This window comes from Bufo bufo, chromosome 2 (genome assembly GCF_905171765.1).
Source record: "Bufo bufo chromosome 2, aBufBuf1.1, whole genome shotgun sequence".
NCBI classification, from domain to species: Eukaryota; Metazoa; Chordata; class Amphibia; order Anura; family Bufonidae; genus Bufo; species Bufo bufo.
Window position 1 is genome coordinate 188,149,122 of NC_053390.1, and position 72,089 is coordinate 188,221,210.

The following is a 72,089-nucleotide window of genomic DNA, read 5'->3' on the forward strand; positions in this document are numbered from 1 at the left end:
TTGAGGCCATCCTGCGTTTCCTGCATTTTAGCGACAACACCACCTCCCGTCCCAGAGGCCACCCAGCTTTTGACCGGCTCCACAAAATTCGGCCCCTCATAGACCACTTCAACCAGAAATTTGCAGATTTGTATACCCCCGAGCAAAACATCTGCGTAGACGAGCCCCTAATACATTTTACCGGGCGCCTTGGCTTCAAACAATACATCCCAAGCAAGCGTGCCCGGTATGGGGTCAAATTGTATAAGCTCTGTGAAAGGGCCACAGGCTATACTCACAAATTTCGGATCTATGAGGGAAAAGATTAGACCCTGAAGCCGGTCGGTTGCCCTGACTACCTGGGGAGCAGTGGGAAGACAGTCTGGGACTTGGTGTCACCCTTATTTGGCAAGGGGTACCATCTTTATGTGGACAATTTCTACACAAGTGTGGCCCTCTTTAGGCATTTGTTTCTAGAACAGATTTGCGCCTGTGGCACCGCGCGAACTAGTCGCGTGGGCTTCACCCAACGGCTCGTTACCACCCGTCTTGCAAGGGGGGAGAGGGCTGCCTTGTGTAATGAAGAACTGCTCGCGGTGAAATGGAGAGACAAGCGTGACGTTTACATGCTCTCCTCCATTCACGCAGACACGACAATACAAATTGAGCGAGCAACCCGTGTCATTGAAAAGCCCCTCTCAGTCCACGACTATAATTTGCTCATGGGAGGGGTGGACTTCAATGACCAGATGTTGTCTCCGTATTTAGTTTCCCGACGCACCAGGCGCTGGTATAAGAAAGTGTCTGTATATTTAATTCAATTGGCTCTGTACAATAGTTTTGTTCTCTACAGTAAGGCTGGGAGAACACGATCCTTCCTAAAATTCCAGGAAGAGATCATCGAGAACCTCCTGTATCCAGAAGGTTCCGTGGCCCCATCCACTAGTGTAGTTAGCCGTCTACACGAGCGACATTTCCCCAGTGTCGTTCCTGGTACCTCAACCCAACCGTCACCCCGAAAAAGATGTTGTGTCTGTAGCAGGAGTGAAATAAGGCGTGACACCCGCTATTTCTGTCCTGACTGTCCTGACCACCCTGCCCTATGCTTTGGAGAGTGTTTCCGGAAGTACCACACCCAGGTACACTTAGCATAGGGATTGCATCTCACAGGACAGGCATACAGGGCTATTAGGGCCCTTTTACTCACAGCTGCTGCAAACCTCTCCTTTCACCTGGGATAAAGTGCATAACGTACTTCGCCACATCTTTGGGCGATTTGCGCTTTGCACATTGTCCCATGGGGAAGGAGAGGTTTGTTCTATAAAGGTAAAAAAAACGAAACAAAAAAAAAATTACCGGTAAGTAAAAAAGTTAACGTTCAGTTAAAAAAGTAAAAAAAAAGTTTATATGTTCTGTTCAAAAGTTAATAAATTTATTGCGTTGCGGCCTGGTTTTTTCTTTTTTGTTTTGTTTTTTTTACCTTCCAGGTGGACCAACCGATCGACTAGCTGCAGCACTGATGTGCATTCTGACAGAAGCATTGCGCTGCTGTCAGATTACACGCAAGTCGGTGTATGCGGCGCTGCAAGACGAGATTTCTCCTCTGCAGTAAAAGATATGTTTGCCGAGGCATATGAGCTGAGGAGGTGGCGGTGTTCATATACTTTGGCAAACACTTTGTATATATAAAAAAAAAATCCCGGCAAGGATTTATTCATCCACATCGATTGATGTGAATGGAGAAATCTGGTTTGCCAGGGCATACGGGCTAAGTGGGTATGGATGTTGGGTGGAGCTCCTATGTCCTGGCAGACGCCTTTCCCCTCCTTTTTTTTGGCAGAGATTTTTTCATCCACATTGATCGATGCGAATGAAGAAATCTGTGCCGTTCATTTTTTTCTTTCAGCCCAGAGGCTGAAAGGAAAAAAAAAAAATCTCATTACCCGTATGCTCAATATAAGGAGAATAGCAGAAACGCCTAATGCTGGCCATACATGTAATGATTGCGGAGACCCTCAAATGCCAGGGCAGTACAAACACCCCACAAATGACCCCATTTTGGAAAGAAGACACCCCAAGGTATTCGCTGAGGGGCATATTGAGTCCATGAAAGATTGAAATTTTTGTCCCAAGTTAGCGGAAAGGGAGACTTTGTGCGAAAAAATAAATAAAAAAAACAATTTCCGCTAACTTGTGCCAAAAAAAAAAAAATTCTAGGAACTCGCCATGCCCCTCATTGAATACCTTCGGGTGTCTTCTTTCCAAAATGGGGTCACATGTGAAGTATTTATACTGCCCTGGCATTTTAGGGGCCCCAAAGCGTGAGAAGAAGTCTGGTATCCAAATGTCTAAAAATGCCCTCCTAAAAGGAATGTGGGCCCCTTTGCGCATCTAGGCTGCAAAAAAGTGTCACACATGTGGTATCTCCGTACTCAGGAGAAGTTGGGGAATGTGTTTTGGGGTGTCATTTTACATATACCCATGCTGGGTGAGAGAAATATCTTGGTCAAATGCCAACTTTGTAAAAAAAAATGGGAAAAGTTGTCTTTTGCCAAGATATTTCTCTCACCCAGCATGGGTATATGTAAAATGACACCCCAAAACACATTTCCCAACTTCTCCTGAGTACGGAGATACCACATGTGTGACACTTTTTTGCAGCCTAGGTGGGCAAAGGGGCCCACATTCCAAAGAGCACCTTTCGGATTTCACCGGCCATTTTTTACAGATTTTGATTTCAAACTCCTTACCACACATTTGGGCCCCTAGAATGCCAGGGCAGTATAACTACCCCACAAGTGACCCCATTTTGGAAAGAAGACAAATGATGATTTTTATTTATTTTTCTTACAAAGTCTCATATTCCACTAACTTGTGACAAAAAATAAAAACTTCCATGAACTCACTATGCCCCTCACGGAATACCTTAGGGTGTCTTCTTTCCAAAATGGAGTCACTTGTGGGGTAGTTATACTGCCCTGGCATTCTAGGGGCCCAAATGTGTGGTAAGAAGTTTGAAATCAAAATGTGTAAAAAATGACCGGTGAAATCCGAAAGGTGCTCTTTGGAATGTGGGCCCCTTTGCCCACCTAGGCTGCAAAAAAGTGTCACACATGTGGTATCTCCTTACTCAGGAGAAGTTGGGGAATGTGTTTTGGGGTGTCATTTTACATATACCCATGCTGGGTGAGAGAAATATCTTGGCAAAAGACAACTTTTCCCATTTTTTTATACAAAGTTGGCATTTGACCAAGATATTTCTCTCACCCAGCATGGGTGTAAAATGACACCCCAAAACACATTCCCCAACTTCTCCTGAGTACGGAGATACCCCATGTGTGACACTTTTTTACAGCCTAGATGGGCAAAGGGGCCCATATTCCAAAGAGCACCTTTCGGATTTCAGCGGCCATTTTTTACAGATTTTGATTTCAAACTCCTTACCACACATTTGGGCCCCTAGAATGCCAGGGCAGTATAACTACCCCACAAGTGACCCCATTTTGGAAAGAAGACACCCCAAGGTATTCGCTGATGGGCATAGTGAGTTCATAGAAGTTTTTATTTTTTGTCACAAGTTAGTGGAATATGAGACTTTGTAAGAAAAAAAAAGAAAAAAATCATCATTTTCCACTAGCTTGTGACAAAAAATAAAAAAGTTCTATGAACTCACTATGCCCATCAGCGAATACCTTAGGGTGTCTACTTTCCGAAATGGGGTCATTTGTGGGGTGTTTGTACTGTCTGGGCATTGTAGAACCTCAGGAAACATGACAGGTGCTCAGAAAGTCAGAGCTGCTTCAAAAAGCGGAAATTCACATTTTGTACCATAGTTTGTAAACGCTATAACTTTTACCCAAACCATTTTTTTTTTACCCAAACATTTTTTTTTATCAAAGACATGTAGAACAATAAATTTAGAGCAAAATTTATATATGGATGTCGTTTTTTTTTGCAAAATTTTACAACTGAAAGTGAAAAATGTCATTTTTTTGCAAAAAAATCGTTAAATTTCGATTAATAACAAAAAAAGTAAAAATGTCAGCAGCAATGAAATACCACCAAATGAAAGCTCTATTAGTGAGAAGAAAAGGAGGTAAAATTCATTTGGGTGGTAAGTTGCATGACCGAGCAATAAACGGTGAAAGTAGTGTAGGTCAGAAGTGTAAAAAGTGGCCTGGTCTTTCAGGGTGTTTAAGCACTGGGGGCTGAGGTGGTTAATGTTCCATCCAATTTTTTTTTTTCTTGCACTTTTTGCAAAAGATTACGGGGAGAGTTCTCAAAACCGGTGTAAAGAAAAACTGGCTTAGTTGCCCATAGCAACCAATAAACGGTGAAAGTAGTGTAGGTCAGAAGTGTAAAAAGTGGCCTGGTCATTAAGGGTGTTTAAGCTATGGGGGCTGAGGTGGTTAAACAAAAAATATAATGTTTTAGTGTCTCCATAGTCTGAGAGCTATAGTTTTTTCAGTTTTTGGGCGATTGTCTTAGGTAGGGTATCATTTTTGCGGGATGAGATGGCAGTTTGATTGGAACTATTTTGGGGTGCGTATGACTTTTTGATCACTTGGTATTACACTTTTTGTGATGTAAGGTGACAAAAAATGGCTTTTTTTGGCACTGTTTTTATTTTTTACAGTGTTCACCTGAGAGGTTAGGTCATGTGATATTTGTATAGAGCAGGTCGTTACGGATGTGGCAATACCTAATATGTATACTTGTTTTTATGTAAGTGTCACACAATGAAATCATTTTTGAAACAAACAAAAAATCATATTTTAGTGTCTCCATAGTCTGAGAGCCATAGTTTTTTCAGTTTTTGGGTGATTGTCTTAGGTAGGGTTTTGTGGGATGAGATGACGGTTACATTGGTATTATTTTGGGAGGCATATGCCTTTTTGATCGCTTGGTGTTTGCACTTTTAGTGATGTAAGGTGACAAAAAAAAGATTTTTTTAGCACAGTTTTTATTTTATTTCTTTGACGGTGTTCACGTCAGGGGTTAGGTCATGTGATATTTTTATAGAGCCGGTCGATACGGACGCAGCGATACCTAATATGTCTAATTTTCTTTTTTGCCTATTTAAAAAATATATTTACTTCATTTTGGGAAAAGTACGCTTTTTTTTTTACTTGAAACTTTTACATTTTTTTTTTAAACTTTATTTTTTTAGTCCCACTCTGGGACTTCAACTTTTGGGGGTCTGATCCTCTTTACAATGCATCACAATACTTCTGTATTGTGATGCATTGGCTGTAAGTGTATTACACTGTGTAATACACTTACAGCTTGCTTGCCTGTGAGATCCAGGGGGCTGGATCTCACAGGCTCTCTCGGAAGGCAGCCACGATGCCTAAGGAAGGCATCGAGCTGCCTTCCCTTCCATCGGGTCCCCATCACAGCAGCGCGGGGACTCGATGGCTGCTTCCTCTCTGCACGGACATCGCACATGCCACGGTCAGCGCTGACCGCGGCCGTGCAAGGGTTAATGCGCCGGCATCGGTGACTTCACCGATGCCAGCGTATACAGCAGGGGTACGGCTATCAGTGACAGCCGGACCCCTGCCGCGGATCGGGCGGGTGCAGCTCCTGCATCCGCCCGATCAGCGCGCCGTACATGTACGTGTTGGGCGTTAAGTCACGTCCAGTTGCGCCATGTACGTCGCTGGGCATTAAGAGGTTAAACTCCACCAATTGAAAACAAACCCTAGGAGACCATATGGTGATTAGTCACCTTCCTCAAACCACCTTTCCATCCTCTATTCCTATGGCAACTAGTGTTTGAAAAAGTTCAGTATAGGACGAAATGTCACATGTACACGAATAAGTTGCCTTGCATATGAAAACCAAATAAAGATCAACACTTCACGCAATTCCTAAGGAGTGTCTAAGTTTATTTTATTATTGCTTGCTACGGGGGTGGGACCCCACAACTAGAGCACCCAACCGACAGGACATGAGTGCCACATCCTGCCAAACATTTATTACTATGAAGGGGGCACAGAGGTCTTAATTACTATGGAGGGGGCAAAGAGGGCATTACTAATATGAAGGGAGCACAGACGGCATTTCTAATATGGAGGGAGCACAGAGCCAGAGGACATTACTACAATGAAGGGGGCACAGTGGGTATTATTACTGTGAAGGGGGCACAGTGGGCATTATTACTGTAAAGGGGGCACAATGGGGATTTCTACTATCAAGGGGGCACAATGGGGATTTCTACTATCAAAGGGGCGCAATGGGGATTTCTACTATGAAGGGGGCACAATGGTGATTATTACTATGAAGGGGGCACATTGGGGATTATTATTGTGAAAGGGGCACAGATAGGGCATTACAACTGTAAGAGGGCGCAAAATGTGGGCATAACTACTGTGAAGGTTGTACAATGAGGGTAAAACCACTGTGAGGGGGTACAATTTTTTTTTAAGTATTGGGAGGGGGGTCCAGAGAAAGGACCCACCCTGGGTGCCAAACACCGTAGGCACGTCACTGAAGCTGGGAACTATTTGCTCCCCGTTCCACCATTGAGCCGCCAGCGCTCCACAGCAGCAGCATGATGTCCTCACACATCGTCCTGCTGATCTGTGTAGGAGGAGGAGCGAGGCAGGCTGTGAATCAGCCTCTGCTCCTCCTACACAGCAGCGAGATGTGTCACAGTATCCTGCTGCTGCTGATTGGGAGCGCAGATCATGGGAGGAGCCAGGTGACTGAGGCAAGGAGTATGTATTGTTTGTTTTTTTCACTTCCTGTGAAGGGGGCACTGGGCACATATCTTGGCATATCCACTGTAAGAGGGCACACATCTTGGCATATCAACTGTGAAGGGGCACATATTTTGGCATATGTACTGTGAGGGGGCACATATCTTGGCATATCAACTGTGAGGGGGCATATATTTTGGGATATCTACTGTGAAGGGGGCATATATCTTGGCATATGTACTGTGAGGGGGCACATATCTTGGCAAATCTACTGTGAGGGGGCACATATCTTGGCAATTTTACTGTGAGGGGGCACATATCTGTGAGTAGACCTGAGGGTCTGAAACACTGGGTAGAAAATAAAAGTAGGCACATAAGGACTGATTCACATATATCCGCTCTGTAGCATGCTCTGTGTAAGGTATTTAATCTATAATACATGCAGTTTCATTGCTGTAAGCGCCGTGCAAAATGCCACAAGGGGGCCCACTGAGACTTTATTGCCCAAGGGCCCACATGAACCTGGAGCCGGCCCTGATACTTGCTCTGCTGCTACCAGATCTCCACCGCTTCCCATTATAGTGAACAGGGTCGGAAATTAATGCCAGTGTGAAACAGGCCTTAGTTGCCCATAGCAACCAATCCGAGTCCACCTTTCATTTTCCAAAGGAGCAACTGAAAGGTGGAATCTGATTGGTTGCTATGGGCAACTAAGCCAGTTTTTCTTTACACCGGTTTTGAGAACTCTCCCCGTAATCTTTTGCAAAAAGTGCAAGAAAAAAAAAAATTGGATGGAACATTAACCACCTCAGCCCCCAGTGCTTAAACACCCTGAAAGACCAGGCCACTTTTTACACTTCTGACCTACACTACTTTCACCATTTATTGCTCGGTCATGCAACTTACCACCCAAATGAATTTTACCTCATTTTCTTCTCACTAATAGAGCTTTCATTTGGTGGTATTTTATTGCTGCTGACATTTTTACTTTTTTTGTTATTAATCGAAATTTAACGATTTTTTTGCAAAAAAATGACATTTTTCACTTTCAGTTGTAAAATTTTGCAAAAAAAAACGACATCCATATATAAATTTTGCTCTAAATTTATTGTTCTACATGTCTTTGATAAAAAAAAAATGTTTGGGTAAAAAAAAAATGGTTTGGGTAAAAGTTATAGCGTTTACAAACTATGGTACAAAAATGTGAATTTCCGCTTTTTGAAGCAGCTCTGACTTTCTGAGCACCTGTCATGTTTGCTGAGGTTCTACAATGCCCAGACAGTACAAACACCCCACAAATGACCCCATTTCGGAAAGTACACACCCTAAGGTATTCGCTGATGGGCATAGTGAGTTCATAGAACTTTTTATTTTTTGTCACAAGTTAGCGGAAAATGATGATTTTTTTTATTTTTTTTTCTTACAAAGTCTCATATTCCACTAACTTGTGACAAAAAATAAAAACTTCCATGAACTCACTATGCCCATCACGAAATACCTTGGGGTCTCTTCTTTCCAAAATGGGGTCACTTGTGGGGTGGTTATACTGCCCTGGCATTCTAGGGGCCCAAATGTGTGGTAAGGAGTTTGAAATCAAATTCTGTAAAAAATGACGAGTGAAATCCGAAAGGTGCTCTTTGGAATATGGGCCCCTTTGCCCACCTAGGCTGCAAAAAAGTGTCACACATCTGGTATCTCCGTACTCAGAAGAAGGTGGGGAATGTGTTTTGGGGTGTCATTTTATATATACCCATGCTGGGTGAGAGAAATATCTTGGTCAAATGCCAACTTTGTATAAAAAAATGCCCATCAGCGAATACCTTGGGGTCTCTTCTTTCCAAAATGGGGTCACTTGTGGGGTAGTTATACTGCCCTGGCATTCTAGGGGCCCAAATGTGTGGTAAGGAGTTTGAAATCAAATTCTGTAAAAAATGACCTGTGAAATCCAAAAGGTTCTCTTTGGAATATGGGCCCCTTTGCCCACCTAGGCTGCAAAAAAGTGTCACACATCTGGTATCTCTGTATTCAGGAGAAGTTGAGGAATGTGTTTTGGGGTGTCTTTTTACATATACCCATGCTGGGTGAGATAAATATCTTGGTCAAATGCCAACTTTGTATAAAAAAATGGTAAAAGTTGTCTTTTGCCAAGATATTTCTCTCACCCAGCATGGGTATATGTAAAATGACACCCCAAAACACATTCCCCAACTTCTCCTGAGTACGGAGATACCAGATGTGTGACACTTTTTTGCAGCCTAGGTGGGCAAAGGGGCCCATATTCCAAAGAGCACCTTTTGGATTTCACAGGTCATTTTTTACAGAATTTGATTTCAAACTCCTTACCACACATTTGGGCCCCTAGAATGCCAGGGCAGTATAACTACCCCACAAGTGACCCCATTTTGGAAAGAAGAGACCCCAAGGTATTCGCTGATGGGCATAGTGAGTTCATGGAAGTTTTTATTTTTTGTCACAAGTTAGTGGAATATGAGACTTTGTATGAAAAAAAAAAAATATATAAAAATCATCATTTTCCACTAACTTGTGACAAAAAATAAAAAATTCTAGGAACTTGCCATGCCCCTCACGGAATACCTTGGGGTGTCTTCTTTCCAAAATGGGGTCACTTGTGGGGTAGTTATACTGCCCTGGCATTTTCCAGGGGCCCTAATGTGTGGTAAGTAGGTAAATGACCTGTGAAATCCTAAAGGTGCTCTTTGGAATATGGGCCCCTTTGCCCACCTAGGCTGCAAAAAAGTGTCACACATGTGGTATCGCCGTATTCAGGAGAAGTTGGGGAATGTGTTTTGGGGTGTCATTTTACATATACCCATGCTGGGTGAGAGAAATATCTTGACAAAAGACAACTTTTCCCATTTTTTTATACAAAGTTGGCATTTGACCAAGATATTTCTCTCACCCAGCATGGGTATATGTAAAATGACACCCCAAAACACATTCCCCAACTTCTCCTGAGTACGGCGATACCAGATGTGTGACACTTTTTTGCAGCCTAGATGCGCAAAGGTGCCCAAATTCCTTTTAGGAGGGCATTTTTAGACATTTGGATACCAGACTTCTTCTCACGCTTTGGGGCCCCTAGAATGCCAGGGCAGTATAAATACCCCACATGTGACCCCATTTTGGAAAGAAGACACCCCAAGGTATTCAATGAGGGGCATGGCGAGTTCATAGAAATTTTTTTTTTTTGGCACAAGTTAGCGGAAATTGATATTTTTAATTTTTTTCTCACAAAGTCTCCCGTTCCGCTAACTTGGGACAAAAATTTCAATCTTTCATGGACTCAATATGCCCCTCACGGAATACCTGGGGGTGTCTTCTTTCCGAAATGGGGTCACATGTGGGGTATTTATACTGCCCTGGCATTCTAGGTGCCCTAAAGCGTGAGAAGAAGTCTGGAATATAAATGTCTAAAAAATTTTACGCATTTGGATTCCGTGAGGGGTATGGTGAGTTCATGTGAGATTTTATTTTTTGACACAAGTTAGTGGAATATGAGACTTTGTAAGAAAAAAAAATAAAAAATTCCGCTAACTTGGGCCAAAGAAATGTCTGGAGCCTTACAGAGGGGTGATCAATGACAGGGGGGTGATCAATGACAGGGGGGGGGTGATCAATGACAGGGGGGTGATCAATGACAGGAGGGTGATCAGAGAGTCTATATGGGGTGATCACCACAGTCATTGATCACGCCCGTGTAAGGCTTCATTCAGACGTCCGGATGCGTTTTGCGGATCGGATCCATCTATCAGTGCATCCGTAAAAATCATGCGGACGTCTGAATGGAGCTTTACAGGGGGGTAATCAATGACAGGGGGGTGATCAGGGAGTCTATATGGGGTGATCACCACAGTCATTGATCATGCCCCTGTAAGGCTTCATTCAGACGTCCGGATGCGTTTTGCGGATCCGATCCATCTATCAGTGGATCCGTAAAAATGATGCGGACGTCTGAATGGAGCTTTACAGGGGGTTGATCAATGACAGGGGGGTAATCAATGACAGGGGGGTGATCAGGGAGTCTATATGGGGTGATCACCACAGTCATTGATCACGCCCCTGTAAGGCTTCATTCAGACGTCCGGATGCGTTTTGCGGATCCGATCCATCTATCAGTGGATCCGTAAAAATCATGCGGATGTCTGAATGGAGCTTTACAGGGGGGTGATCAATGACAGGGGGGAAATCAATGACAGGGGGGTGATCAGGGAGTCTATATGGGGTGATCAGGGGCTAATAAGGGGTTAATAAATGACAGGGGGGGGTGTAGTGTAGTGTAGTGGTGCTTGGTGCTACTTTACTGAGCTACCTGTGTCCTCTGGTGGTCGATCCAAACAAAGGGGACCACCAGAGGACCAGGTATATTAGACGCTGTTATCAAAACAGCGTCTAATATACCTGTTAGGGGTTAAAAAAAAAAACCACATCTCCAGCCTGCCAGCGAACGATCGCCGCTGGCAGGCTGGAGATCCACTCTCTTACCTTCCGTTCCTGTGAGCGCGCGCGCCTGTGTGCGCGCTTTCACAGGAAATCTCGCGTCTCGCGAGATGACGCGTATATGCGTCCAGGCGGAATGAATCAACCACCTCCAGGACGCGTCTGTGCGTACAGCGGTCCGGAGGTGGTTAAAGGGAATCTGTCACCTGCTTTAACCATTTTTAAGCTGGCACCATCGCTATGTGGACTAAAGTACCTTTTTTCCAGCAGTCTTCTTTTTACTTGATTTCGTTTTGTAGTTTTGATATAAAAGCGCTTTTTCTGATATGCTAATTAGGGTCCAAGGAGCCCAGAGGGGCTTTTTTTTCCCTCTCCGGAGCCCAGTGACGCCCCCCTGCAGTGCCCAGCCCGCCTTAATTTGAATTCCAAGAATGCCTCCTGGTCATCAAATAACTTCCCACAGCCCGGCAAATGGTTCCGCCCCCTCCCCACGTCATAGTCTACCTTATAGAAATGCCCCGTCCTTCTTCCTGTCTGCGGCCTCCTCAACGGTTCATAACCCCGCCCTCCGTGTGCCTCTGCCCGCCCGTTTACTCTCCTCCTCTCTCCTTTTCCACTGCGGCTGCGCTGTCAAATTCGTAGCGCAGTGGAAAAGGAGAGAGGAGGAGAGTAAATGGGCGGGCAGAGGCACACGGAGGGGCGGGGTTATGAGCCGTTGAGGAGGGCTCGGACGATTGAGACGCCGCCCTGGGCACTTGAGAGGGCGCATTTACAGAATCTTAAAAGTTCATTTAGATACAACAAAGGTACCGTTTTTAAGTTCTGGGTGGCACATATAACGCTATTTGATCAGTCTAATATGCTCAAATGTGGTGACAGACTCCCTTTAAGGGGTTAAGGGGTCATGCACACGAACATATTTTCTTTCTGTGTCCGTTCCGGGTTTTTTTGTGGACCGTATACGTAACCATTCATTTTAAAGGGGCTGCAAAAAAAATAGAAGTTACTCTGTGTGCATTCTGCTTCTGTCCTATTACAACAAGGATAGTGCTGTTCTATTAGAGGGCAGCTGTTCTATTCTGGAAAATACGGAATGCACATGGACGTTATCCGTATTTTTTGCAGACAGCAAAACACATACAGTTGTGGGAATGCAGCCTTATCAGTGGGTGGAGCATATTAGCCATGTCCAGGCACTTTTGTATTATATTCTATCACAGCTGGTAAGTTAAACCTTGTAACTAGTTATTTTTGAGGGGGAACTCTCTCAAGGAACCACAGCCACAGAAATCCTGCCATAAACCTTCATACAACGGCCCCTCCCCGGAGCAGACATGGCGGATCAGTGCGCTCCAGTTTCCCGCCATTCTCTCTGCCGGAAGTAACGTCCGGTCCCCGCTATCAGTTGCCGCCTCCTTGCTGTTTGACGTGATTCCGCCTCAGCCTAGTGTTATGGCGCTGGAAAGCAGCCGGGGAACCATGGAGGGTGCAGACCTGGAAGACGGGGAGCTCAGCGGCTCTGACACTGACATGAAGGTGTCACGGCCGGCAGACAGAGCTCCGGTGCAGGTAACCTTGCATAGTACTGTCCAGCGGCTTATGGCGCACCACTGTCCCTGCGTGTAGCACTGCTATAGGGCGAGGACTGAAGTGGCCCATAGCAACCAATCAGATTACAGCTGTCAGTGTATTCGCACTGGTGTCATGAAACCAGTGATCTGATTGGTTGCTGTGCGCTAGGACTGCTTTAGGTCCTTGAGTGTAGAGGATGATGAGACTCGTAGTGGCCCCTGTGCTCTTATTTCTTCACATTACACTTGTATCTTCTGTTTCATACACATGACTGGTACTGTGCAGAGCCTCTGACATATCACAGCCTTCCATCAGTGAAACTTCCACACATGATGTACCTTTGATGAAGGGCTCAAATATCAGGTGAACCGCGCCATAGTTCTACTGATGTAATAAAAGAACCAGTACTTGGGGCATGTTCACATCTGCCTTGGAGGCTTCAGAAAAAGCAGAGAAAAGCGTCCTGCGTGCGTGACTTTAAACAATTTTTTGCAGGAAAAAAATAAATAATGAGATCCTTTTGGGCATTTATGTGCTGAATCTGGCACTTCTCTTATTTCCGTTCTGCTCCTGTAACAGTGCTGACGTGCACCCATTTATCCTCCTGCGTTTCAGCTCCTTTACTTGTCTGAGCAGTGCCGTGGGCCAGTCACCAGCCTTAGGGCTCTTTCACACCTGCGTTGTTGTCTTCCGGCATAGAGTTCCGTCGTCGGGGCTCTATGCCGGAAGAATCCTGATCAGTTTTATCCTAATGCATTCTGAATGGAGAGAAATCCGTTCAGGATGCATCAGGATGTCTTCAGTTCCGGAACGGAACGTTTTTTGGCCGGAGAAAATACCGCAGCATGCTGCGCTTTTTGCTCCGGCCAAAAATCCGGAACACTTGCCGCAAGGCCGGATCCGGAATTAATGCCCATTGAAAGGCATTGATCCGGATCCGGCCTTAAGCTAAACGTCGTTTCGGCGCATTGCCGCATCCGACATTTAGCTTTTTCAGAGTGGTTACCATGGCTGCCGGGACGCTAAAGTCCTGGCAGCCATGGTAAAGTGTAGTGGGGAGCGGGGAGCAGTGTACTTACCGTCCGTGCGGCTCCCCGGGCGCTCCAGAGTGACGTCAGGGCGCCCCAAGCGCATGGATCATGTGATCACATGGATCACGTCATCCATGCGCATGGGGCGCTCTGACGTCACTCTGGAGCGCCCGGGGAGCCGCACGGACTGTAAGTATACCGCTCCCCCGCTCCCCACTACTACTATGGCAACCAGGACTTTAATAGCGTCCTGGGTGCCATAGTAACACTGAACGCATTTGGAAGACGGTTCCGTCTTCAAATGCTTTCAGTACACTTGCGTTTTTCCGGATCCGGAGTGTAATTCCGGCAAGTGGAGTACACGCCGGATCCGGACAACGCAAGTGTGAAAGAGGCCTAAGTGGTCTCATGCTGTATACCACCGAGGCCATGGGCTCCAGTGGTCATTTTGTGTCCAGCCACGTCCCCTAATAAAAAGGTGAGGCCTCGTTCACATCTGTTAGGCTACTTTCACACTTGCGGCAGAGAGATCCGGCAAGCAGTTCCGTCGCCGGAACTGCCTGCCGGATCAGGCAAAATGTATGCTAACTGATGGCATTAGTAAGACTGATCAGGATCCTGATCAGTCGAAAAAATGCATTGAAATGCCGGATCCGTCTTTCCGGTGTCATCCGGCAAAAACGGATCCGGCATTTATTTTTTCACCTTTTTTTCAGTCTGCGCATGCGCATACCGGAAGGACGGATCCGGCATTCCGGTATTCTGAATGCCGGATCCGGCACTAATACATTCCTATGGGAAAAAATGCCTGATCCGGCATTCAGGCAAGTCTTCAGTTTTTTTAGCCGGAGATAAAACCGTAGCATGCTACGGTTTTCTCTTTTGCCTGATCAGTCAAAACGACTGAACTGAAGACATCCTGATGCAAACTGAACGGATTACTCTCCATTCAGAATGCATAGGGACATACCTGAACAGTTCTTTTCCGGTATAGAGCCCCTGTGACGGAACTCTATGCCGGAAAAGAACAACGCAAGTGTGAAAGTAGCCTTAGGAGGTTCGGCAGGCTTTTCCAGCAAAGATTAAATAAATAATAGGAATAGCTCACTGCTATACGATTAGGGCCAGGTGCTCAAGTCCAGAAAACTGTATCACCCATACAGGAAAAATATTGGAAATAAATAGATGGACTGGACTGGCACTCTGTATGTATGGTGTAATAAGAGTAAAATATAATAAAATACTATTAAATATAAATGAATAATGTATAAATACGATGAATATAATATGAAGTAATCACACAATTTAATAACAATAAAATATAAAATGTATCACTGCAATAGTGGACACTGCACAATAATATAAAACACTACAAATGACAATCAATTATGATGAATTGATACCAAAAAAAAGAGTCCTTCATGAGAATCCTTGGATGAAGGTAAAATAGAAATAGTGGGTGTAATGTCCTTCTTCTCAAAAACTGCTTGTATGCAGTGTGTGATTTTAGTCCACGGTTTGAAAAAAAGGGTATCTAAATGGCTTTTTAAATTTGGTCCAAAATATGCTAGATGAAATGCTATATATTCTCCAATAGCAGTATTATAGCCTAGACCTAGGTGATTTTCAAAGGTACCGCATACCCAATTGAAGACAATTTCGTCTTATATCTGAGAACGCCAAAGTAGCGAGGTGTGTGGCGTACTAATTGCTGATAGATAAAGTGCTGTATGCTCTCAGGTAACGATAGTCTTACCTTGACCCAGATAATGTTCAAATCATATACCGGATTATAGACGATTTCGTCCTATATCAAAGGACGCCGAGGTAGCGAGGTCTGTGACGGGTGACCGGACTGTTCGTGTCTCAAGCTGTCGGCGTCTCACGTGACCTATGACGTACCTTTGCTCCGGGATTGTGTCAGATTATCGCGAGAGGTGAACTCGGCGATTTCTGTATAGCAAAGTCTTTCTTGGAGCGCTCCAAATTTTGCAGAAAAGTTCACAGACTTGATATCATCTGTGAAAAGGCCTTAGACAGAGTGGGGAGCTATCAGCTGGTTACGCCAAACGCGTTTCGGGGACCTCTTCCCCTTCTTCAGTGGCAGCTGATCTCCCAATTTTAGATTGGCTTTTTATAGGTCCATCAGAGAAAACCAAAAAGTGGTCTGGATTCAAGATTCCGCAAAAAAATCCAGTTCTTAATGAAAAGTTTTGTATGCGGTATTTGTGCGTTATTTAGCTGCTATTGCGTTTTTTCAAAATATCATGTGCAGTGTTTAATCTAATCTATATGGAAAGAAAATTAGAATTGCAGCTACACTTATTGATAAAATACAAACTAAAAACAATGTATTTATACAATAAAACAACATATAAAATATATTGATAAACGGAACATATTATAGATACATTCATTTCACATAAGATATATCATAACGACCAACAACTATTAAAATGTTATATAAAATTACAAAATGTTGCATGATCATAAAAATATTGTATCGTAGAATGTTGTATGAGGGGGGCGCGATAGTGATTCTGAATACCCAAGATTATAATAGAGAATGTTTAAGACATCTATCTGATGTCGATACTTATAAGTTACTTAAAGAGGACCTTTCACCGATTCTTACCCTATGAACTAACTATACAGACATGTGGAGTGGCACCCGGGGATCTCACTGCACTTACTATTATCCCCGGGCGCCGCTCCGTTCTCCCGCTATGCCCTCCGGTATCTCTGCTCACTAAGTTATAGTAGGCGGAGATTCCAGTCCCTAAGTTATGGTAGGCGGAGTCTGCTCTAGCGCTGGCCAATCGCAGCGCAGAGCTCACAGCCTGGGAGGTTATTTTCTCCCAGGCTGTGAGCTCTGCAGTGCGATTGGCCAGCGCTAGAGCAGACTCCACCTACCATAACTTAGGGAACGGAGATACCGGAGGACATAGCAGGAGAACGGAGCGGCGCCCGGGGATAATAGTAAGTGCAGTGAGATCCCCGGGCGCCGCTCCACATGTCTGTATAGTTAGTTCATAGGGTAAGAATCGGTGAAAGGTCCTCTTTAAAGGAGATCCTACTACCTCTTTTAAACAAAAATTATTAGAATATAGCACAAAAGGATTACATTCAGAAATTTTAAATAAGACTGAATTTAATTTCATTATGGGAACACCAGGTAAACTTCCGGTACTATATTGTCTACCAAAAGTTCATAAGAACGCCACTTGTCCGCCAGGTCGTCCGATAATATCTGGCATTGGATCTTTAACCGCGAACTTGTCAAAATACATAGACTCGTGGTTACAACCGTTAGTCAAAAAAACAAAATCGTACTTGAAAGACACCACAGAAACTATTGAAATATTGGAGAAATTAAAAGTTGAAGATGACTGGATTCTAGCTACCCTAGATATAAAATCATTATACACAGTAATTAACCATGATCAAGGCATTCATGCCCTGAAAGTCCAACTAGAAAAAGAAAATTTTAAACAAGAACAATTAGATTTTATCACAGAAGGAGTTAGACACATATTAGAACATAATTATTTCTTTTTTGAAAATAATTATTACCTACAGATCACGGGGACCGCCATGGGCACCAGGTTTGCCCCCAGTTATGCAAATTTATTTTTGGCATATTGGGAAAGTTTATTCATTGATCCTAATTTAGGGGGCAACCTGGTGCTCTGGCGTAGATATATTGATGATGTCATCCTGATCTGGAAAGGGAATGAAACCAGTTTACTTTCCTTCATTTTGGAACTCAATAATAATATTTATAATTTAAACTTTACAGCAAATATAAATCAATCAGTAACTGAATTCCTAGACCTGAATATAACCAAAAAAGAGGATAAATATATATGCTGTACTTTTCAGAAAACAACTGCGAAAAACGGCTATATATTGTATTCAAGCTGCCATTTGCCGCAATGGCTGATAAATGTTCCCTTTGGACAATTTCGTCGTTTAAAAAGAAATTGTACTGAGGAGTTACAATACCAAAAAGAAGCTGAACTATTGAAAGACAAATTCATAGAGAAAAAATATCCTATAGACATCTTAGAAACAGCATCTCAAAAGGTAGATAAAATATCGAGAGAAACCTTTTTTATAAAAGATCCCGAAAAATTGGAGGAGGGTACAAATAATACAAAAAATGGTAAACGAACGGATTTTAGGATTGTATTACCCTTTTCCCCTCACCCATGACGGCACCCCATGCGACCAGGGACCTCCCATCCGGGACAGGAAACCTGAGAAGATAAAAGGTTCACACCCCCACCAAGCACCAGTTCAGGTTTCCTGTCCTCCGGATGGGAAGTCTCTGGGAAGCTCATGTTGGTTCACGTTGGTTCTTACCTACAGCCGGGGGGAGGCCCAGGTTCTTATCCGGTGGGTGGCCTCCCCCAGGTGGCGTCAAGCTCTCCGGGGCTGCTGCCTACAGTCTGGGCTTCTTCCCCCACATTCCGGCGCTGGCCTGAGGAAGCCGCCGTGGCCGTGTTCAGGCGGCTTCTCTCCTTGCTCCCGGGTTGCCTGTCTTCCTGTCGGCGTCGGAAGGGGCGTCTGCGCATGCGCACGCCCCGCCGGGGGGGGGGGGGGGGCTTAACCCGGAAGTCGGGTTGAACGCCGATGTGTGCCCTGGCGCGTCCTTTAAAATATAAATGGGGCAGAGGGGGGGAACCCAGCCGGCTGATGTGGCACACAGTGTGGTGCTGAAGAGGCTCTTTGCGGTCAGCAAGATGTCGGAGCCTACAGACGGACGCGCCGAACCCCTGGAACCCTCAAGGCCCGCGAGTCCGGTACCAGTCCTGAGGAGTGGGGGCTAAAGAAGGCTGGTGAGATGTATCCTTCTTTATTAATGGGGTGTTATCTGCTTGATTTGTGTAGGTGGCAAAGCCCCCCAAAAAAGCGGCCTCAAAGACGAAGCATAAGGAGTGTGCAGGATGTAAGACCCCCCTAGCTTCCTCCTATTCTAAGCCGTTATGCACCCCATGTATTGATAAATTGGTGGCAGAGGAGTCACGGAGTCTTTCCAGGAATATGCGATCTTTAATAAGATCTGAAGTGAAAGCATCCCTTAAATCCTTAACTACGAATCGCCCGCAGTCTCCGGGAAGATCTCCGGATATGAGGGGTTCGGATATAGACCGCTCTGACGCGGAGGAAAGAGAAGCAGGCCAGTTACTCTCTGATGATAATACTTCATCAGCAGAAGAAGAAACAGGGGGATCCCTTTTCTCGCCTGAAGATACCCAAAACCTCCTTAAAGCGGTCAGAGCGACGATGCAATTAGAAGAGGTGATTTTTTAGCCGATGCCTCCACAGATATAGTTAGGTTTTCAGCCAGATCTTCCGCCTTATCCAATGCAGCTAGAAGAGCTATTTGGCTGAAGTCCTGGAAGGCGGATCAGGGTTCTAAGGCTAGGTTATGCGCTATCCCCTGTGAGGGTGACAGGCTCTTTGGGTCTTCCCTTGATGATATACTTGAAAAAGCCTCAGATAAGAAGAAGGGTTTTCCAGCTCCTCAACGCCCCCCCTTTTTTCGTAGATACCAAGGCAAAAGGCAAAGGGGTAGGCAGTATGATAAAAGGGAAAAGGATAGATTTCCTAAGAAATCCGGAGGTTTCCTTTTTAAACCCCAAGATCAAAGGCCCAAAGATAAGCAATGACGCCGAATCCCAGGTAGGGGGAAGGTTATCACTCTTTCTCCCAGCCTGGAAAAACATAACCAAGAACGGCTGGACCCTGGGGGGAATTGGAGAAGGGTTCCGGCTGGAGCTTGTGACCCGTCCCCGGGACTCGTTCAGGCTAACAGATTACCCCAAGGATCTAGTCAAGAGACAGGCCTTAGAGTCAGAAGTCCTGCTACTTCTGCGGAAAGGGGTGGTTGTCCCGGTTCCGCAGGCAGAGAGGGGCAAGGGTTTTTACTCTCCTCTTTTTTTAGTAAAAAAACCCAATGGATCCTTTGGGTAATCCTGAACCTGAAGAAATTAAACAAATTCCTCAGCTACAAAAGATTCCGCATGGAGACCATAAGGACGGCCATAGATCTACTATCAAAGAATTGCTGGATGGCGACTCTGGACTTAGAGGACGCGTACTACCACGTGCCAATACATGCGTCCTCCCAAAAATATTTAAGGACAGCAGTCTGGGTTCAGGGAGAATGTCTACACCTGCAATACAGAGCCCTCCCCTTTGGGGTTTCTCAAGCCCCCAGAATCTTCACGAAGGTGATTGCGGAAGTAGCCTCCTTCCTAAGATTGTCAGGGATTCCGTTGCTACCATACTTGGACGACTTCCTGTTTATTTCCCAGACCAAAGAGGGCTTGATTCAAAACATCGAGGGTTCCTGCGCCCTGTTAAAGAGCCTGGGCTGGAAAATAAATTGGAAGAAGTCTTGCCTAACTCCATCCCAGAGTTGTGTATTTTTAGGCATCCTTTTAGACTCCCGAGTAGAAAAGTCCTTCCTCCCGTCCGCCAAAATATTCTCCATCAGAGAGCATGTTTTGGATCTTTTCAGATCCTACCTCTGCTCGTTCAGGAGGGCAATGGCAGTGCTGGGCCACCTGACAGCAACCTTTCCAGCGGTCCTATATGCACAGGCTCATACAAGGAAGCTACAGTCATGCATCCTGCGCCAATGGGACGGCTGCAAGCAGTCGTTGGACCGGCTTTTCCACTTGTCCGCAGAGGCGAGAATGTCTCTTCTTTGGTGGACTGTGACAGAGAATCTCTCAGCAGGAGTACCATGGGTCTTTCGGGATCCCATTGTAATAACAACGGACGCCAGCCCGTGGGGTTGGGGGGCCCACTCGGAGAACAAGGGTTGGCAAGGGAGGTGGGATTTAAACACCAGGAAAGCCACCTCGAACCTCAAAGAACTGAAAGCAGTAGAGATGGCCTTAAAAGCAATAGCTCCAGACATATCCTTCAGAAACATAGTTCTATACTCAGACAACTTGACTACAGTGGCATACATCAACCATCAAGGCGGAACAAGAGTACCTTCTCTGGCAATACTCTGTCACCAGATCTTTCAGCTGGCGGAGCAGAGACATCTATCTCTGTCGGCAGTCCACATAAAGGGGAAAGAAAACATAGTAGCCGATTTTCTGAGTCGCACCCAGCTAAAGCAGGGGGACTGGTGCCTAAACTCAGAAGTCTTCTGCCAGTTAACACAGAAGTTCGGCCTCCCTACGATCGACTTATTTGCCTCCAGAAAGAACAGGAAAGTGGAAAGGTTCTTCTCCATAAATCGTCTGGACGATCCAACAGCTTTAGACGGTTTAGCACAGGACTGGACTCAGGAGGAGGGTTATGCCTTCCCTCCATTTTCCCTAATTCCGCAGGTCCTGAAAAAAGTCCAGAGGGAGAGAGCAACGATTACCCTAGTGGCCCCAGTGTGGCCGAAAAGGTCCTGGTACTCCTGCCTCCTAGACCTAGCAATAGCCCCCCCTTGGATTCTCCCCCCTCGGGAGGATCTATTATATCAAGGCCCGATCCTGCATCCCAGTCCAGGGATTCTGCATCTGGCAGCATGGAGGCTGAGAGGGAGATTTGGTTAGGTCGGGGTCTGTCCCAATCTGTAGTTTCCACCATTTTGGGAAGTAGGAAGGACACCACGGCCAGAAAATATAATAAGATCTGGGAAGTCTTTTCCTCCTTTTTAGGGATCAGTCCTGACCCCTTTTCTCCTCCAGATGTCTCTAGGGTTCTAGATTTTTTACAAGCTGGCTTGGATAAGGGGCTTAGGGCTTCCACCCTAAGAGTACATGTGGCAGCCTTGAGTTACTTCTTCGATTCCCAGCTGGCCCTGCATCCTTGGGTTAAAAGGTTTCTGTCGGCAGCCTCCAGGATCCGCCCTTCGATAAGACCCTTGTCCCCTCCTTGGGACCTAAACACGGTCTTGACGGCCCTGTCACAGAAACCTTTTGAGCCCCTGTCAGATTTGCCATTGAATATGCTCTCATTTAAGATGTCCTTTTTACTGGCCATTACTTCAGCTAGGAGGATCTCAGAGATTCAGGCTTTCTCGGCCTTTCCTCCTTATACCCAGGTCCTGGATGACAAAGTTATCATTAGGCCTCTCCCGTCCTTCCAGCCAAAGGTGGTTTCGGACTTCCATAGAAGTCAGGATGTTGTCCTTCCATCTTTTTGCCCTAATCCCTCTAATAGTTTAGAAAGGGAGTATCATTGCCTAGATGTCAAAAGATGTCTGCTTGCTTATTTAGAGTCTACCTCGGCCTGGAGGTTGGATGAAAACCTCCTTATTCAGTTTTGGGGTAGAAATAAGGGGCGGAAAGTGTCCACGGCGGTTATTGCCAGATGGGTTAAAAGGGCCATTTCCGAGGCCTATTCAGCGCAGGGTCTCTCTCCCCCTTCAGGGTTTGGAGCCCACTCCACTCGAGCGGTAGCTACGTCCTGGGCCGAGAAGGCGGATGCCTCCCTGGCCCAAATTTATAGAGCAGCAACTTGGAGCTCCCAACATACCTTTTTAAAACATTACAGGCTCCATCTTCATGCGGATTCCGCCTTTGGTAGGAAGGTGCTTCAGGCGGTTGTCCCCCCCTAATTTCTCATTAATAGTCTATCTCGCATGGGGTGCCGTCATGGGTGAGGGGAAAACAACATTGCTTACCGGTAATTGTTTTTCTCGATACCCATGACGGCACCCCCGAAATTTTCCCTTCCCTATAATAGAAGTATATTTAAAAAAAAAACTAAAAAGCCTTTAGTTGTCCTTTATTAGATTATATGCGGAGTAGCCCGCTACTTCCTTATTGGTTTCTGAGAGTTCTCTCTCAAGTATTGAAGAGATATAATGTACCGTATTGGATCTCTCTCTCTCTATTTTTCTTACGTGTATTCACCTCCGGAGTACTGTTTATTACTATCACTGGTGCTTGGTGGGGGTGTGAACCTTTTATCTTCTCAGGTTTCCTGTCCCGGATGGGAGGTCCCTGGTCGCATGGGGTGCCGTCATGGGTATCGAGAAAAACAATTACCGGTAAGCAATGTTGTTTTCTACTCAATACAAAAATATTGAACGGATAATTAACAAATACTGGCACTTATTAACACAAGATAAAATAATCGGTCCACTATTACCGACAAAGGCACTTATTACTTATACACGGGCACAAAATTTAGGTCTTAAAATTGCACCTTCAATAAAACATAATCCTAAAAAACCTTCGTTAAGTGGAAATTGGATGAGCCTCAAGGGATTTTATAGATGTGGTAAATGCCAAGGATGCAAAGTAACAAAATTTCCTAAAAAAACGACTGAAATTAAGTCATCACAAAATAATTTCTCTATGACCATAAAAAAAATTTTAAGCTGTAATTCCTCTAGTGTAATATATTTAATCCAATGTCCTTGTGGAAAACAGTACATTGGAAGGACAAAACGATGTTTAAAAACAAGAATAAGTGAACATTTACGCAATATTAGGAATGGTCATTTGAAACACTCCTTATCAAAACACTTCAAAGAGGTCCATAATAAAGACCCCAAAGGTATGTCTTTCATGGCATTACAAAAAATTGACACACATTGGCGAGGTGGCAAACATGTAGAGAAGATGTCCAGGGCCGAGTCACGATTTGATTTTTGATTTTGGGAGTTTGATCCCGATGGGCCTAAATGCCGATTTAGAAATTTTTGGATTTTTATAGATATGGGCTGCATGTCCATTTTCCGATGGAGAACCTCAGGTTTGCTGTTCATCAGCACTGGGTCTCTCCCTTGGAGACGGACATGCATCCCTTTAACATCATACAACATTCTACGATACAATATTTTTATGATCATGCAACATTTTGTAATTTTATATAACATTTTAATAGTTGTTGGTCGTTATGATATATCTTATGTGAAATGAATGTATCTATAATATGTTCCGTTTATCAATATATTTTATATGTTGTTTTATTGTATAAATACATTGTTTTTAGTTTGTATTTTATCAATAAGTGTAGCTGCAATTCTAATTTTCTTTCCATATAGATTAGATTAAACACTGCACATGATATTTTGAAAAAACGCAATAGCAGCTAAATAACGCACAAATACCGCATACAAAACTTTTCATTAAGAACTGGATTTTTTTGCGGAATCTTGAATCCAGACCACTTTTTGGTTTTCTCTGATGGACCTATAAAAAGCCAATCTAAAATTGGGAGATCAGCTGCCACTGAAGAAGGGGAAGAGGTCCCCGAAACGCGTTTGGCGTAACCAGCTGATAGCTCCCCACTCTGTCTAAGGCCTTTTCACAGATGATATCAAGTCTGTGAACTTTTCTGCAAAATTTGGAGCGCTCCAAGAAAGACTTTGCTATACAGAAATCGCAGAGTTCACCTCTCGCGATAATCTGACACAATCCCGGAGCAAAGGTACGTCATAGGTCACGTGAGACGCCGACAGCTTGAGACACGAACAGTCCGGTCACCCGTCACAGACCTCGCTACCTCGGCGTCCTTTGATATAGGACGAAATCGTCTATAATCCGGTATATGATTTGAACATTATCTGGGTCAAGGTAAGACTATCGTTACCTGAGAGCATACAGCACTTTATCTATCAGCAATTAGTACGCCACACACCTCGCTACTTTGGCGTTCTCAGATATAAGACGAAATTGTCTTCAATTGGGTATGCGGTACCTTTGAAAATCACCTAGGTCTAGGCTATAATACTGCTATTGGAGAATATATAGCATTTCATCTAGCATATTTTGGACCAAATTTAAAAAGCCATTTAGATACCCTTTTTTTCAAACCGTGGACTAAAATCACACACTGCATACAAGCAGTTTTTGAGAAGAAGGACATTACACCCACTATTTCTATTTTACCTTCATCCAAGGATTCTCATGAAGGACTCTTTTTTTTGGTATCAATTCATCATAATTGATTGTCATTTGTAGTGTTTTATATTATTGTGCAGTGTCCACTATTGCAGTGATACATTTTATATTTTATTGTTATTAAATTGTGTGATTACTTCATATTATATTCATCGTATTTATACATTATTCATTTATATTTAATAGTATTTTATTATATTTTCCAGCAAAGAGCTGCCTGCTGCATCCCCATTGACTGCAATGAGGTTGATTTCCGGCATAAATGCTGGCATTCGTCCTGACAAAGACCAATGCAATGTTTTTTTGTCCACCAACAGCTGGATCTCTGAAACGTAGATGTGAACACGGCCTAAGTAAGGCTACTTTCACACTGGCGTTTTGGTTTCCATTTGTGAGATCCGTTCAGGGCTCTCACAAGCGGTCCAAAATGGATCAGTTTTGCCCTAATGCGTTCTGAATGGAAAATGATCCGCTCATAATGCATCACTTTGCCTCCTTTCCACTTCCATTCTGCTCTGGAGGTGGACACCAAAACGCTGCTTGGAGCGTTTTGGTGTCCGTCTGACGATGCAGAGGCAAACGCATCCGTCCGGGCACCCAATGTAAGTCAATGGGGACGGATCCGTTTTCACTGACACAATATGGCAAAATGGATCCGCCCCCCATTGACATTGAGTGGTGTTCAAGACGGATCCGTTTTGGCTATGTTAAAGATAATACAAACAGATCCGTTCTGAACGGATGCGTTTCTGCAGATCCATGACGGATCCGCACCAAACGCGAGTGTGAAAGTAGCCTAATGCTGCTTTTCTCCATCACTGTTCCTCCCTTGGGCATTTTTTGCCCAACTCAGAAAACCCTTTAGGCCTCTGTCACATGAACGATGCAATCAGTGAAACTCGCACCATTTTGCAAGGAAGTTCAGTTCGGGTGCAATGCGTTTTGATGGATTTTTCACGTGCGAACCGCGGATCCGCCCAAAAAACAGAAGCCACCTGCGTGCCTTCCGCAATGGGCGGTCCATTGTAGAAATGCCTATTCTTGTCCGCAAAACAGACAAGACTAGGGCCTGCTATATATATTTTTTATTTTTTTTTGCGGGGCCACAGAACAGAGCAAAGGATGCGGACAGCACACAGAGTGCTGTCCGCATCTTTTGCGGCCCCATTGAAGTGAATGGGCCCGGACCCGAGCTGCAAAAACCGCGGCTTGCATGCGGACCCAAAAAACGGACGTGTGCTTGAGGCCTTAGACTAAGGGCTCTTTCACATGAGCGGATGCCGTGTGGATAATCCGCTGCATGAAAGATTGCCAAGCCGTGCTCCGGACAGCAGAGACACGCAGCGATAACATGATTGATGATGCTCCGTGCCTCTCTGTGATCTTTTTACTACAAAATCATGCTGACATCTTTATCTCACTGTGATTTTGTAGTAAAAAGATCACAGAGAGGCACGGAGCATTATCAATCATGTTATCGCTGCGTGTCTCTGCTGTCCGGAGCACGGCTTTCATGCAGCGGATTATCCACATGGCATCTGCTCCTGTGAAAGAGCCCTAAGGGTCCATTCACACATCCGCATGAATGGGTCCGCATCCATTCCGCAATTTTGTGGAACGCGTGCAGACCCATTAATTTCAATGGGGCTGCAAAAGATGCGGACAGCATCCGTTCCGCGGCCCTGCAAAACAGAGAGAGCATGTTTTATTTTTGTCTGCAGCCATGGACAAGAATAGGCATTTGTATCATGCACATAACCGCTGTCCGTGTTTTGCGGATCCGCAAAACACTTGCAGACGTGTGAATGGACCCTTAATGTGGCTGTCCAAGATAATGTAAATCTTGTCCGTGCTCCCGAGTGGTGTACAAAAAAATAATTGTCTACTTGCCTCTCTGTGATCCAGTGCTGGTTTACGGACAGCAGCGGTGACCTGCATGTGACTATAGCAGCCAATCACTGTCCTCGGCGGTGTGCGTCCGAGGACAGTGGTTGGCTGCAGTGGTCGCGGCCGTCACTGCTGCTGTCCGTAAACAGACCCTGGAGATAAACCGTACCGCTTGTGCTGGAGAAAGAGGTGCGTATGTAATCTTTTTATTTCTTATAGCAGTCGGGCATTCTCTTGGAGAACCCCTTTAAAGGTGCAACAATTTTATCAAACATTGATCAGTTTGACACAAATTATGGACTTTAAAAATCCCCCTCATGATAAATCTCCCCTTCCCCCCCCATAGTCATTTAGTATATCATTTCATAATTCTTCCTAGGATATAACTTCCAAATTCCATTTTTATAGTTTGATAACTAAGTATTTTTTGTTTTTACAGAAATTTAATGTTGTCAACCATGATAAAGGCTACAGGAGTGACCCGTCGCTTCCAGCCAGCGTGCCCTATAGGAATTTCGAGAACGTTGACTCTAGTGATGATAGTGCAAGTGACTCTGATGAGGATGATGGTTCTCCATGGAAACGGAAACGGCAGAAGACCTCCAACCCTCCCGCTAATGTTTCCAGACCGACCCAGTTTGTGTTCCCTAATCAGAAGAAGCCAGCGAAGAATAACATCTGGGGGGCAGTGCTCCAGGAGCAATCTCAAGAGGCAGTAGCCAATGATCTGGGGATCATGGATATGGATGGCCTCATCGATATGAGCAGGCAGTCCGAAACGTATAATTATGTTCTGGCCAAAAAAATCATGGCAAAGGCGGGCAATGAGGAAAAGTTGGGCTTGGACAAAGAACTCGAAGATTATATGAACGAAGATAGGGAGCACTTGAAGAGGAAGCGACCCATGAAGGAGAGATTAGGTGAAAAGGTAGACATGGACTACAAGGGTCGATATGAAATAACTGAGGCCGATCCACAAGACAAAGTTACTGATGAAATTGCATACAGGTGAGTTCTCCAGACCGTACGATATGTGTCCTGAACCCTCTGCATGTCTGCTGTGTATTCACACAATGTCCGCTAGAAAAACTGACAACGGAAAGGATGATATAAACTTAGTGTTACATGGTATGTTCTCATCTAATAGTGGTTCCACCGTTTTTTATTTTTTTTAATTTATTTTTTACATGCGGTTTTTCTGCATGGATCTCGTGCAGAAAAACCACAACGTCAGTGATTGTGGGCCAAAATCAGGATTGGAGCCTCCACAGACATAATGTATTTTAAGGAAAAGATCCGCACCTGGTTTTGGCTCAAAATCACTGATGGAAATCACTGACCAAACACTGACGTGTGAATGAGGCATAATACAGTACCAGTAAAGGGATTGAGATTAGACAAATCTCTTGTACACTTTTTAAAATCCGCAGCATGTCAATTGTTTGTGCCATTCGGCTCCTTCTGTACAGTGGTTTTCCACGTCATCTTCAATGGGTTTGTTAACCTAAACAGAAAATCGGCACCAAAAAATTTATAAAAACCACACCAAATCCGCTCTGGTTGAGGTTTTTGAAGCAGATCTGTGCCAAAAATCCACAGAAAACACAAAAAAAAACACAAATTGACTTTTTCAGCTTCCTATTCATTTCAATGGGAGATTCAGCGCCGATTCTGCCCCAAGATAGGACATTCTGCTTCTTTTTTCCATGTGGAAAAAAAAGCAAGTGCTGCTTGGCATCGAAATGAATAGGAGGCAGAAACACTCCAAAATCGGTGCCAAATTGTCACTTAGGGCTAGTTCACACAGCAGATTTCGCAAATGCAGAAACCGTTTTTCTGCCAAAGTTTTTGGGCAGTGCAGAACTTTACTGAAGTATGTACCCCGGGACGAAGGCACGCTGAAACGCACGTCAGGGTATCGCCATCCCTGACCACACGTACTCCATGGGTGAGTTCCAAACGCCTTCACTTTTTCTTCGATGCTGGTATATAAGTATTTGAGTTACGATTTACATGTAGCGGTCTCGTTATGGTGCCAGTATCAGTCAGTATTATATTTCCCCATGTGTTCTGTCTAGGTCCTAGATGGTGTTATTTTTGCCACCTCTCCTTATACCATGTGATTTTTTTTTTTTATGATCTATATATCATAATAAACATTTACTTATTGGGTACTTTGTGGGCTCTATTTTCTATGTAGGTTTTCTAAGGTAGGTACACAGTACCAATGTTGGGGCTGTACTTTTTAGGTCAGTCACCCCCTACCGTAGCTGGTGTAGGACAAGTTCTTAGGGTATTTTCTCGTGCATGGCATTGGGTATATGCCCAGCTGCCCCTAGGAGGCTGACACTAGAAACAAAAAAGTGTTGGCTCCACCCAGATGGGCTATACCACTCTGGCCTTTTTTCCGCTCCCCTCCGTGGGGGGTGCCCTGGGGAGGCGCTTGTTTTCTCACCAATCCTCTGTCAGCGCGGGCTTCTGCCACTCTCCTGCACCCGGTCGCCATCTTGCTGCTCCTCTCCTGCGCTGCGGCTTCTTCCTCTGGGACACAGCACCTTTGGGTCTGGTAGGCAGCCCTCCAGCTGATTTATTTTTTTATTTTTTTTCCTTGCAGGCTCCATCCTAGCCCACATGTCTTCCTCTGGTCGGGACCCCACTCCCCCTGCCGGGATTTCTACTCATTATGCATGTTCTCTGTGTAATAAGAAGTTTCCATGCGGCCAGTCTAACTCTCTCTGCGCACAGTGCCTCGACCCCAGGCTGTCCCTGCGGTCCCCTCCGGGTCGGTTCTTCCGGAATGGGCTGCTACCTTGTCCCAAGCCATAGGGAACCTTGCCAGCCTCTACCAATCCCTGGCGCAGTCTCTGGACAGTTTGCCTGCTCAGATTGCGGCAGCCTCAAGCAGGGACTCTCCCGCTGGGGACGTCCGTTCTCGCTCTGGCACTCGGTCCCATAAGCGACATCGTAGGGTCTCGGCCGGGTCCCACTCTTCCTCAGCTTCCTCGGATCATTCCCCGGATAAGTCTGAGACGGACAAGGTTTCCTCTTCAGCCGTTTCCGCCGCTCCTGGGGACTCCTCTGCTTCTGATTCTGAATCGGAGCGGTGCTCGGCGATGTCTGCGGCCATACAGGATCTCATTAAAGCCGTCCGGGACGTGCTCCATGTGCAGGACGATCCTTCTTCCTCCTCCCAGGAGTCGGTGTCCTTCCGCCGTTCCAGACGTTCCGCTGTGGTTTTCCCTAATCACGCTGATCTTGACGCACTTCTGGCTAAGGAGTGGCGTCACCCTGATCAGCGCCTTCACCTTACCAAGGCCTCGGATGTCCCTTTTCCCCAGTCGTCTCCATGACACCAAGTCCTGAGATTGACTTCCTTCTGATTGGACAGGAAAAACACAGAGAGGTTAAAACCCCCACCCCCTCCTCACATCACCAGTGTTTTTCCTGTCCCATCAGGATAGGAAGCAGGAGAGGTGCACGGAGCTCGTTTGGGCTCACCTGGAGTTATTTTTTTCATCTGGGCCGAGGTCGGATCTGCAGTGCAGCTCTCCCTCCTCCGTTTGGTTAGGCCTGGGCTCGGGCACATAGGTAGTGCCCCTGCGAAGATTCCCTCTGCGGCGGTCCCGGAGGGCTTGATGCAGAGGGAAGGAGGAACACGGCGGATCGGCACTGTGATGTGTCCCTTCCGGCCGGCAGGCGGATGACGTCAGACGCCGGGGGCGGAGCTAAGCGCGCTGACGTCATCAACATGCGCCACAGGTCCTGCAGCATGAGAAGCACATGGAGACACTATAAAAACGCTCAGGACCTGTGTAACGGCGCCCTGCATAGCGCGGCTCACATATTTTGGTGAAGCATCTCTGAAGCGGTCGGGAGTCAAGATGAGCACCCCCCTCACGCCGGGCTCTGGAACCGAGCCTGCATCAAACCCTGGGACAGTGAGTAACCTGTTCTCAGGTACATGCCTTGTATGGTGGGTTCAGTCTGCTCATCCTTTCCTCCCTTACCATTTCAGGGAGAAAAGGATTCGGCTTCTGCAGCCAAAAAAACTAGAAAATGTGGTATTTGCTGCAAAAGATTGTCTAACACTGGATCCAAGCCCCTGTGTAAAGAATGTACTGCCAGTGTCATCAAGTCTGAGTCTTCTAGTCTAATTGAAGACATTAGAAAAGTGGTAAAAGAAGAGGTTCAGCTAGCCTTAACTACCAGAGAACCTACTCCTCCCAAAGTTCCCCCCACTCAGGACGCCCGTAGTGTTAAATCACTTATCCTGGATTCCGACTCTGAGGGGCTGGCGGTCTCAGACTCCGAATCTGTCCAAAAAACACCCGGCATCTTCAGATGAAGAGGGCGAATATAAGCGCTTCCTGTTCAATCCTGAAGATATTGATGAACTTATCAGGGCCATCAGGGCCACCATTCAGATGGAGATGCCTAAAACCCCTAGGTCTACCCAGCAAGAAATTTTTGGGGGTCTAGGTGAAAGGAAGAAGGCCGTTTTTCCAGTCCCTGATAGTGTCCAAAAATTAATTAGGTCTGAATGGGAAAAACCGGATAAAGGATCCTTTATCCCAAGAGGAATTAAGAGGCGCTACCCCTTTAGCCAAGAGGACTGTACGGATTGGGAGACCATTCCCAAAGTAGACGCGCCAGTGGCCAAGGTAGCAAAACATACGGCCCTACCGTTTGAAGACTCAGCACAATTGAAAGATCCTCTAGACAGGAAAGCGGAGAGTCTCTTGCGAAAGACCTGGGAGACTACGGCGGCCCTTCTCAAACCGGGCGTTGCCTCCACATGTGTGGCCAGAACACTGAACCTTTGGCTAGACCAGCTAGAGATACATCTGGTCAATAAGACACCACGGGATCAAATTCTAGAGAGCTTGCCTCTATTAAAGATGGCAACCTCCTTTCTAGCAGACGCGGCTGCTGAATCAGTTAAACTGTCCGCCCGTACAGCTGTTCTCTCAAATACAGCGAGAAGGGCACTATGGCTTAAAGCGTGGTCAGGAGATATCACATCTAAAAATAAATTAATCGCACTCCCCTTCCACGGTCAGTACGTTTTCGGAGAAGATCTAGATAAAATCCTAGACAACGCGACAAATAAAAAAAGAGGGTTTCCAGAGGAAAGATATAAACAAAAAAGGCAGCCCTTTCGTGACCGATTTTTTTCAACCCGAAAATAAAAAAGATAAAGGGAAGACTGGGAGGTGGAGCTATGCGAAGGGAGGCAGGGGGAGAAGCTTCCTCTTCAACCCAAATCGGGCCGAAGCCTCCTCATCCAACAACAAACAATGACGCCATACCAGTGGGGGGAAGACTCAGCTCCTTTCTAAGATCTTGGGAGCATGTAACAAACAGCCGGTGGATCTTAAGTATTATACAAGAGGGTTATCTGATAGATCTTCTCTCTTCCCCTCCACAGAAATATGTGATCACTACCCTTCCCCCATCTCAAACTGCGACCTTAAAAAAACGACATAAAAAACCTATTAACATTGGACGCCATAGAGCCCGTCCCGAAAAATCAGACAGGACTGGGATTCTATTCCCGCCTCTTCATTATAAAGAAACCAAACGGGAAATCCAGGGTAATTATAAATCTGAAACATCTAAACAAATATGTAAGATATCAAAAATTCAAAATGGAGACCCTGAAGTCAGCAGTGAAACTCTTAAAAAAGGATGCAGTGATGGCCACAATAGATTTAAGCGACGCCTATTATCACGTCCCAATTCACAGGTCATCAAGGGAATTCCTAAGGTTCGCAATAGAATTGGAGGGAAACATTCAGCATTTCCAGTTCAGGTGTCTCCCCTTCAGGATCTCTTCTGCCCCAAGGGTTTTTACCAAAATAATGGCGGAAGCCTTGACAACCTTGAGAGAAAAGGCAATTTGTGTGATCCCCTATCTGGACGACCTACTGGTAGTGGCGGACAACATAGAGACCATGGGAATCCATCTCGGGTTAGTCCTGGATCATCTACAGAGCCTAGGTTGGCTCATCAATTGGAAAAAATCGGATTTAATCCCATCCAAACGGAAAGTTTTTCTGGGCATTACTCTAGACACAGTCTCCCAAAGATCCTTTCTACCACCTCAAAAGATAGTAAAACTTCAGACAGCTTTGAGGAAGTTCAAGAAGGAGAAATTCTGTTCAATAAGACAGGCCATGAAGGTACTAGGGAGTCTGTCCGCTTGCATTCCAGCAGTTGCCTGGGCACAGTTCCATCTAAGACCACTCCAGAAATTCATCTTAGACAAATGGAACAGATCGCAATTAACCCTAGAGAGGAAAATATTCTTAGATGCAGAGACCAAAAAATCACTAACTTGGTGGCTCAGCAATTCGAACCTAGAAAACGGGATTTTCTGGGCACAAGATCTCCCTCTAGTCATCACAACAGATGCCAGCCTCCACGGGTGGGGAGCGGTCGTCCAGGGGAACTCCTACCAGGGAACATGGGGGAATTACGTGAGCCAGCAATCCTCAAATTTCAAGGAGCTGAGGGCAGTGTGGGAAGCACTGAAACACACAAGTCAGCTGGCAAAGGGTCGTCACGTCCTAGTCTACTCGGACAACGCTACAGCCGTGGCCTTTATCCAACACCAGGGGGGCACAAGGCATCGCCCGCTACAGAACCTGGCAAACAAAATCTTTTCCTGGGCAGAAGGCAACATTCAATCTCTTTCAGCGGTTCATTTGAAGGGAGTTTTAAACATTCAGGCCGATTACCTAAGCCGGCACAGACTAGACCCAGGGGAATGGATGTTGGCTCCAGAAGCCTTCCATTTAATCACAAAGAAATGGGGCAGGCCGACGATAGACCTGTTTGCATCCAGGAGAAATCATCAGCTAAACCAGTTCTTCTCCCTCAACCCCAGGGATCATCCTCGGGCAGTAGACGCCCTCAACCAGAGTTGGACAACAAACTTAGTCTACGCCTTCCCCCCATTTCCGCTTATCCCCAGAGTGTTACAGAAGTTCCTAAAAGAAAAGTGTACACTAATCCTGATAACCCCCTTCTGGCCCAAGAGAAGTTGGTTCTCCCTCTTGAAAGCCCTCAGCGTGGAAGCTCCTCTCCTTCTACCTCAGAGGCCGGACCTTCTAAGTCAGGGGCCCATTTCTCACCCAGACCTGAAAATACTAAAGTTAACAGCCTGGATTCTGAAGAATCCAACTTATTAAACTTTGGTCTATCAAAAAAAGTAGTGAACACCTTACTCCTTAGCAGGAAACAGAGTACCAACGACAAGTACCAAAAAATATGGAAGAAATTTGCTGATTGGTCTGGGACCTCCTTCAACCAGTTTAGAGCCAACATCTCACTAATCCTGGATTTTCTTCAAGAAGGGCTAGATTTAGGTCTATCCCCCAATACCCTTAGGGTCCAGGTATCGGCTTTAGGAGCACTATATAATACCAAGCTAACGGAACATCCCTGGATATCCAGATTCCTTAAGGCGGCAGATAGGATCAGACCTACAATTAGAAACATGGTGCCACCATGGAACCTTAATACGGTACTAGGGGGTCTAACCTCCGATCCATTCGAACCTCTGGACTCTATCCACATCAGATGGCTTACCATTAAAACGATTTTTCTGGTGGCAATAACCTCAGCCAGAAGGGTCTGTGAGCTGCAGGCCTTGTCCATCCAAGAACCATTCCTTGCAATATTTGAGGACAAATTAATTTTCAAATTAGATCCGACTTTCCTCCCCAAGGTAGTCTCGACCTTCCATAGGTCTCAGGACATTGTTCTCCCCTCGTTCTGTGACGATCCGAAAAACGATCAAGAAATCACTTACCACACATTAGATGTCCGGAGAGCGGTCTTAAAGTACCTGGAAGCTACCAGCCTTTGGAGAAAAGACAAAAATCTGTTTGTCCAATTTTCAGGTCCTAACAAAGGGAAGAAAGCGGCAAAAAGTTCCATCTCCAGATGGATTAAGATGGCAATCTCCGAAGCATATAAAGCTCAGGGAAAAGACGTCCCTGCTTCCCTAAAAGCACATTCTACGAGAGGCATGGCTGCCTCCTGGGCGGAAAAAGCCTCAGCCTCCTTACAACAGATTTGCAGGGCAGCAACATGGAAAAGAGTTCATACTTTCACTAAGCACTACAGACTAGATGTAGCTGCTAATGACGACCTAAGATTTGGACGTAAGGTCCTGTCGGCAGTTGTCCCCCCCTAATTGTATCTTTGATATTGTCTCAGGACTTGGTGTCATGGAGACGACTGGGGAAAAGAGTATTACACTCACCGGTAATCCGGTTTCCTGGAAGTCTCCATGACACCACATATATCCCACCCTTTTTTTCTGCTATTAGCTATTATCCTTTCATCCTGGGGTTCTTCGTTAAAATACACTGGTGATGTGAGGAGGGGGTGGGGGTTTTAACCTCTCTGTGTTTTTCCTGTCCAATCAGAAGGAAGTCAATCTCAGGACTTGGTGTCATGGAGACTTCCAGGAAACCGGATTACCGGTGAGTGTAATACTCTTATCCCTTTTCTGAGGAATCTGTCAACCTCTGGATGGTTCCTCCTCAGGTAGTACGCCTGGCGAAGGCCACTACCCTTCCCCTGGCTGATGCGGCTTCCTTGTTGGATCCCGCTGACAAACAGGTCAACTCCTTGGCCAAGTCCGTTTTTGTAGCAGCGGGTGCCGCCATCCGTCCTGCTTTCGCCGCTTCTTGGGTGGCCAAGGCCTGCGCGATCTGGGCCAAACAGCTCATCCGAGCCTTACATCCAGACTCGGTCCAAGGGGAACTGGCAGTGCTTGCCTCTCAGATCTACCAGGCGTCCAAGTTTCTTTGTGATGCCTCTATGGAATCGGCTCACCGCTCCAGCCAAGCGGCCGCTAACTCTGTGGCCATACGCCGCACCATCTGGCTTCGTTCTTGGGCAGCGGATTCCGCCTCCAAGAAGGCTCTAATTTCCCTTCCTCGGTGGGAAGCGTTTGGAGGAGCTCATCTCTGAGGCCACTGGCGGTAAGAGTTCCCTTCTCCCCCAGAACCAGCCTCGCCGCCGTCACTTTCCTGGGTCGTCCTCTCGGCGCAGACTTTTTGTTCCTTTCGGGCCCCTTCCGCCCTACAAGACAAGAAGTCCACTAGGCCTTCCTTTAAGGCCAAGCCCAAACCTGCTCGCCCCTAGTCCACTAAGCCACCTTCCGCATGACTCGGTCAAGGTGGGGGGGGGGGGGGCTTGCTCGCCTTTCATGATATCTGGCAAGCAAGTGTGGAGGACGCTTGGGTTCTGGAGGTAGTCTCCTCCGGATACAAGATTGAATTTTCCGGTCTTCCGTCGGGACTGTTCTTCCTGACGTCACCCCCCACCAGGGCAGACGAGTTTTTTTTCGGGCCATTCGTTCCCTTTTGCTCTCTCGGGGTCATCGTTCCGGTTCCGAAATCAGAACGCTTTCAGGGGTTCTACTCAAACCTGTTTACGGTTCCCAAGAAAGACGGTTCGCTCCGCCCAATCCTGGACCTGAAGGCGCTCAATCACTTCGTCCGTGTCCGTCATTTTCGCATGGAGTCCCACCGGTCGGTGATCGCCTCCTTGGAGGCAGACGAGTTCCTGTCGTCCATAGACATTCAGGACGCTTAGCTCCATGTCCCCATTGCCCTCTCCCATCAAAGGTTCCTTCGGTTCGCGGTGGGTTCTCTTCATTTTCAGTTCGTCGCCCTGCCCTTCGGCCTGGCCTCTGCCCCGAGGGTTTTCACAAAGGTGCTAGCGCCTTTTGTGGCACTTCTCCGTGCCAGGGGGGTTGCATTGGTGCCTTACCTGGACGACCTTCTGATCCGGCCTCCGTCCTTGGAGGACAACCTGTCCAGCCTACGCATCACCCTCTCGGCTTTTGCCCAATTTGGGTGGCTCATCAACCACTCAAAGTCCTCTCTCGTCCCATGCCGGAGGATGCCCTTTCTGGGCATGATCTTCGATACTCTCCTCGGGCGGGTGTTCCTTCCCCCAGAGAAGATTGCCTCTCTTCAGGCGGGGCTGACTCGTCTCTGCGACCCGTCTCCCTTGACCATCAGGGATGTGTATGCGCGTCCTGGGCAGGATGGTGGCCTCCTTCGAGGCCATTCCCAATTCCACTCCCGGGACCTTCAGTTGTTCATCCTATCCAGGTGTGACAAGTCCCCGGCAGGCCTCGATCGCCGGACCCGCCTCCCTCCCAAGCTTTGCCAGGATCTCTCCTGGTGGCTGAATCCTCGGACGTTGTCCCTGGGCCGGTCTTTCCTTCCCCGTTGGCGGGTGATCACCACAGATGCCAGCCTCTCGGGTTGGGTGGCGGTCTTCGGGTCCCTCACTGTCCAGGGTCTTTGGTCTGTTCAGGAGTCTTCCCTGCAGATCAACGTCCTCGAACTCAGGGCAATTTTCCTGCCACTGTCTCACTGGACTCCCTGTCTCCGCACTCTCCCGATCCGGATTCAGACGGACAATTTCACTGCCGTGGCCTATCTGAACCACCAAGGGGGCACCAGGAGTGTGATGGCCCTACAGGAAGCATCCCGTATCCTGCGGTGGGCGGAGAAGCACGTTCCGGTCCTCTCCGCCGTGCACATTCCCGGGGTCGACAATTGGGCGGCAGACTTTCTCAATTGTCAGCTGATCGACCCTGGCGAACGGTCTCTCCACCCAGAAGTGTTCCTCCAACTTTGTCACCGTTGGGGAACTCCGGACGTGGATCTCTTCGCCTCAACCGCAGGCTCCCGTGCTATGTTGCGCAGTTCACGGACCCTCAGGCTCTCGCGGTCGACGCCCTAGTTCTGCCTTGGTCTCAGTTCGACCTTCTGTATCTTTTTTTTTTTTTTTTTCTCCCCCCATTCCTCTCCTTCCCCGAGTGCTCAAGCGTCTCAAGGCAGCCCGAGTTCCGGCGATCCTGGTGGCTCTGGATTGGCCCCGCAGGGCGTGGTACGCGGATCTGGTGTTTCTGCTCGCCAAAGTCCCGTGGCGACTTCCTCCGCGCCACAATCTCCTTTCCCAGGGCCCTCTGTTCCACCCGAATTTACCTCCGCTTCATTTGACGGCGTGGGTGTTGAAACCGCGGTCCTGAAGTCCCGTGGTCTCTCTGACTCGGTCATCCGGACGATGCTTCACGCTCGCAAGCCCCAGGCGGCCCGCATGTACTATCTGACCTGGAGAGCGTATTTTGCCTGGTGCGAATCTGGTCGTTTTCGCCCTCTGTTTCTCTGTCCCTAACATTCTGGCTTTCCTTCAGGCCGGATTTGATAAGGGTCTTCGCCTGGCTTCTCTCAGGGGGCAGATTTCGGCCCTCTCGGTCCTCTTCCAGCGTCCTGTGGCCTCGCGGGCCCAGGTTAGGACTTTTCTCCAGGGTGTTGCTCGCCGAGCCCCTCCCTTTTGCTTTCCGGTGGAGCCGTGGGACCTGAATCTCATCCTGGACGCCCTTCAGTCATCGCCCTTCGAGCCCTTGGCAGAGATCTCTCTGTCGTTTGTCTTTTTTAAGGTGGCCTTCCTCGTGGCTGTCACCTCCATCCGCCGGGTTTCCGAACTTGCGGCGCTTTCTTGCCGTTCGCCTTTCCTGGTGTTTCATCAGGACAAGGTGGTATTGCGTCATGTTCCCTGCTTTCTCCCGAGGTGGTTTCCTTGTTTCATATTAATGAGGAGATTGTCCTTCCTTCTGCCCCAATCCTTCTCGCTCTCGGGAGAAATCCCTCCATTGCCTGGATGTGGTCCGGGCTCTTCGCCTGTATCTTCGCCTCACGGAACCCTTCCGTCGTTCGGACTCTCTTTTTGTGGTCCCGGCGGGCCCTCGTAAAGGTTTGCCTGCCTTCAAGGCCACCATTTCTCGCTGGGTTCGATCGCCCGTCAAGGAGGCCTATGTCACGAAGGGGAGGGCTCCCCCTTCCAGGTTGACCTCCTAGTGGCAGCTGGGCATATACCCATGGTGCTGTGTCCCCCAATGCCTACTACGAGAAAAGGATTTTACGGGGAGTACAAAAAATCAAATTTTCACACTTGCGGCAGTGATCTGGTAGGCTGTTCCGGCAAAAAGTATGCCAACTGATGGCATTAGTAAGACTGAACAGGATCCCAATCAGTCAAAATGCATTAAAATGCTGGATCCGTCTTTCCGGTGTCATCCGGCAAAACGGATCCAGCATTTCTTTTTTTCACCTTTTCGGAAGGGCGGATCCGGCATTCAGGCAAGTCTTCAGTTTTTTTTCGCCGGAGATGAAACTGTAGCATGCTGCGGTTTTATCTTTTGCCTGATCAGTCAAAATGACTGAACTGATGCATCCTGAACGGATTGCTCTCCATTCAGAATGCATGGGGATATACCTGATCAGTCCTCCCCTAGGACGGAACTCTATGCCGGAAAAGAAAAACGCTAGTGTGAAAGTACCCTTAAACGGGTTGTCCACTTTTATGTTTTGGAGGTTAAAGGGGTTATCCAACCACAAAAATGCTTCCCCATACCCCCCGGCCCCTCACAGAGGTTGTACTTACCTGGGTCCCCGACACCCACGTTTGAGATGGGAACAAGACTCCCTAGTGTCGCCTGCGATGCTAGGGAGGCTTATTCCTGTCGAGGCCTGCCCCCACCCCTGGATGTTTTCATCTGCACCCAAGTGGTAGATGCAGTGGGATAACGCCTTTTAATAAATACTTGGTGGTTCTGTCCTTACAGGCCACATGGGTAGGTCATATGGTGTATTATGTGGTATGAGGTCTAGCTTCAGAATATGTTTGTAGAGTTTAAGGCCTCTTTCACACGAGCGTGACTGAATCGGTCCGGGTGCGTTCAGTGAAATTTGCACCATTTTGCAAGCAAGTTCAGTCTGTTTTGTCTGCGATTGCACTCGGGTGCAATGCGTTTTGATGCGTTTTTCACACGCGTGAGACTGAAGGTTTATAAACAACATCTCTTTTCAATTATCAGTGAAAAACATATTGCATCTGCACTTGCTTGCGGATGCAATGCGTTTTTCACTGAAGCCCCATTCACTTTTATGGGGCATGGGCTCGTGAAAAACACAGCATATAGAACATGCTGCGTTTTTCACGCAACGCAGAACTGATGCATGAAAAACAACGCTCATGTACACAGACCCATTGAAATGAATGGGTAAGGATTCAGTACGGGTGCTATGCGTTCACGTCGCGCATTGCACCCGCGTGGAAAACTCGCTCGTGTGAAAAGGGCCTAACAGTTCTTTGTTTTTCTTCTGTGAATAATTTTCTATTTATTTTTGTTCCCACTAGAGGACTTAATCATGCGTTTGCTTCTGTAATACACTGCAGTACAGGATCGCAGTTATCTCCAGACCCAACAGCATATTAGTAAAGCAGGCTTTCATGAGCACACGCATTCATGAGCACTGGTTTGTAGGAATAAGTTGCCTGCTGCATTCTTCATGTACGGCACATGTCGTTAACATGAAGGCATGATTTAGGCTCATGTTGAAATGTCCTGTTTTCAGAATCTATGTTCTTCTCTCCAATGTAGACTCCATGAGCCCAAGAAAAATCTGATTGAGCGAGTTGTGAAAACTATTGGCACAAAGAAGGCAATCGAGCTCCTTATTCAAACAGCAGAGGTGGAACAAAATGGAGGACTTCTTGTGTTGGTAAGTATGTCCTCATGTTCTCGGGCCCATTTCCAGTCCAATACATTCTGTGCGTTGATCATATTTTTTATAAAATTAACAACCTTACGAGCATCTGTTCACAGATTGTGTGCGCTTTCCCTTACATGCTTGAGACGAATTTCTACCTGTGCTTTAAAGTCCTCCTTTAAAGGAAGTGTCCAACCTGAGCTCCAACAGTGCCTATGGTCTTAAAGTGTGACCCGTGGGAAAAAAAACAAAAAACACTCAAATGTCTTCCTTCCTACCGTTCTGCCACATCCATTCTGTGTGACCAGGAAGTGGCTGGGCCCCGTGACCGCTATGCTCAATCACAGGCCTCAGTGTTCACATTTGCTTGAACGATATGTCCCTGCAGACGTGCTGAAGCAGATGTGAGTGGCCGCAGTTGTCACAGGACCAAGCCACTTCCTGGTCCTGCGAGGTCCAGCAGCGGCGCGGGCACAGCAGCACCAGTTATATATATTTTTTAAATTGCCCACAAGTTTATAAATTGCGTATACTAGTGTACAAAAGTAGCATATTTTTGTGCAACTGAATTTTGCTGAAAAATGTCCAACCTTTTTGAGTTTCCATAAAAAAAAAAAATGGACAGAGTTTGGCAGAAGAGAACAGGGTCACTACAGTGCAACTCATTTACAATAACTTATGCCAGGAAACGCATAAATTAGTACTGAAATATATACCAGCCCCTAGCAGGCATAGATTCCAGTTTCTGGCACACGAACATCACAGCCTGCACCTTTTAATAAGTTGGCCACATCTAGCAGCCTTATACTGCTGTGTGAACGCTAGTTTTTGGTACACGATTCTACTGGAATTTCATTTTTAACGAAGTGCTGTTTAATTGATGCTATTTTGGATTCACTGTGTAACGGTAGTATGTTTTTATTTATTTTTGGTACTAATGAACTTCTTAAAACAGCATTATAGCGGGGAGCACTCCTTTTTTTTCTGTTTGACATTCAAATCCCCTCCATCAATACATACAAACAATAGAAATAAATCCTTATGGAAGAGATTGCAGCACTCTTGGTATTGTGATGCAAAGACCGAAACTCTTAGGCCCCTTTCACACGTTGTTGAGGTGAACGCATTGCACCCGCACTGAATCCGGACCCATTCACTTCAATGGGGTTGTGCAGATATGCAGTGATTTTCACACATCAGTTGTGCGTTGCGTGAAAATCGCAGCATGTTCTAGAAATGAATAGGGCTGCGTGAAAATTGCAAGCGAGTGCGGATGCGGTGCGATTTTTCACGCATGGTTGCTAGGAGATGATAGGGATGAGCAACCCCAGTAAAGTATAATCACTGTATTATTTTCCCTTATAACATGGTTATAAAGGAAAATAATAGCATTCTTAACCCCTTAAGGACTCAGCCCTATTTCACCTTAAGGACTTGGCCATTTTTTGCAAATCTGACCAGTGTCACTTTAAGTGCTCATAACTTTAAAACGCATTGACTTATCCAGGCCGTTCTGAGATTGTTTTTTCGTCACATATTGTACTTCATGACACTGCTAAAATTGGGTCAAAAAAGTTAATTTTTTTTTGCATAAAAAAATACCATATTTACCAAAAATTTAGAAAAATTAGCAAATTTCAAACTTTCAGTTTCTCTACTTCAGTAATACATAGTAATACCCCCAAAAATTGTGATTACTTTACATTCCCCATATGTCTACTTCATGTTTGTAGCATTTTGGGATTGATATTTTATTTTTTGGGGATGTTATAAGGCTTAGAAGTTTAGAAGCAAATCTTGAAATTTTTCAGAAATTTACAAAAACCCAATTTTTAGGGACCACTACAGGTCTGAAGTCACTTTGCGAGGCTTACATAATAGAAACCGCCTGACCCCATTCTATAAACTACACCCCTCAAGGTATTCAAAACTGATTTTACAAACTTCGTTAACACTTTAGGTGTTGCACAAGAGTTATTGGCAAATGGGGATGAAATTTGCGAATTTCTTTTTTTTGCCTAATTTTCCATTTTAACCCATTTTTTCCACTAACAAAGCAAGGGTTAACAGCCAAACAAGACTGTATCTTTATTGCCCTGACTCTGCCGTTTACAGAAACACCCCATATGTGACCGTAAACTACTGTACGGGCACACAGCGGGGCGCAGAGTGAAAGGTGCGCCGTATGGTTTTTGGAAGCCAGATTTTGCTGGACTGTTTTTTTGACACCATGTCCCATTTGAAGCCCCCCTGATGCACCCCTAGAGTAGAAACTCCATAAAAGTGACCCCATCTAAGAAACTACACCCCTCAAGGTATTCAAAACAGATTTTTACAAACTTTGTTAACCCTTTAGGTGTTGCACAAGATTTAATGGAAAATAGGGTCAGGGCCCGCGGGGATCAGAAACTGCACAAAGCGCAGCAAACCGCAGGTCTGAATTGACCTGCGGTTTTCTGCGATCGCCGATGCGGGGGGGTCAAATGACCCCCCCCTGCATTGTTACGGGATGCCGGCTGAATGATTTCAGCCGAAATCCCGTTCCGATTAACCCCTCGGGCGCCGGAATACAGATTTCAAGTTATGACGTACCGGTACGTCATGGGTCCTTAAGGACTCGGGATCCATGCCGTACCGATACGTCCTAAGTCCTTAAGGGGTTAATACAGAATGCTTAGTAAAATGTCGATTGAGGGGTTAAAAAAATAAAATAAAAATGAACTCTCCTCATACTCTTGTTCGCGCAGCCGGCATCGTCTTCTTTCAGGACCTGCCAAAGGACCTTTGACGTAATAGTGCTCACCACGTGTTGAGCGCGGTGACGTCAGCTCAGGTCCTGCTGGCAGGTCCTGAAAGAGGAAGAAAGAAGACTATGCCGGCTGCGCGAACACGAGGATGAGGTGAGTTAATTTTTTATTTATTTATTTAACCCCTCAATCGACATTTTGGTAAGCATTCTGTATTAAGAATGCTATTATTTTCCCTTTTATAACCCGTGTGAAAGAAGCCTTATTCACCCAAAAGCAGTGTTTCAGCCATAAATGTGAGCTTTCAATCCACACTTTCACCATAAAGTGCTGCGGTCTCTCCTCTTTCTTTTCCTGCTGGTCTTCCCCTGCATAGATCTAGAACACGACATGCGGAATATCTAAAGCCTCCACTAGATGGCGCATACAGCTTGCTGTGGGCAGCCAGCCTATCCATGGACCTGTATCAGTGAGGACGTGCGTCCATTTAGTCATATATGCAATTGTTTTTACTTCCAGAATGGTACCAGGAGGAGAACTCCCGGCGGGGTTTATCTAACTCTTCTGAAAAGCACGCCAAGTATTACATCTGATCAAATAAAGGTATGTATGATAAGCTTGGAGCTGCTTTATAGTAACGGATGCCCATCAACGAGTTCTTCCTATTCCCTTGCTACAGTCTGTAGGAGTCTTCACAAAGCATCCATTCTTCTCTAGTTTCTGTACTTGTGATGTTTCCAGACTAGTAGTAGACCTGTTACAGTGAGTATCGAAATCATTAGGGCAGAGAGAGGCTAGTTTCTAAAGATTTATCCTGCAGGAGGGAACAGAGGATGATCTGCTCTCGTACTACACAGCAGCAATGCACATAGTCTTGATTAAAGGACACCTACCATCATTGCCCAGAGCTGCTCCTCAGATACTGTATGTGTCTTCACAGTTAGACTACAGATGAACCCCTGTGTAGATTCTGCAGTCGTATTCTGTTCTGTCTGATGCCTGCTTTATCTAAATGTATGTTAGCAATAAGGTGATGTGGCTTCAGGATCAGAGTACCTACTGTATGATTTGCTTAAAGGTTATGTACACCTTTGGGGTTAATTTTTTTAAATTATTGCATTGTACTAATTTTGAGCTAAAAATACATTTTTTAGGGCTCTTTCACACCTGCGTTCTTTTCTTCTGGCATAGAGTTCCGTCGTCGGGGCTCTATGCCGGAAGAATCCTGATCAGTTTTATCCTAATGGATTCTGAATGGAGTGAAATCCGTTCAGGATGCATCAGGATGTCTTCAGTTCCAGAACGGAACGTTTTTTGGCCGGAGAAAATACAGCAGCATGCTGCGCTTTTTGCTCCGGCCAAAAATCCTGAAGACTTGCCGCAAGGCCGGAACCGGAATTAATGCCCATTGACAGGCCATTGATCCGGATCCGGCCTTAAGCTAAACGTCGTTTCGGCGCATTGCCGGATCCGACGTTTAGCTTTTTCTGAATGGTTACCATGGCTGCCGGGACGCTAAAGTCCTGGCAGCCATGGTAAAGGGGAGCGGGGGAGCAGCATACTTACCGTCCGTGCGGCTCGCGGGGCGCTCCAGAGTGACGTCAGGGCGCCCCAAGCGCAAGGATCTCGTGATCGCATGGCACGTCATCCATGCGCATGGGGCGCTCTGACGTCATTCTGGAGTGCCCCGGGAGCCGCGCGGACTGTAAGTATACCGCTCCCCGCTCCTACTATGGCAACCAGGACTTTAATAGCGTCCTGGCTGCCATAGTAACACTGAAAGCATTTTGAAGACTGATCCGTCTTCAAATGCTTTCAGTACACTTGCGTTTTTCCGGATCCGGCGTGTAATTCGGGCAAATGGAGTACACGCCGGATCCGGACAACGCAAGTGTGAAAGAGGCCTTAATTGGTCTTTATTAAAAGATTTTTTTTATATATATTTTTTTTTCTGTACAGAGCTTAGATGCTGTAGTAGCATCCTGTGGATTTTCTGTCAGTTGGGGAGCTGACGGGCTCCTTATCTCTGACATTATAAACACACATTATAGCTCAGTTCTTACCTTACTGATAAGAATGTGGCTTAGATAAGGGTTTATGACCTCTTAGTAATTTAGGGTTATTAGATGACCAACCAATCACACAGCTAGAAAAACAGTTAACCCTTTGTGACAGAACGGCTCAATATTTTTAATAAAGGCCAATTGAAAAAATTATTTTTAGCCAAATCATTTTAAAAAATTGCCTCCGAAGGTGTACATGGCCTTTAAAGTCTGTAGTAACTTAGAGCAATCTGTCATATGTAGTGCGTCAGTTTTCTGGTATAAAAAAAAAAATAACTGGCTTAAATTTTCCCTGAAATCGACCCCCGACTCCCAGCTAGTACAGATTTAATTTCTGGCACACGTACTGCCTGAGATGCTCCTCTTAATAATTGTGCTGTCCGTTTCCCACAAGAACACATAAAATGCTGGTCTTAATAAATTCTACCCGTAGATGCAGACAAGTGTAGGGTATTTTTAATGGTTTATTTGCAATATTTTTATTATAATTGGAACAATAAAAGGGGACATATCCTTAGGGTCCATTCACACGTCTGTAGAATGGGTCCGGATCTGTTCCGCAACGTTGCGGAAAGAATCCGGACCCATTTATTCTCTATGGGGCTGGAAGAGAGTCGGACAGCACACAGTCCTGTCCGCATCTTCATTTCCGGAGCACGGCCCCGATCTTCCGGGCTGCGGACAAGAATAAGGGCTCTTTCACACTTGCGTTATTGTCTTCCGGCATAGAGTTCCGTCGTCGGGACTCTATGCCGGAAGAATACTGATCAGGATTATCCTAATGGATTCTGAATGGAGTGAAATCCGTTCAGGATGCATCAGGATGTCTTCAGTTCCGGTACGGAACGTTTTTTGGCCGGAGAAAATACCGCAGCATGCTGCGCTTTTTGCTCCGGCCAAAAATCCTGAAGACTTGCCGCAAGGCCGGATCCGGGATCAATGCCCATTGAAAGGCATTGATCCGGATCCGGCTTTAAGCTAAACGTCGTTTCGGCGCATTGCCGGAGCCGACATTTAGCTTTTTCAGAGTGGTTACCATGGCTGCCGGGACGCTAAAGTCCTGACAGCCATGGTAAGTGTAGCGGGGAGCAGGGGAGCAGCATACTTACCGTCCGTGCGGCTCCCCGGGCGCTCCAGAGTGACGTCAGGGCGCCCCAAGCGCATGGATCACGTGATCACATGGATCACGTCATCCATGCGCATGGGGCGCTCTGACGTCATTCTGGAGCGCCCCGGGAGCCGCACGGACTGTAAGTATACCGCTCCCCCGCTCCCCGCTCCTACTATGGCAACCAGGACTTTAATAGCGTCCTGGGTGCCATAGTAACACTGAACGCATTTGGAAGACGGTTCCGTCTTCAAATGCTTTCAGTACACTTGCGTTGTTACGGATCCGGCAGGCACCTCCGGCAACGGAAGTGCATGCCGGATCCCAACAACGCAAGTGTGAAAGAGGCCTAAGCAGTTCTATGGGGGTGCCGGCCAGGTGTATTGCGGATGTGCAATACACTACGGACATGTGAATGGACCCTTAAAGGGTCACCGAGCTTTCACAAAACTTTTGGTATGTCATAGCAACATATTAAATGTTATGATTGGTGGGGGTCTAAGTGCTGAGATCCCCACCGATCGCTAGAATGAAGTGCTCGCATAGCGCTTTTTCTCCTCTCTGCAGGAGAGGGAGCGAGGTGGACTCAAAGTCTATGAGCCTGTCTCGCCTCCGAGTCCTGCAGCAAGGAGCGAGCACACTATGAGAGCACTTCTCTCTCCCCTAGACATCGTGGGGGTCTTGGCACTCTGATCACCACTGATCAAAACCTTTCATATGTCGCTATGACATATGTTGTGTGTTTATTTTTTTTATTTTTTTATAAAGCTCTGTGACCTTTTTAAGATATGCTTGCTTGATCTGAAAAGGGTCTTAATAGATCTGTTTTCTGTAGTAGAATGGGTGGGGGAGTTGTAGTAATTTTTGTTGGTACATTCCCTAATATGCTTGCTGACTGTAGGCAATATTAAGGTGCCCGTATATTTGGCCGACGGCCCTGTCTCCCAACTCTTCCATACTAGTGACTGTTAACTCATGACAGTGTAACTGTATTTTGTTTAAGGAAATATTTTATGTGGAAAACCAGAAGGAATATGAGAGTAAAAAGGCTGCAAATAAGAGAAGACATCACCTACTTGGGAAGAAGATGAAAGAAGCCATCAAAGGTCTGAATTTTCAAGAACACGACGATACGTCTAGAGAAACCTTTGCTAGTGACACGAATGAAGCGCTGGCATCCTTAGATGATGAAACCACAGAAATGAAGGCCGAAACTGAAGATGCCTTTGAGATTGACAATTCCCATGACCTGGAAACCTTTTAACTGAAATAACGTTAAGACGCTGCAGATGTTGAGGCTGAATATTAGGCTACTTTCACACTTTCTTTTCCGGCATTAAGTTCCGTCACAGGGGCTCAATACCGGAAAAGAACTGATCAGTTTTATCCCCGTTCAAAATTCTGGATCAGTTGCCGGAATGCCGGATCCGGCATTAATTTACATTGAAATGTATTAGTGCTGGATCCGGCATTAAAAATACCACAATGGCGGATCCGTCCTTCCGGTCTGCGCATGCGCAGACCGGTAAAAATGTGAACAAAATATATAACTATGACATCCAGAGAGACTGATCCGTTCTTGCAATGCATTTGTACGACGCATCCGGATCCGTCTACAAATGCTGTCAGTTTGCATGCAGATTGCCGGATTCGGCAGGCAGTTCTGGTGACGGAACTGCTTGCCGGATCACTCTGCTGCAAGTGTGAAAGTAGCCTTAGTCTTGAATTTTTCTGGCAATAAGGTACAGGTTATACCCGGAAAAAAAAATGTAGAGCGAATAGTTTTATGACATTGCTTATTAAATGCAGTTTTTTGGGGGGCCAGTTTTGATTTTGTAATTTTTATGTTCTTCTGCCTTTTTTTTATTTTTCTGTTATTTATCAACTGTTACTGATATGTTCATCACAGTTCAGCCTTTTTCGGTGAATTATTGGTGGACTGTGTGACCTGTTGACAACTGAAAGCCTAAATGGAGTCTGTCAGCAGTTTTGACCATGCTGAGCTGCTGACAGTGGCTGGGTAAAGCAATATAAACATGCAGGTTCTTATCATAAGGAGTAGTGTTAATATGAACTTTTATTCTGATGGATTTTTCTCCTGTGAGTGCCTGGGGGGCGGAGCTTCACTGTGCAGTGGACTGGCCTCTGCCCTGAGTGACCACTACAGCTGTGACTTAGAACAGTAGAGGGACTTTACAGTGAATCTCCGCCTCCTGGGCACTTGCGGGAGAAAAAACATCAGAATAAAAGTTAGCATTACCCATGATGATAAAAGTTCCACAAAAGAGATTTGTACTGCTCTCCCCAGCTGGCTGGGAGCTGCTGACAGACTGGGTCTATAAGTAACTGGGAGTCTGTAGAGCTCTCACTTTGTTGTGTACAGTGTGTGAAATGCTGTGACCGATCTGCATTGTGTGAGCATTTATTTCCACAAGCTCCCTGTGTGCTGAGCTGTCGGTTATGTGCATAGACTATAATTTACATATCCCTTCAAAATGCAATGGTTGGACAACCCCTCTCACCTAGCATGTGTCGTCTTGTGTTATTTATGCTGATCAATTAGACCCCCCCCCCCCCCCCCCCACCTAGCAAAGTGAAATCTGTGGCCATCTTAGTATTGCGCCAGGGTTAGAGATGAGCGAAGCGTTTTGTACAAATTGATTTGTCTCAATGACAAGGTTTCCTCAGCTGCGAGGGGCTTCTGGACTGTGCATGTACTGCTGCACAACCGAGTAGCAGCACACGCACAGTTGCTTCTGCGGAGTAGCAGTGCACGTGTGCGATGTCTACCCCTGTCAAATCAAGCCGCATCTTGATTCTTTCTCTGGCTAAATGAAGGGGTGTTCTTATCAGAAGAGTTCTTTTGTTGCCCAGATATGCTAAACTGGTGCATATGAAAAAGAACGGATTATAAAGGGGGAATCTAGTCACATGAACCTATTCCAGACTTATTACATGTCCATATTTCTCGTTTGGGTCAGGACATGGCACACATGAGGAATACGGATGTATAATAATTTTAGAATACATTTGTGGAAATAACTCCTTAGGCTGGATTCATACATGCAGTTTGTTTAGTGAAAGCAGTAGAATAAAACTCTATAAAAGAAGAATTTCTACTCTCTTTTTAGTATTCTCTCCTTTTTTGGTTTTGGCAAAAAAAAAAGCCCAAAACTGAGTGTTTTAATCTAGTCTGAATGTTCACCCCATTTTAATAATTCAGAAATTCACTGCTGTGTGTATGTATGTGTATATCTATCTATCTCTCCTGGGTAGATGAACTAAACATCTACCACTCTTCTTTCCTGTAGCCACCACTAGGCTACACTAGCTACAGCCTACCATCAACTATATATACCATTATATTAATCAGCACAGAATGTTGGATGAAAAAATAGCATGATGGTAAAAAGGTGGAGATTTACTTTAAATGGGTTGTCTCATCTCGCCGTTACTTTGGCACTCTGCTGTTTTAGTAGCTTCCATTGCTGTTCATGAGAGCTACTGAAACAGGGTAGCACCACAAGCTATACTGTTTCTCTAACTCGGAAACAGCATTGCGTCGGAGCACTTGGCTGTTTCCCGGCCGGAAAGTGGTCGGAACTGTGTCTCATCTCGCCTTAGTTACGAGCTAAGGCAACCCTTTTAAAGGGGTTGTTCGGGTTCAGAGCTGAACCCGGACATACCCTTATTTTCACCCAGGCAGCCCCATGATGTCGGCATCTCATGCTCCCATGCACTCCCTTGCCCTGCGCTAGATCGCGCAGGGCGAGGGCTCTTTTGCTTATCATAACACACTGCCGAGCAGAAACTTCCGCCCGGCAGTGTGTTCGTCACCGGCTAGATCCCGCCCATCAGTGCCTGTGGTGTTACCGGGCTTCCTGGCATGTAGCGCAGGGTAAAGAAGAGCATCGGAGCATCAACTGCTCCGATGCTCAAGTCAGGGGGGCTTCCTGGGTGAAAATGGTGGTATGTCCGGGTTCAGCTCTGAACCCGGACAACCCCTTTAAGGATGGGCTGAGTTGAGTACTATGGTCAAGACCATATTACTGAAGCTTGAATTTGTCAAAACACTAAAAAGCCTTTAAGTTGGCCTGTAAACTTTGTAAAATCGCCTAGATTTTCTTTACTGATTTTGTTTAAAAATGTTGAATTTCCCCATTTAAGCATCTTTGTTTTCTTGCTCTTTGTATGTTGTCTTTTGATTTAGTGTGTTGTTTTTTTTTTTTTTTAAGTTATAAAAAATATAGGCACTTTTCCATATTTGCTTGCTCCTCAGATGTCAACCTAGCCGACTAGTGGTTATTTTTCTTTCTTGCCAGGTTCTGTGCATCACAGTTAGTTCCATGTGACTAGGGCTTGCCATGTTTAGGATTCTGCTGCACCCAGCTTAGGCTACTTTCACACTAGTGGCAGGACGGATCCGACAGGCTGTTCACCCTGTCTGATCCGTCCTGCTGCTATTTCGCCGTGCCACCGCTCCATCCCCATTGACTATAATGGGGATGGGGGCGGAGCTCCGGCGCAGCACAACAGGGTGAACAGCCTGTCGGATCCGCCCTGCCGCTAGTGGGAAAGTACCCTTATGAACTGCCTGCTCCAGGGACATTAGGCTAGGTCTACATGACGACATGTGTCGCGTGACACAGGGCACAACTACACTGCAACATGTGCCGCGCAAAATTTTAATAATGGTAGTATATGGTGTCGCACTGTGAAATAAGACATGCTGTGACGCAACAGTCGCAGAAAAATCTATCTTGAATGGGTTTTTTTTGGCGACTGTTGTCTCATTTCGCAGTGCGACACCATAGACTACCATTATAAATATTGGTGCGACAAGTCGTGTAGACCTAGCCTTAGTTTGGAGGTAGTGGGTAGAAGATACGTGAGGTCATGTGCTTTATGGAAGGGTACACAGGAGAAAATCACATGTTCAGTGTATGGAATATCACAAGTAAGAGTTGAGCACCAGGAATATAGTCGTGTGACTGCATGTGAGACATTTTAAAATACCAAGACACTACTAGCTACTACCAGAAGTACTGATTCAAGGTGTTTGCAGGAAAAATAACTGCATGCTGTGCTACTTTTCCTGGAAAATGTGACGGGGGACTCCAATGTAGATGTGAACAGAGCCGAATGATTTTTCATTTGAAAAATAAGATACAGAGTCAACAACAATCCTAAAAATATTATTATATATTATAGGGCCACACTCCTGTATTTACTGACTCATGCTCATCACCCTGCACCACATAACGCATCCTGAAGACAGCATGTTATAGAGCAGGAGGAGCTGAGCAGATTGAGATATATAGGGTCATTTATCAAACTGGTGTAAAGTAGAACTGGCTTAGTTTCCCATAGCAACCAATCAGAATCCACTTTTCATTTTTCAAAGGAGCTGTCAAAAATGAAAGGTGGAATCTGATTGGCTGCATTGGGCAACCAAGCCGATTCTAGTTTACACCAGTTTGATAAATGACCCCAATAGTTTTTTGGGGGAAAATTCAGTTAAAGAAAAGGGCATTACTACCTGCTGTCTCTGTATACACATTTAGGACTCATGCACACAAACATACCATTCATTTCAATGGGGCTGCAATAAAAAAGGGAAATGACTCCATGTGCATTCCGTATCAGCAAGTCCAAAAAAATAGAATATGTCCTATTGTCTGGTTTGCAGACGGGTGATTACAATGGATCTGCAAAAAAAGTCACACGGATGTCATCCGTTTTTTTTCTATGGATCCTTGTTTTGCAGACTGCAAAATATATACTGCCGTGTGCATGAGCCCTTTGGCCCTCTATAGACTAGTTCTATCCTTGTCCGTAATACGCACAAGAATAGGACATGTTCTATTTTTTTTTGGCGGGGCCGCGGAACGGAGGTACGGATATTGACAGCACATGGCGTGCATGAGGCCTAACACAGAGAATGCGATCAATACCTCCCCCCATGAACAATGGAGTCAGAAAGAACAGAGATGTAGAAATGACAAGTTTTACTAAATCTTTTCCTATAAACTGCATGTATATATCAGTCTGCTCAGCTCCCCCTGCTCTATAACATGTTGCCTGCAGATTGCATTTTGTGACAGATCTCTTTAGGGCTGCCTGCACACTGATGTGGAAAAACCACAGCATAATACAGTACCTGTATTAGACAAATCTCATGTACACTTAGCTTTTTTCTATTCTGTGATTAAATTGACCTGTTGTGCGGATTTCACCCTTTTCAATTCAAGGGTGAGATCTGTGTCAAAACTTCATCAAATCCATCTCAAAAACAGCAAGAAACACATGGTGTTCTTGGTTTGGAAACGTACAGAAATTTGTGCGGGATGTCTTCTGTACGTTTCCAAACCAATGTACAAGTGCCAATACAACCTTGGATAGCTGTCAGCTATTCCTCCCAAGTGCCCTTATACATACAGTCAGGTCCATAAATATTGGGACATTGACACAATTCTAACATGTTTGGCTCTATACACCACCACAATGGATTTGAAATGAAACAAAAGATGTGCTTTAACTGCAGACTGTCAGCTTTAATTTGAGGGTATTTACATCCAAATCAGGTGAACGGTGTAGGAATTACAACAGTTTGCATATGTGCCTCCCACTTGTTAAGGGACCAAATGTAATGGGACAGAATAATAATCATAAATCAAACTTTCACTTTTTAATAGACATCACCAGACGCTGGGTTTCATCCCTGGTGATGCTCTGCCAGGCCTCTACTGTAACTGTCTTCAGTTCCTGCTTGTTCTTTGGGCATTTCCCCTTCAATTTTGTCTTCAGCAAGTGAAATGCATGCTCAATCGGATTCAGGTCAGGTGATTGACTTGGCCATTGCATAACATTCCACTTCTTTCCCCTAAAAAAAACTCTTTGGTTGCTTTTGCAGTATGCTTTGGGTCATTGTCCATCTGCACTGTGAAGCACCGTCCAATGAGTTCTGAAGCATTTGGCTGAATATGAGCAGATAATATTGCCTGAAACACTTCAGAATTCATCCAGCTGCTTTTGTCAGCAGTCACATCATCAATAAATACAAGAGAACCAGTTCCACTGGCAGCCATACATGCCCATGCTATGACACTACCACCACCATGCTTCACTTATGAGGTGGTATGCTTAGGATCAAGAGAAGTTCCTTTCCTTCTCCATACTCTTCTCATCCCATCACTCTGGTACAAGTTGATCTTGTTCTCATCTATCTCTAGGATGTTGTTCCAGAACTGTGAAGGCTTTTTTAGATGTCGTTTGGCAAACTCTAATCTGGCCTTCCTGTTTTTGAGGCTCACCAATGGTTTACATCTTGCGGTGAACCCTCTGTATTCACTCTGGTGAAGTCTTCTCCTGATTGTTGACTTTGACACACATACACCTACCTCCTGGAGAGTGTTCTTGATCTGGCCAACTGTTGTGAAGGGTGTTTTCTTCACCATGGAAAGAATTCTTCGGTCATCCACCACAGTTGTTTTCCGTGGTCTTCTGGGTCTTTTGGTGTTGCTAAGCTCACCGATGCGTTCCTTCTTTTTAAGAATGCTCCAAACAATTGTTTTGGCCACGCCTAATGTTTTTGCTATCTCTGATGGGTTTGTTGTGGTTTTTTTTTCAGCCTAATGATGGCTTGCTTCACTGATAGTGACAGCTCTTTGGATCTCATCTTGAGAGTTGATAGCAACAGATTCCAAATGCAAATAGCACACTCGGAATGAACTCTGGACCTTTAATCTGCTCATTGTAATTGGGATAATGAGGGAATAACACACACCTGGCCATGGAACAGCTGAGAAGCCAATTGTCCCATTACTTTTGGTTCCTTAACAAGTGGGAAGCACATATGCAAACTGTTGTAATTCCTACACCGTTCACCTGATTTGGATGTAAATACCCTCAAATTAAAGGGTTTCTGTCACCCCACAAAACTAATTTTTTTTTTTTTTGGATAGTTAGATTCCTTATAGGGCGATATAGGAGAATATAATAGTCTTACTTACTTTCATGCGGCCGATTCTTTATAAAACGAAGTTTTATAATATGTAAATGAGGGCTCTACCAGCAAGTAGGGCGTCTACTTGCTGGTAGCCGCAGCAGCAATCCGCCCCCTCGCCGTGTTGATTGACAGGGCCAGCCGTGATCTCCTCCTCCGGCCGGCCCTGTCAATAATTCAAAAATCGCGCGCCTCTGGTCATTCGGCGCAGGCGCTCTGAGATGAGGAGAGTTTTGTGGGGTGACAGAAACCCTTTAAAGCTGTCAGTCTGCAGTTAAAGCACATCTTGTTTGTTTGATTTCAAATCCATTGTTGTGTATAGAGCCAAAAATGTTACAATTGTGTCGATGTCCCAATATTTATGGACCTGACTGTATGTGTGTTTGACCAAACAGTAGTGTTTTTTTTGGGTACAGTGGAATAATGCCTGTACTAGACCAGCAGATGAGGCCGGCTATTGTTTGGAAGGAAACGTTCCTTCCTGACATTCGTCTGTGGAGGAGACCACTGCTTTTACATGCAGCATTCTCCTCCACAGTATGGGGAGAAGCGATCACTAATGCCATCGCTCGTGCCCATACAGAATCCTTATTTGCCGGCAGAATAGCGTGATGAGGCAGCACGATCTGCCACCGGCAAACGTTGATTTTTCAGCCTGCTTAAGCGTTTTCTTGTTCATCGGGTAATTGGCGGCAGTATTACACAGGCAGATCATCGCTAACCAGCGTTATTGTGAACGCTTGTTAGCGATCTGACCGACTATCTGCTGCTGTAATACAGCCATAAGGCTCATGCACACGTACGTATTTTCTTTCCATGTCCGTTATGGGTTTTTTTTGTAGACCGTATGCGGAACCATATTTGGAACCATTCACTTAAATGGGGCTGTAGAAAATACGGAAGTCACTCCATGTGCATTCCGTTTGTCCGCATGGCCATTCCGCAAAAAAGTAGTGCATGTCCTAATATTGTCCGCAAATCATGGCCCGAGGCCCCATTCAAGTCAATGGGTTTGCAAAAAATATGGAACACATCAATATGTCATCCGTATTTTGCAGATCCATACTGCAGAAATGCCCAGCTCATATTGCTCATGTGTTTTGTAATTAATAAGTTACTGTTTCCTATCCGCAAAAAAACTGATCAAATACGGAAACCATACGGATAGGTTTTGTGGAATAACTGAACGGAAGAGGACATAAATCAGAGAGAAAAAAAAACTTTTGATAAGGAACAACGGATCCGTGAAAAACGGACCGCAAAAAAACAACAATGGGGCCAGCTGTTCCATTTCGCAAAATACAGAATACACATGGACATCATCCGTATTTTTTTGCAGATCCATGTTTTACAGACTGCAAAATACATGCGGTCGTGTGCATGAGCCCTTAGGCTGGTATCAGACCAGCAGATGCAGCTGACTATTGTCGTGAAGAAAGCGTTCCTTACTGACAATCGTGTGCGCGTCAGCGGAGGAGACTGCTGCAGCGTTCTCCACAGTATGGGAGGGAGCGATTGTTAGTGCCATCGCTCATCCCCATACAGAATCGTTATTTGCCAACAACAGCCCGTGATTAGAAGTCCCAATCTGCCGCTGACAAACGATGCATGCAAAAAAATTTCGATTGCTCGTTCATCTTGTAATCGGCAGCACTTTTGGGGCCATGTTACACAGGCAGATCATGGCTGATGACTGTTACTGTGAACGCTTGTTAAGGTACCTTTACACGTGGCAATGATCAGTACGATTGAGCGACGATTGTGTCGTTTCTTGATGTAGTGAACGTTTCAGCAATGACCCTTTGACACGCCGATTATTGTTCACAAAATCGTAATTTCGATAAAGCAGACTGTTGCATTTACACAAGGCGAAATTTCAGTGGCGTGCAGTGAATGATTCCTGTTTACACGTATGAAACCGTTAACATCCAACGATGATTTTTGCGCCTGCACAAACGATCGAACCAACAAGAAATCTGATTGTCGGTTGTCGCTCTATCTTTAATTTCTTTTACACTGCTCAATATTCGTGTGGTTTTGCTGTATTTGACAATACTTTATCGATGATCTGCCTGACTATCTGCAGGTGTAATAAGCTGACAGCCAGGGAGAAGGTGAGCAGTTTTTTTCTCCCTGGCTGTGAGGTGCTCCGCTGTGATTGGATCGCGGCACAGCCAGGGAGAGGGAGACGCCCACTAAGAAACCCTGGAGTCTCCTCCTCCCTGTACTGAGGCTCAGTATTAACATACTGGGAGCGAAAACTGCAGGGGGGGCACGGGATGGCAAGTGAGGGGTACAGTAATGGCAGCATCAGCGGAGCGTACCCCACAATTAAAGCTACTTAAACAAGAAAAAAAAATACATGAAATGTCCTCTTCAAATAGAAATAAATTTTTTATGCATTTATTCTTTTTCACCTTCATGTAATTTACATTTTGCTACTGGCTATTAGCTTAAATACAGCCATGATTTATTTTGTTTAAAACCTGCATATTTGTTTTTTAGGTTGAATTTAAGAAGCTGACAAAACCTGTTTCACTTGAGTCACATATGAAAAACGCCAGCCGTAGTTATGTAGATTGCAGCTCCTTTAAAGCTCATTCACCTGAGCATTGTTCACTTCCCTGTCTGGGTGTAAGGCTCCATTCACACGTCCGCAACATGTTTTGCGGATACACAGAGATGCGGATCCGCAAAACACGGAAAGCGGCAATGTGCGTTCCGCATTTTGCGGACCGCACATTGCCGGCACAAATAGAATATGCCTGTTCTTGTGCGCAATTACGAACAAGAATAGGACATGATCTATTTTTTTGTGGACCCGGAAGTGCGGATCCGCAATTCCGCGTCCGGGCAGCACATCGTGCTGCCCCATAGGAATGAATGGCTCCGCAATTCCGTTCCGCAAAATGCAGAACGAAATTGTGGATGTGTGAATGAAGCCTAAAGGTGGATTTAGACGGACCAATAATCATCCAGATTATCGGGAACGACCGTTCTTGACAATCTGGCCATCTAATTGTGCTAATTCATAGGGTGATCCTGTCGTTTGTGCTGGCACATCAATCGTTGTTCCTGGGCAGCAGATTGTGAGGTCTAAACAGCGATCTGCTGCCCAGAAACAATGATTCTGTATGGGGACAAGACATTGCAATAGCAATCCCTCGTCCTCATATTGTACATGAGCTTTGCACTTCCTTCCCAACAATTGGGCCTTCTGAACCCGCACACAGAGTGAACACTGACACATTATAGTCAATGGGCCAAATCAAATGTCCAGTTTTCCAGAGGTACTGTCGATTCTTGCAGAATTTTTTTTTTACAGCATGCGCCATTATGGTCTGACTTTTGTGCAACACTCCTATGGCTAGCTCACAGTAGATTTGTATGTGGTATTTTTAGTAAATCAATTAAACTGTATTACAAAACAATGTATCAATTAAAACAACACTTTTTATTTTCAATTCTTTTAATTGATACATTGTTTTGTAATACAGTTTAATTGATTTACTAAAAATACCACATACAAATCAACTGTGAGCTAGCCATATTTTCTATATAGAGTATTTGTGTCTTTGCCACAATCACAGATTTGTAGTTGGTGGGCCGAGCCCCAGTAAATACTGGTTGGGCTTCTCTAATATAGAGTCAGGTTGTTATTTGTGCAAAACTCCCCTGTTGAATTAAATAGATCTGCCAAAAAATGGAGAGCACATGGATCTCCGTCTGTTTAAAAAAATTACGGTACCTATTTTTTTGTGGCCAGAACACTGAGTTTGACATCACTCGTCTGAATCTGGTCTTAGAGCAGTGCTTCTCAAACTGTGCGGACTCCCTAGCAGGGCTGCCAACCGTCCAGAAATTTCTGGACAGTCTGTAAAAATAGGTGACTTTTTTCTGTGCTTGTGATTTTTTTGAGGCTGGTGGTACTTGACTAGATTATTTTGGTGGTAATTAGTCGGGATGAGCGAATTTCATATTTTGAAGTTGGTGTGCGGGTTTGTGTTGTGGTATTTACTGAATTTCGTTATGGATTCAGTTACCACGGACCATAACGCAATTCCATGACGGAATGCCTTTAGAGGCATTCCGTTATACATTCCGTCATAATAGGAGTCTACGGCCTGCATAAAGGATCCATCCGGTTTACGTTATGCATTCCGTCATGGAATTGCGTTATGGTCCGTGGTAATGGAATCCATAACGCAATTCAATAAATACCACAACACAAACCCGCACACCAACTTCAAAATATGAAATTCGCTCATCCCTAGTAATTAGCATTATTTTACAGCTCACAGTAAATGCTGGTAATGAGTTCTTATGGCCTCTTTCACACGGGCGTTACGGATTGGGGCCGGATAGGATGTGGGTGCGTGGCGGGGAAATCGTGCGAGTGAGCACACAATTTCAGTCAGTTTTGACTGCGATTGTGTTGCGTGGTTCAGTTTTTTCTGCGTGAGAAAAAACTGAATGTGGTACCCAGAACCGAACTTCTTCACAGAAGTTCGGGTTTGGGATCGGTGTTCTGTAGATTTTATTATTTCCCCTTATAACATGGTTATAAGGGAAAATAATAGCATTCTTTAATACAGAATGCTTAGTAGAAGGTCAATTGAGGGTTAAAAAATAAATAAAATAATAATTAACTCACCTCCTCCATAGCTGCCAGTCTCTGCTCTTTCTTCAGGACATGTGGTGACGTCACTGAGCTCATCACATGGTCCATCACCACGGTGATGGACCATGTGATGTGACGTCACCACAGGTCCTTTAGCCGGTGTTCTGTTAGATTTTCCTACCTCGTGAGATTTCCCTACCCTAGTCACTTCCGGCCGCACCGGACATGACGTGATGAGGTGTGCCGCGCAGGCGCATAAAGAGGGGGTAGGGAAATTTCACAGCAGAGTTAGCTGGACACCGGCCGACACTGCGCATGTGCTTGGAGCCTCACCAGCAGTTAGGGTAGGGAAAAAGCACTGGCCCTTAATTTTTCCCTTCCCTAACTGCATGCGCAGTGTCGGCCGGTGTCCAGCTGAGAACATCCGATCACCGCGCCTGCGCACTGGCCCGTAATTTTTCCCTACCCTAACCGCTGGTGAGGCTTTCAGCGCATGTGCAGTGTCGGCCGGTGTCCAGCTGAGAACATCCATCTGATCACCGCGCCTGCGCACTGGCCTGTAATTTTTCCCTAACCGCTGGTGTCCAGCTAACTCTGCTGTGAAATTTCCATACGCCATCATTGTGCACCTGCGCGGCACACCTCACGTCATGTCCGGTGTGGCCGGAAGTGACGAGGGTAGGGAAATCTCACGAGGTAGGGAAATCTAATGGAACACCGGCAGCTCATGATTAAAGAAGTAAGAAGAGATCGGCAACTACGCGATCAAGAGGAGAAGGTGAGTTAATTTTAATTTTATTTTTAACCCCTCCATCCCTATTTTACTAAGCATTCTGTATTAAGAATGCTATTTTTTTCACTTATAACAATGTTATAAGGGAAAATAATAAAGATCAGGTCCCCATCCCGATCGTCACCTAGCACCCATGCGTGAAAATCGCACCGCATCCGCACTTGCTTGCGGATGCTTGCGATTTTCACGCAGCCCATTCACTTCTATGGGGCCTGCATTGCGTGAAAAACGCACAAAATAGAGCATGCTGCAATTTTCACGCAACGCACAAGTGATGCGTGAAAATCACCGCTCATGTGCACAGCCCCATAGAAATGATTGGGTCCGGATTCAGTGCGGGTGCAATGCGTTCACCTGACGCATTGCACCCGCGCGGAAATCTCGCCCGTGTGAAAGAGGCCTATCAGTATATTGAGCTGTGACATGTATTACTTATAACCATTATTACTTATAACCATTTTAACCATCATTCATTATGGTTTTCTAATCTGTCTGTAAAAAAATTGTTGGCTGTCTGTGATTTTGGCATAGGTTGTCCAGAAAAGAGAAAAATTCGGGTTGGCAACCCTGCCCCCTAGTTGTTGGTGAGAGGCTGCTTTCACAGAGAGGGTCTTGGCTGTACAGGCATTTCTATGGTTATATCAGTCTCCAGTTTAGCAAAATAGTTTTGCCATGGACATTAAACAAGGGTCAGGCTGAGGGATCAGCATGTTCTGACAGGTGAAGCCCAAGTAGAAAAGGATTGAGAAGACCTGAGCACATCACTAGGGCTGCAGCTAACGATTATTTGAATAATCGATTAGTTGTCGATAATTTCATCGATTAATCGGGAAAAAGCACCAAAATGACAAAAAAGGGGTTTATATGATTTTACTTACAAAATTATGTTCAAAGGCCATATTAAAACAAATTGTGAATGGCACTGTTATGGGGGATCTGTGGATGGCACTGTTATGGAGGGGTTCTGTGGATGGCACTGTTATGGAGGGGTTCTGTGAATGGCACTGTTATGGAGGCGTTCTGTGAATAGCACTGTTATGGAGGGGTTCTGTGGATGGCACTGTTATGGAGGGGTTCTGTGGATGTCACTTATGGAGGGGATCTGTGGATGGCACTTATGGAGGGGATCTGTGGATGGCACTGTTATTGGGGATCTGTGTCTGGCACTGTTATTGGGGATCTGTGGATGGCACTATTATGGGGGGATCTGTGGATGGCACTATTATGGGGGGATCTGTGGATGGCACTATTATGGGGGGATCTGTGGATGGCACTGTTATGGAGGGGTCCTGTGGATGGCACTGTTATGGAGGGGTCCTGTGGATGGCACTGTTATGGAGGGGTCCTGTGGATGGCACTGTTATGGAGGGGTCCTGTGGATGGCACTGTTATGGAGGGGATCTGTGGATGACACTGTTATGAGGAGGGGGATCTGTGCACTGTTATGGGGAGAGGGATCTGTGGATGGCACTGTTATGGGAGGGGGGATCTGTGGATAGCACTGTTATGGGGAGGGGGATCTGTGGATGGCACTGTTATGGGGAGGGGATCTGTGGATGGCACTGTTATGGGGAGGGGGACCTGTGGATGACTATGCTATGGGGGATCTATGGATGACACTATATAGCATCTTATGCTATATGTGTCATCCACAGATCTCCCCAATAACAGTGCCATCCACAGATCCCCCTCCCCATAACAGTGCCATACACAGATCCCCTCCCCATAACAGTGCCATCCACAGATCCCCCTCCCCATAACAGTGCCATACACAGATCCCCTCCATAAGGCCTCATGCACACGACCGTTGTTGTGTTCCGTTCCGCTCCGCAAAATGGGGTTCCGTTGTTCCGTGATCCATTTCCGTTTTTGTTTCCGTGTGTCTTTTATCTTATTTTTGGAGGATCACCAGACATGAAGGAAAGTAAAAAAAAAGTCTCAGTCAAGTTTGCCATGCAAATGATAGGAAAAAAACGGACGCGGACGCGGATGACAATCTTGTGTGCCTCCACATTTTTTCACGGTCCCATTGACTTGAATGGGTCCGCGAACCGTTTTCCGTGAAAAAAATAGGACAGGTTATATTTTTTTGACGGACTGGAACCACGGACGCGGATGACAAACGGTGCATTAGCCCTGTTTTCAACGGACCCTTGAAAGTCAATGGGTCCGCAGAAAATCACGGAAAATGGAACAACGGACACGGAACACAACGGTCGTGTGCCATCCACAGATCCCCCTCCCTATAACAGCACTGGCCCCGCCGCTCACAGCAGTATTCCTTAACCGGCAGTAACTTTTACTTTAAATCACCGCATCTTCTTTTACCTTACAATGAAGCTCCAGTAACAGGCAGAGCGGGCGGCGGCGTAACGTCACTTACTCACGTGATGCGCCTGCTCCGCCTACTTTATGAATGAAGCAGGCGGAGAGTAGGTGCATCACGTGAGTAAGTGACGTTACGCCGCCGCCCGCTCTGCCTGTTACTGGAGCTTCATTGTAAGGTAAAAGAAGATGTGCTGATCTAAAGTTCAAGGACCCGCAGGCATAGCGCCCGACCGCTCGCTCCCGCCCGTATAGCAACAAATCCGCCGATTATTCGATCGTTGACAACGAATCCCGTTATAGAATATTATCGATAACGTCGATTAATCGTTGCAGCCCTACACATCACAATAATTTTTTTCCGTTTAGGGTTATGCTTGTAAGGACAGCCAGAAGAGGGCAGCATGATAGTACTATAGGCTCCACACAACACTATGGTCCTGATTTATCAACACCAGTGTGTTATGTCAGTCTTGATGGGCCCTGCGGAGAGAGGAGACATTTAATTTAGGCCCCATTCACACAACTGTATTTTTGTTCTGCATCCAATCAGTTCAATGGGGCCACAAAAAATGTGAACAGCACTCAGTATCCATATGCCTTGTCATGATTGCCCCCTCCAGCAGTCCATATGCCGCACTGAAATGTACTCATAGCTGGCATAGATATCAGCCTTCATTTATGCCAGTTTCTTTAAATGATGATAAATGCCCTGGGGCCAATAGTCACCTCTCCTTTTCAGAAATTGACCAGGGCGGAGTACAAACACCAGTTGTGACTACATTTGGTCACAATGGTGTTTAAATAAACACAAAAGCAAGTGTTGGAAGATGGTAAATCTCCCCCAATGTACAGTATAATATAGACCACTATGGAAAGGAGAGCTCAGTCAGCATAGCCACATATTTTCTAGTTATTATTTTAACATTATGTGTTCTGTTCCTTCCCCGGTTAGGCCTCTTTCACACTGGTGTGTGTGCCCCGTTGCCATTTTGCGGATCCGCAATACACGGGTGCCTCATGTATGCGGACCCATTCACTTGAATGGGTCCGCAAATCCGGAGATGCGGAACGGAACCCTATGGAATTGCTACGGAGGGCTTCCATGGGGTTTCGTCCCGTACTTCCGTTCCGCAAAAAGATAGAACATGTCCTATCTTTTCGCGATCCGCTGCAGCTGCCCCACGGACTGTGCTCGTGCATTGCTGGCCGCAATACGGCAACGGGGCGCACATGCCAGTGTGAAAGAGGCCTTAATGTGATTTTTTTTTTCTTTAACTGGAGTGTTGCTTTAAACCCCATTCCTTAATATGATACTGTACTTTGTTACCGAATTTCAGTGCAGATTCAGCAACAGCAAATGTGCAATGTGTGAACTCACCCTAGGGCCTCTTGCACACAAACATTTTTTTATTTTTTCCGTTTACGTTCTGTATTTTGCGCTCAGTTTACGGACTGTATACAGAACCATTTATTACAATAGTTCTGCAAAAAAAAACGGAAGGTACTCCGCATGCCTTCCGTTTCCGTTTTTCCGTTCCATTGAAAGATAGAACATGTCCTATTATTGTCCACATAACGGACAAGCAGAATACTGTTCTATCAGGAGCCAGCTGTTCCGTTCCGCAAAAAATGGAATGCACACGGACGTCATCTGTATTTTTTGCGGACCGCAAAATACTGAAAAATCCATACGGTCGTGTGCAAGAGACCTTAGGGTACCTGCACACGGTACAGATTAAGGCCTCTTGCACACAAACATTTTTTTCTGTTTCTGTTCCGTTTTTGAAGGTTCCGTGTGCGGTCCGTATGCGGAACAATTCATTTCAATGGTTCCGCAAAAAAAAACAGAATGTACTCCGTATGCATTCCGTTTCCCTATTTACCTTCTGTTCAAAGATAGAACATGTCCTACTATTGGCTGCAGATCCCGTTCCGTGGCTCCATTAAAGTCAGTAGGTCCGCAAAAAAAACGGAATGCATCCGTATGTCTTCCATATCCGTTCCGTTTTTGCTGAACCATCTATTGAAAATGTTATGCCCAGCCCAATTTTTTATGTACTTACTGTTTAAACATTATTGTATGCTTCCGTTTCCATTTGCGATCTGCCAAAAACGGATCACAAACAGAAACCAACCGGAAAAACAGAACGGCAAAACGGAATGGAAACACTACTTAAACAAAAGCCGGAACAACGGCTCCGTGAAAAACAGACCGCAAAACACAGCAAAAAACATACGGTCGTGTGCAAGAGGCCTACTATGCAGGAAATCTGCATCAAAAACGAACTATTTATTGTGTTTTTGTGCATTTTATGCAGTTTTTATGTTTAGATTTGATGCAGATTTTCTGCAGATCTCACCCTTCCATCGAAAAAAGGGTGAAATCCACACAAGAAAAACGCAACTGATTTAAAAATCCGGACAGCAGGTCAATTTCTGCACCTAAGAAAAAGAAAAGCGGTGTGTACATGAGATATGTCTGGAGCTTCCTAGATTATTAGGCACATTTGACGTGGCTAACACGATTTTGACTGTTAAAAATATCTTCAGGTCAAATGGCAGCTCACTATAATCTTTTTTTAAACTGGTATGCATTTGGCCGGGCAGTTTTGCTTGTAGCACTAAACTGCACCCTGCGTCATCACAAACCTTGGTGAAGGTCGATTTTACAAATGAAAGGTAATATATATATATATTCTTTCATTGTATTTTATTAACTAAAGAATCTATGAATTGGTGATTCAGGCAAAGGGAGCAAAAATTTTTTGATCATAACTGGGGATGAGCAAAGCGAACTTCGGATCATAGATCCAAAGTCACTTCGCTCAAAACTTCCCTTTAATGGTGTACAGAGATCCAAATTTGTTATCACCTAAGTCTCGCGGAACTTTGGTGAATAACTTCAGGATTTGATTTTTCAACTAGAAAACCATTTTAAAACTTGGTTCTGAAGTCAGCTTCGGTACCAAGGTCCCAGTCGGTACCAAAGCCGACTTCAGATACCTGTTTTAAAATGGTTTTCCAGTTTAATAATCAAACACCGAAGTTATTCAACAAAGTCTCGCGAGACTTTGGTGATAACTCATTTCGCCTAGCCGGAGCTCATACACTTTAATGCTGAATGGAGACGGATCTCCGTACAGCATTAAAACAGAGCTTGCTTTGCTCATCCCTAATCATAACTTGCTGCTTCTCTTTTCTTAGGATAGGTGGGGGTCCCAACAAATCACTGAAACATAAGGCTGAGCCTACACGGTAGTCTTGGCCTCGACACTTGTGTAGCAGTGCAGTCCCATTCAGTTCAATGGCTGGACTGGTGCACAGCGATCTTTGGTTGCATGACAGGTGTCTCAGCCAAGATTGCCAGCCTAGATGTCATTGAATAGGATATTTATACTTATCATTTACAATCTAGAGGTGGAGAGCAGAATAAGACGTGCAAAGCTGTGTGTCATAAAAATGGACTCGATACGGATAACCACAAGTGCTAATGAACATGACAATTGTAGATAGAAGAAAAAGGGGGGACTCAAGAAAGAGCGTTTGGGTACCCAGACCGAAAGAGGAATGGCTAGTAAGATATAGTTATGTCCCGTGAAATCAGGTTAAGGTCTGTATAAGGAATTGGTAACGTCAAATGAGTCAGCAAGGTGGAGCAGAACAAGCAGAGTAGTAACCTTTACCCTTGGCCATAGGCAGATCATTGGATGTTCCGGATGTGCTGAAACCTGCGCCGTCACACCTTACTGCATTCCTGCAGAGGACGAACAAATAACATCGTATTGTTTCCAGGAGACGTTGGCAGCCTTTCCGGAGTGTTCAGAAAGTAACACTGCTGTCAGGTATTGACTGGAAAACGTAGTCAATGTTTAGATCTTAGGGCAGCTGCCCACAGTACAGATTACACACGGTTTCTCTGCACAGATTTAGGACAGAAAAACTGCAGCGTAGTGCAGTACCAGCAAATTTTCATGTACACTTGTTGTGTGTCAGTTGTTTATGCGATTTCGTACTTTCTGTAGAGGGGTTGTCTTCAGAGACTTCAATGGGGTTGTTATCATAAACAGAAAATTCTGCAATAAGAAATGCGCCAAAAACGAGATAAATAGAGTGAATTTCTGCGCATTTTTTTTTGGAGTGGATTTCATGCACATTTTCTGCACACAAATCTGTACCGTGTGCAGGCACCCTTACTGGGGTGACATATTTAAGAGCAGAAAATGTAGCGATACATAAAAATAGAAAAGTTACTGATGGGGATGTTAAAACTGGTGATGTCATAAAGCACACGACCGTATGTTCAGTCCGCATTTTTTGCTGATCAGATGCAGACCCTTTCATTAGGATGGGGCTGCAAAATATGCACACTGCTTGCTGTCCGTATCCATATGTCCCAACGACAAAGATAGAATATGTCCTATCCTTGTCCGTTTTGCAGACAAGGATAGGACATTTCAACAGGAGTTAAAAATGAAATGGCGGCATGTAGTCGTTATCCATCTTTTGTGGATCCACGATTTGCGGACTATAATTGGTTCAGTAAACAGCCATCGAAAGGCAGCAAAAAATGTGGACACCACAGCGTGTGCTGTCCACATCCGTATCTCCACTGATTAGCTCCGCAAAAAAAGATAGCACATGTAATATTCTTATCCGTTTTGAGGACAAGGATAGGCATTGTTACAATGGGTCTGCAAAAAAAATGGACGTCACAGGGATGTCGTCCGTATTTTTTGCGAACCACCTTAATGTTATTTGGAGCTCACGTGAAAGTTTTGCTGTATAGACTGAAACAGAATGAGCAGGGTCATCACTTTATCATTAATAGGAGGTTAAGGGCAGGATACCAACACTGCACGCACAGATGCTCTATGTGTCTCCCCGTCCACCATCACTCCCTGGAGAATGTGATAATCTATAATATATTTTCTGTCAATGGACCTCCATTCATTTTAAGCTGCCACAAAGCGCACAAACCCTGCTGTACTCTCCATATAGACAATACGGGAAGGAAGTGTGCCCCTCTAATATAATGACCTGCAGGGAAAAATAGCTACAACATTTTAAAAAACAGATTTAATAAAACACATTAATGCTCTTGTACTGACTTACATCAAATGATAAAAAAAAAACATACACGAGGCATTCCATCCAAGGTGACGTTTTATATTTTTTATAATTTATAGCAGTAAGGACATTATTCCTTATACATATACTGTAATGCACACACTGGCTCCTCCTAGAAGACGAAGCTTCCAGTCCACCATTGGACCATTCTTTTTCTTAAAGGGAACCTGTCACCGGGATTTTGGGTATAGAGCTGAGGACATGGGTTGCTAGATGGCCACTAGCACATCCGCAATATCCAGTCCCCATAGCTCTGTGTGCTTTGATTGTGGGGGAAAAAAACAACGATTTAATACATATGCAAATTAACCTGAGATGAGTCAGAGCTAGAAAATATGACTCTTCTCTGGTCACACAAGTAAGATATGACTCTTTTATGTTAATTTGCATATGTATCAAATCGGGTTTTTTTACACAATAAAAGCACACAGAGCTATGGGGACTGGGTATTGCGGATGTGCTAGCGGCCATCTAGCAACCCATGTCCTCAGCTCTATACCCAAAATCCCGGTGATAGGTTCCCTTTAAGAAGGACTCCAGCAGCTAAGGTGTGTATTATGTTTTGCAGTAGCTGGGGCACAAACCATATCATACATGATGCAGAGGCTGAAGGTCACTCAGTGTTTGACAGAGAAGAAGGAACATTCTGCAAATGTGATTTGCCACAAACCGCTTCTGCCAGAGTACATGCAAAGCACCTCTCATTTCTATATAACTGTGCCTACATAGCACCCCTCATCTCTATATAACTGTGCCTACATAGCACCCCTCATCTCTATATAACTGTGCCTACATAGCACCCCTCATCTCTATATAACTGTGCCTACATAGCACCCCTCATCTCTATATAACTGTGCCTACATAGCACCCCTCATCTCTATATAACTGTGCCTACATAGCACCCCTCATCTCTATATAACTGTGCCTACATAGCACTCCTCATCTCTATATAACTGTCTACATAGCACCTCTCATCTCTATATAACTGTGCCTACATAGGACCTCTCATCTCTATATAACTGTGCCTACATAGCACCTCTCATCTCTATATAACTGTGCCTACATAGCACCTCTCATCTCTCTCTAACTGTGCCTACATAGCACCCCTCATCTCTATATAACTGTGCCTTCATAGCACCCCTCATCTCTATATAACTGTGCCTACATAGCACCTCTCATATCTATATAACTGTGCCTACATAGCACCCCTCATCTCTATATAACTGTGCCTACATAGCACCCCTCATCTATATATAACTGTGCCTACATAGCACCCCTCATCTCTATATAACTGTGCCTACATAGCACCCCTCATCTCTATATAACTGTGCCTACATAGAACCTCTCATCTCTATATAACTGTGCCTACATAGCACCTCTCATCTCTATATAACTGTGCCTACATAGCACCTCTCATCTCTATATAACTGTGCCTACATAGCACCCCTCATCTCTATATAACTGTGCCTACATAGCACCCCTCATCTCTATATAACTGTGCCTACATAGCACCTCTCATCTATATATAACTGTGCCTACATAGCACCTCTCATCTCTATATAACTGTGCCTACATAGCACCCCTCATCTCTATATAACTGTGCCTACATAGCACCCCTCATCTCTATATAACTGTGCCTACATAGCACCCCTCATCTCTATATAACTGTGCCTACATAGCACCCCTCATCTCTATATAACTGTGCCTACATAGCACCTCTCATCTCTATATAACTGTGCCTACATAGCACCCCTCATCTCTATATAACTGTGCCTACATAGCACCTCTCATCTCTATATAACTGTGCCTACATAGCACCCCTCATCTCTATATAACTGTGCCTACATAGCACCTCTCATCCCTATATAACTGTGCCTACATAGCACCCCTCATCTCTATATAACTGTGCCTACATAGCACCTCTCATCTCTATATAACTGTGCCTACATAGCACCCCTCATCTCTATATAACTGTGCCTACATAGCACCCCTCATCTCTATATAACCACCAGAATGTGATGTTTATGCAAATATTTTTTATGGAAAATTTCCAGTGTATTTTGATCATCTAAAATAAAAATATGATGCCTTTAGTGTCAGACATTTGTTCTTTTTATTGATGTTTTTTTACACAAGCAAAGGTTCACAACATCTCAGAATAGGCTCTTACAAACATGAGGAAGTCCTGTGGACTCAGCAGGGGACATTTCCTATGCCAGCTGATGTTCATAAGTCTGACCATTTGTAGGAATTCACTAGGACTAAGGCCTCATGCACACGAACGTATGTATTTTGCGGTCCACAAAAAACGGATCCGCAAAATATACGGATGACGTCCGTGTGCATTCCGTATTAACGGAACAGCTGGCCCCTAATAGAACAGTACTATCCCTGTCCGTAATGCGGACAATAATAGGACATGTTCTATTTTTTTGCGGAAGGGAAATACGGAAACGGAACACACGCGGAGTACCTTTTAGTTTTTTTTGTGGACCCATTGAAATGAATGGTTCCGTATACGGCCTGCAAAAAAACGGAACGGATACGGTCGTGTGCAAGAGGCCTAAGTCTGGCCCCTAATAGAACAGTACTATCCCTGTCCGTAATGCGGACAATAATAGGACATGTTCTATTTTTTGGCGGAAGGGAAATACGGAAACGGAACACACGCGGAGTACCTTCAGTTTTTTTTTGTGGACCCTTTAAAATGAATGGTTCCGTATACGGCCTGCAAAAAAGCGGAACGGATACGGTCGTGTGCAAGAGGCCTAAGGCCTCTTGCACAGAACCGTATGGATTTTTCAGTATTTTGCGGTCCACAATAAACTGATCCGCCAAAAATACGGATGACGTCCGTGTGTATTCCGATTACGTTTTTTGCGGAACCGAACAGCTGGCCCCTGATAGAACAGTACTATCCTTGTCCGTTATGCGGACAATAATAGGACATGTTCTATCTTTGAACGGAACGGAAAAACAGAAATATGGAAACGGAAAGCATACGGAGTACCTTCCTTTTTTTTGCGGATCCATTGAAATAAATGGTTCTGTATAAGGAAGCAAAAAACGGAACGTAAACAAAATAAAACGTTTTGTAGGAGGTCTAAGGCCTTCCGTTTTTTTGCAGACCGTATGCGGAACTATTCACTTCAATGGGTCCGCAAAATAAACTGAAGTTACTCCGTGAGCATTCCGTTTTCGTAAGTCCATATTTCCGTTCCGTAGAAAAATGGAACATGTCCTATTATTGTCCGCATTACGGACAAGGCTAGGGCCTCTTGCACACGAACGTCTTTTTTTTCCGTTCCCGTTCCGTTTTTTTTTGCGTTCCGTATACGGAACCATTCATTTTAATGGAACCTCAAAAAAATCGAAAGGTACTCCGTATGCCTTCCATTTCCGTTCCTTTCAAAGATAGAACATGTCATTTTATTGTCTGCATAATGGACAAGGATAGTACTGTTCTATCAGAGGCCAGCTGTTCCATTCCGCAAAGACGTATTGCACACGGACATCATCCGTGTTTTTTGCAGATCCATTTTTTGCGGACCGCAAAATACTGAAAAAGCCATACGGTCGTGTGCAAGAGGCCTAGTACTGTTCTTTGAAGGGCCAGCTGTTCCGTTACGCAAAATATGGAACCATTAATTTCGAATGATCCGCAAAAAAAAGGAAGCTACTCCGTATGCCTTCCGTTTCTGTATTTCCGTTCCGTTCAAAGATAGAACATGTACTATTATTGTCTGCATAACAGACAAGGATAGTACTGTTCTATCAGGGGCCAGCTGTTCCGTTCGGCAAAAAAGGAATGCACACGGACGTCATCCGAGTTTTTTGCGGATCCGTTTTTTGCAGACCGCAAAATACTGAAAAAGCCATACGGTCGTGTTCAAGAGGCTAGGGCTCATGCGCACGACCATGTGCTGGGCGTTCCGTGCATTGGGAACCGCAATTTGCGGTCCCCAATGCACAGCAGCATCCATCTTGAATGGGTCCGTGATCTGTCCGCACCGCAAAAAAGTAGTGCATGCGCTACTTTTTTTGCGGTGCGGAGGCACGGACAAAAAACCTAAGGAAGCTCTCCATAGTGCTTCCGTGGGCTTCCGTTCCGTGCCTCCGTTCCGCATCTCCGTGATTGCGGACCCTTTCAAGTGAATAGGTCCGCCATCCGTGATGCGGAATGCACACGGCCGGTGCCCATGTATTGTGGACCCGCTGTATGCGGGACGCAATACGGCCACGTGGGGCACACGGTAGTGTGCATTAGCCCTTAGGGCTCATGCACACGAACGTATTTTCTTTCCGTGTACGTTCCATTTTTTTTGCGGACCGTATGCGGAACTATTCACTTCAATGGGTCCGCAAAAAAAAACTGAAGTTACTCTGTGTGCATTCCGTTTCCGTATGTCCGTATTTCCGTTCCGCAAAAAAATAGAACATGTCCTATTATTGTCTGCATTATGGACAAGGATAGTACTGTTCTATGAAGGGCCAGCTAAAATACGGAATGCACACGGATGTCATCTGTATTTTTTGCGGACCGCAAAATACATACGGTCGTGTGCATGAGCCCTAAGTGTGTATAACTAGTTCCTGAGCTTATGGGCTAGTTTATATGCTGGCTCAGGATTTGGAAATAGTTTGGGTTGGAGATTTTATAGGTTACTGTTCTAAGTCTCATAATGCACTGTGCTGAGCAAAAAGTGCCTGACATGATTTCATTAGGGGTTGGCTGAGGTATTTAGAAAAAACGTGTCAAAAGCCACTAAATGTAATAAAATAAAAATGAGTCTATACTCACCTGTTACTTCCAGTGCTGCAGCTTCTGCCTGCCTCGCCATTGAAGCAGTGAAGTGCTCTATACTGTACATGACTGCTGCAGCCAATTATTGGCATCAGCAGTATATGTCACAAGACCGCTGAGGCCAGTGATTGGCTGCAGCACTCACATGAAGTATACAGCTATTTCACCACTGAAGCCTTTCAATTACCTTGGACGATCCCTTTAAGGTATGTTTCACACTGCCGGCAGCCTGTTCCGGCCGGACAAATATTTGCCGGATTGCGGGCGGATCACCACCGGACCCTATTATAGTTCTATAATCTGGGGTCTGATCTGAGGTCTGTAAAAATTTGGGGTCTGATCTGAGGTCTGTATAAACCACTAGAGGTGAAGCTCAGGGACGGTGAGTGTGAC

The 72,089-nt window shown here is 45.4% G+C and overlaps 1 protein-coding gene across 1 annotated transcript; it reads left to right on the top strand.

Moving 5' to 3' along the window:
- The first annotated feature begins 12,476 nt into the window (after window positions 1–12,476).
- PHAX (phosphorylated adaptor for RNA export) lies at window positions 12,477–47,417 on the top strand. Its single transcript, XM_040415975.1, has 5 exons — window positions 12,477–12,710; window positions 26,948–27,516; window positions 39,992–40,112; window positions 43,367–43,450; window positions 47,022–47,417. Exons 1-5 carry the CDS (start codon window positions 12,594–12,596, stop codon window positions 47,280–47,282), a joined length of 1,152 nt encoding a protein of 383 aa, XP_040271909.1. The 5' UTR covers window positions 12,477–12,593; the 3' UTR covers window positions 47,283–47,417.
- Window positions 47,418–72,089: the final 24,672 nt, after the last annotated feature.

Bases quoted from the DNA above. Each gene is read 5' to 3' on its own strand.
- PHAX (XM_040415975.1), top strand. From the start codon at position 12,594: ATGGCGCTGGAAAGCAGCCGGGGAACCATGGAGGGTGCAGACCTGGAA. The intron at 12,711-26,947 runs GTAACCTTGCAT...TTGTTTTTACAG, and splicing joins CAGACAGAGCTCCGGTGCAG to AAATTTAATGTTGTCAACCA. The intron at 40,113-43,366 runs GTAAGTATGTCC...TTTTACTTCCAG, and splicing joins ATGGAGGACTTCTTGTGTTG to AATGGTACCAGGAGGAGAAC.